This window comes from Pinus tabuliformis, chromosome X (genome assembly GCF_031772625.1).
Source record: "Pinus tabuliformis cultivar Carrire ecotype Pingquan chromosome X, CPIR1, whole genome shotgun sequence".
NCBI classification, from domain to species: Eukaryota; Viridiplantae; Streptophyta; class Pinopsida; order Pinales; family Pinaceae; genus Pinus; species Pinus tabuliformis.
This window is the reverse complement of record NC_142308.1, coordinates 1,030,158,565-1,030,230,653: the sequence shown is the minus strand read 5'-3', so window position 1 is coordinate 1,030,230,653 and position 72,089 is coordinate 1,030,158,565. Positions and strand designations below refer to the sequence as shown.

The 72,089-nt window shown below is 39.3% G+C and overlaps 1 pseudogene; it reads right to left on the bottom strand.

The window, feature by feature from the left end:
* Window positions 1-27,663: 27,663 nt before the first annotated feature.
* Window positions 27,664-57,252, bottom strand: LOC149143274 (protein argonaute 1B-like; annotated as a pseudogene).
* Between the last annotated feature and the right edge of the window lie 14,837 nt (window positions 57,253-72,089).

Sequence of the window (72,089 nt, the reverse complement as noted above, 5' to 3'; positions counted from 1 at the left end):
TGTCTTTGGCTTGGGATGACAATCTCTCAAAATCCAACTGGGTGTTGGTGTTTTTTAGGGACTCCTTCAGCTCATGGGCCAAGGTGGCCTTCTCTACTAGGGTTGCATAGACCATCTCTCCAGTTTGCTTGTGGAGTTCAATCTGGTCCATGGGATGTATATCCCTGGCTAGGACCTCCACCCTTGTCTTTATGAAATCTACAGGTGTCTTGGGCTCCGGCCCCATTGGCTTGTAGTGGCTCAGGAGCAATTTCTCCTACTGAATGTCATATACCGACAATAGTCTCTCTTGCTGGGCTGGTGTTGCATCTACGAATTGCTTGTAGACCTCGGCCCTAAGCAGCTCATTCTGAGCTTTTATCTGTTTGAAAGAAGCCTTGGGGCTTTTGGGCTTCTTGGTCTGCTGGGAAGAGGAGGACACCTCTAAGCCAAGTTGTAAATTTTGCTCCTGCTGAAAGGAGCTTGTACCTGTGTGTTGACTGCCCTCCTTGTCTTTTCTTTCACTCTCCAAGACATCATCAGTAATGTCTTCTATCTCTGGGGAGTCTTCTCTTTGCCTTTTGGCTTCTGGCTAGTGGGAGGATCCACTGAGAGGAGTGGACTCTTCTCTATCTCTTTTAGTTCCCCTTTCCTCATGTGCTGGGGTCTGTAAGATTGGGGAAGTTACTGGATCTTTTTGTGGAGGTGGAATTTGCAGTGTTGGAGCTGCTGGTAGCTGAGTCTGTAGAGGGACATTTTGCCCTTGCTGCTGTTCTTGTTGCTGCCCTGTTTGATGCTCTGCTTCAGGGGCAGGCTTTTCTTTTTTTACCTCCTCTTCTATACCCATTATACCCTTGCCTTTATCTAACACTGGTTCTGATGTAGAAGGTGCCTATGGTGCAGTCTTTGTAGCCGAGGTCCCTTCTCCTATTGAATATTGAATAAGGCGGTCTGAAAGGTACCTGCTGCACATAGTCTAGGTCAATAGTCTTTTCAAGCTCCCTCCTACTCTTTAGCATTCTCTCTTCCTCAGTTAGATTTTCAACTAGAGTGTCCATCTGCCATTCTTGCAGGTTGGCATATTTTTCAATGTGAGAGTATTGGCAATGTTTAATGCCTATAAGCCTATACTTGTTTCTTCTAGCAGTGATGAAACCTTGAGGGTCGTAATGGACCCACCGAAAACTATAAGATAACTTGTATTTATCCTTGAGGATTAGGTCTGCCTCTTCCCACCCTTCTTTTTTGTTCATGATGAAGGGGCCCAACTCGTGTTTGAACTTGAGGTGGGCCTTCTTTTTGGCACTGTGGAAATGGGTGAGGTTTAACTGAATCAACTGCCTGTAATATTCCAAGGAAAATAACCTCATAGGTACATATTTTGGGAGCCTGTATGGACAGAGCTCACAGCCATAGATCCTAATGACAGTATGGTTCTCATATAGGTACCAGTCACCTATTTTATATTTTCTAGAAAGCTGCAGGGCTTTCTTTATCTCATTTGATACTCTGGGAGGAGGGGACTTCATCAACAGGCAAGAGACTGGGTACACAAATTGGTCAACAAATTCACAGTAGGTATAGGGTGAGTTTGTGACCTTATGAAAGACAGAGGTCCAGAAGATAACAGATCTTCTTTCCCCTTTGTGATCCAGCCTTCTGATGTAGCATGGGAAGGCTTCAGAGTGGTAGAACATGAATAGGTGGTAAATATAGGCTGAGTACCTGAAGACCCGCTGCCTGTCCACCTTGCTCAGCTGATCATGAATCTTATTGGCCATGAATTTAGCAAAGTTATATTTCCTGGCAGGGGGTTGGCGTGGGCTATATGCAGATAGCAATACCAGCATTGTTTTGTCCACATGCTCACTGTTTTTGTATCCCAGCACATAGGCAATCATGTCCAGTAAAAGCCTGCCTATATCATTGAAATGGATACCCAGGTAGGGAGGTGGCTTTGTAGGCTGGCACTCAGGTCTCATGAAATCTCTGGTGACCTTTTGAATCTCCTCACTGGTCATATTTTCACCAGTCTCTAGCAAATAGCTTATGGAAAACGGGATTAGCAATTCTGTCTCATCAAAATGTAACATTTTGTTGATAGACTCAGCATTAATGTAGAAAAGGATCCTTCCAGATGGAGTGCTAACAGTTCTGTGCTGCACATTATAGTTTTCCGCACATAGGTGAATGATTTCAGGGAAGACATTTACAGCTGGGAGACAATAGTATGGTAGGTTTGACTCCCATATCCCATGTGTACCATGACCATCCTTATAGTCCTCTCTCAACTGACTGAAAGTCTACAGGAAGTCCCTGTTGCCCTCAAAGTCTTCAATAAGACAGTCCTTGTCAACCAATGGCAAGGCCTCCAGCTCTCTATTTGTTGGATTCAATGGAGCTACACTGAGGGATGAGGATGCAGAAGCAGCCATTGTAAAACTTGATTTGAAATAAGGTGCTGGCAATTTGTTTACAAAGTCTTTTTAAAAGCTTGAGTAATAGGACCAATATAGACCAAGTCTGAAGTGTTTTCTCAGTGAAATGCAAGCTGGTTTCTGCAGTTTGCTGCAACCTCTCTGGGATGTGAACTGCCAAGGGTAATTTGCAGAGGTAATGAGGTTTCTTTTGGTAAAAATGCAGCTGGCCTGTACTCAGCAAAAGGGAACAATGCCGAGCACCTCGAGGACAATTTTATGGTTTCAGCCCGTGGAATGACTGCTCTAATGTCGAATTATAGTTCAGGGGTGGTGCAGGTTGCTCGGGCTTACTTTAGGTAACAAGCAGAGTTGAATTTAGGATTTTTACCAGTCTTTTAATGGTGAATTTACAGAGAATTGGAATGCATGGGAAAAAGTGCGGAAAAACGGGTGAAATACCTGGAAAAACTAGGTTGGAAGCTTGCGGGCCGGGCTGTGGAGGTTTAATTCCGTCGAATTCTGGACTTGTAGCGGTCGAAATGTTGAATTTGATGGCTGGGGACAAATTTCACGGCAGCTGGTTAACAACGGCTACTTCTTTTGCGCGTGAAAATGACCCGAAACAGCTCATTTGGACGTTTATAACGTTAAGTTTGGAAAAAGTATGCATTTGGCGCTTTTCCGTCGATGACGTCAGCATGACGTCATAGCGGGGCCCGGGTACGGAGGTGACGTGGCTACTGAGGTGTGAGCCAGGGTGGCAGGACACGGTGGCGGGTGAATAAGGTTGCAGGAGTACGTGGAGGATCACATGGCGCAGGGGTGGGCGAAAGGTGCTACGTCAGGATGACGCAACGATGACATAAGGGACGGCGGTATCGGAATGGTGGTAAGTGGGTTCCCCGCACCGCCTTTGCTGATGAGTGGTATTGGGGAGGGGGGCTCCGAACAACCCCGGCGTTTGACACGCGTCCAGGGTACGGAGCGGGAAACCACTTTCCCCGGACGCTAAAGGTCGGCAGATCCGGGCCCAAGAATACCCGCCCACCGTTAGATCATGGGTGGCAGAAGATCAACGGCTGGCGGGCCCTCCGACGGATCGTGCAGGTTTGGGGGCCCCGCCGGCCTTAATTAAATATTCATTTAAATATTTACAGCGGAGAACTATAGGAAAGGGGGTTTTTGTTGTTTTTTCGGGATTTTCATGGGTTTTATAAGAGAAAGGGGTTTATAGGAGTGATTTTAGCAAGGGAAACAGGGGTTTTTTGTGTTTTTGAGCAGAGAGATGGTGAGGGCTGAGGGAAGAGGTTGCTGCTCATAACCAGAGGTTAGAGCAGCTCCAAGATAGGGTTGACCACAGTCCCAGATGGACTAAAGTCTCCCTTGACCATTTATTTGGCTATAGTGCCAAGAGGAGGATATGTACATAGTGCTGGGATTTATACACCATAGTGTTATTATAGTAGGGAAAGGGGGACATAGGGGATTTAGATAGTAGAGTTAGAGTTAGTATGGGAAAAATGAGAATGAAGTGGAAAATCACTAAGTTTATTTGAAACTTACTTAGTTAGGGAGTAGATCAAAATGAAAAGAATTTTACACAGGAAATGTGGCTTTTAAATGAACAAGAACCATCATAAAACCTTAGAAATTTCTCATCAATCTCCATGGATGAAAGGATGTTAGTAATAAGAGTGGAAGGGGAATAAGGGAGGTTAGACATGCTCCTTCACTTGCTGCAACTTGATGAAGAAGAACACCTTCTCAATTGATTGACTTTGCTTTGGTAAACAAAGTTAACACACCTGCAATGGTAAAGATAACCTTTCTGCAACCCCAACTACTTACCCAGCTACTTGCCTAGCATTTTTTATTTCTTCTTGGAGGGTGCACTTGGACTTGTAGACCCTTACCTGCCTTTTCTTTTCTTTGGCTTTTTCTTTTGTTTTTTCTATCTACTTCTACCCTTATTTCTTCCAAGGTCCCAGATTAAGCTGTTGGGAGCCTTTTCTTCTCTACCTGAACTACTTGTCTGCCAAGATTAAACAGTCTGGACAGACTTCTTTCTCTAATCTACAACTGCAAATTTAAACCATGGAATGATCCAGATTAGACTTGTTGGACCATCCATCAAAATATAAGTCCATACCAAGCTATAAGCACAGATTGGATTCTCTTGGAAATATGTGATCTTTGAATCATCAAAGCAGAGCATATTTGGACCTTTCATAGCCAATCATGAAATATAAAACCTATTGGTATAGGTAGCTAACAGTGGCTCCACATGGGGATGGTGTTTCATTTGAAAGACCAAGAACAGCAGGTCAGATTGCCTTGCTCCTTGATTGCTCTTGCCAATCTTGAAGTTTGCTGCTTTGAAGTGCCAAAATTGTGTGCTTCTCTTCCTCTGATTCTATTTACCTTTTGCTGGCAGTCAATAAACTTGGAAAACTGCATTTTTACAATCTAAACAGAAAATAATATATACATCTGCATATATAAAAGGGAACCTCAGGCTGTACTCATGGGTAATAGTCAAAATAATGCTTCAGCATCCTGCCATTCACAGGACCTTCATCCAAGTCAGTTTCATTAAGACTTTTTAGGAAGTAAGTGTTGTTACCTTGCACTGCTTGGACAGCAAATGGTCCTCTCCATAAGGAATCAAATTTTCCATGTTTTCCTTTGTCTTCTCTTCTTGCATCCCACTTGAGGACTTTGTCTCCCACACTGAAATCTTCTGCCTTAGTTTTGCGGTCAAAAGCCTTCTTTAGCTTTTCTTGTAACACTTGAGCTCTGCTGAAAACTTGATCTCTGGTTTGCTGCAGACATATGATTTGATTGATTCTTCTTTGCATATCATTTGGTTTAGCTTGGCTTTCTTGAAGAAGCTTCATAACAGGCACTCCTAGTGATGAGGGGAATTTGGCCTCTAATCCATAAACCAACTCATATGGGCTGGTCCCAATTGATCTTTTGGTTGTTAGTCTATCTGCCCATAGGGCATTCACAAGCTTCTTATGCCAATTCTTTTTGTTCTCTTCAATTACTTTCTTTATGATATTTACGAGACTTTTATTTGATGACTCAGCAAGGCCATTTCCTTGGGGATAGTATGCAGTAGAATGGCCCAGAGTGATGTGAAATTTATGGCATAAGTTCACCATTTTCTTGGATCTGAAAGTAGCAGCATTGTCTGTTATTATTTTGTCAGGACAGCCAAATCTAGCCAATATGTTGTTCTCCAAGAACTGAATGATAGTGGAATCATTTGCTTGTCTGCATGGAAGAGCTTCAATCCACTTGGTGAAGTAGTCTGTGGCTGTTAAGATCCATCTGTGTTGGCCTGAAGATGAGGGATGAATTTCCCCAATGAAGTCCAATCCCCATTGTTGAAAAGGTCTCTCTGTTGCAATAGGCCTTAAAGGAAGTGGCAACAACTGTCTCTTTCCCTCGAACTCTTGACATTTATGACATGAGGTGATGAATTTCTTGACATCAGAGAACATGGTGGGCCAGTAGTACCCAACCCTTAGTATTTTATCCACAGTGGACTTCCAGTACAAGTGTCCACCACAGTCACCTGCATGAAATTCTTTTATGATATTGTCAGTTTCATTTTCAATTAAACAGTGCAGCAATATACCTTCATGGTTTTTCCAAAGCAGATTGCCATCCATCACACAAAATCTTGAGGTTTTCATTTTTAAGAATCTACACTTAGTTCTGGATAGTCCTGGGGGAGCACACAAGTTTTGTAACACATAACAGATATCAGAATACCAGGGGGATTGTTCAAAGGCTACATTGAGCTTTGGAGTCGCCAGCTCCGGTTCACTGTCCAGCTGGTTAATTTCTAAGGCTTGGAAATTTGTTTCTGTCATTAATATGGCCAAGCCTTGCCCTTTTATTAGTTTTGTAGGTTTTATCTCAATGTCAAATTCCAAGATGTTGGCAATCCATTTTCCTCTTCTGCCCTCTAAATTTTCTTGGGTAAGAATGTCTTTGACAATAGGACTTGGCACATATGCTATAACATGGGAATAAAGGATATAAATCCTAAAGTCTTTAATGGCTTTGACTAAAGCATAAGCTTGCTTTTCCATGATTTGATACTTTAAAGGTGCATCCCTAAGAGCTTTGCTAAAGAAAGCAATTGGCTTCTCATTTCCTTGGTCATCTTTTTGCAATAAAACAGCAGCAATAGTATGCTGGGAGGCAAAAGAGAAAATGATAAATTCTCTGTCAAACTGAGGATTGGTCAACACTACGGTTTGGGTAAGGGCCAATTTTATACCTTCAAAGGCTTGATTGGCTTCAACAGTCCATTTGACTTTTGAATCTTTCTTTAGCATGTTATTTAATAATCTGATTAGTTCTGCTAAGTTTGGGATAAACCTTCTCAAGAAATTGATTTTTCCCAAGAATCCTTGCAACTCTTTGACATTTCTTGGGTGGGGCATTTGTAGGATAGCCTGTATCCTATCTGGGTCAATTCTAATGCCATCTTTAGAAATGATGTGGCCCAATAGCTTACCTTCCTCTAAACCAAACAGGGATTTCTTGGGATTCAAGGAGATTCCATATTTTCTGCATTTTAGGAAGATCTGTCTCAGATGTCTTATATGTTCTTGGTCTGATTTTGAGAAAGGTGTAAGGTCATCTAGGTAAATGACTAAAAAGTCATGAATCTCCTTTGCAAAAGCAATTTCCATTGCTCTTGGAAAGGTTGCCCCTGCATTTTTCAATCCAAAAGGCATATTTACATATTTGAAAGTTCCCCATGGAGTTGTAAATGCTATTTTGTCCTGATCATCAGGGTGAACTAAGATCTGATTGAAACCTGAGAATCCATCAAGTAGAGAAATTCTGGAAGCCCCCACTACTCTCTGCAAAATGTGATCCATCTTGGGTAAGGGGTAATTGTCTTTGAGGGATACTTGGTTCAGATTCCTTAAATCCACACACAGCCTAATTTCACCAGTCTTCTTTCTTGTAGGGACTAAGTTGGAGATCCATTCAGAGAATCTGATTGGTGCTATGATGCCTGCCTTGAACATTTTTTGTACCTCTTGTTCCATTGCTGGGAGAAGCATAGGATTGATTCTCCTCAATTTTTGTTTAAAGGGCTTTTGATCAGGTTTGAGAGGGATTGTATGCTGGATAACAGAGGTGTCATAGGACTTTAAGTCCTCATAACTCCATGCAAAAACATCCTGGAACTCTTTAAAGAGGTCAATGTATTTTGGCTTTTGATCAGGAGGTAAAGATGCAGACAATTTAATTATTTTGGGTTTGTCAATTGTACCTATGTTGCATTCTTCAATGGCTGCATTTAAGGGCTGCATTTTTGGTTTTCTGGGGGTATCATTTGAATCAAAGATGTCCTCTAGTGGAGTTAGGACTGTTGGTAGAAAATTGTCTTTCAGCTCTATGATTTCAGTTTCAGCATTGGCCACCTCTTCACAGTTAATTTGTTGAATTTGCTGAATGTTTTCCTTGTTGAAAATAGTTGGATTCAGCATTTGTTTTGCAGTTCTAGGTGATATTGGGTGAGTAATCTGTTGAAACTGTATTTGTGATGGACTTGCTCCATCAACTATTTGTGATTGACTTGCTGTATCAAGTATTTGTGATTGACTTGCTGTATCAATGTCAATATTTAATCCTGCAAATTCTTGTTGTAGAGTTAGAAAATGATTTATTTGCTTTTCATCCTCAAATACTTGCCAATCATTAACATTGTTTGGAATGGAGGGTCTGTGTTTTATTTCGGCTGTAAAACAGTGATAGGGCTCAAAAGGCAGCTTGCAGGTACTCGCAAAGGTGGCTAAACTATGAGCATGTAGATTGTGGGTTCTAGGAATTTTAGTGATTTGGAATTCAGAGAAAAAGTTTAGTAGCTCAGCAACAGCAGACCTATAAGTCCTTAGTCTTTTGTCATTGGTGACAAAGTTTCCCTTCACTTGTTGAATAACTAAATCTGAATCACCCATGATTGAAACCCTGACAGCTTGTAAGAATTTTACTAACTTGAGGCCTAGTAAAAGAGCTTCATATTCTGCCATGTTATTAGTACATCTGAAGTTTAATCTATAGGCTCTGCCCTCTGCATGACTATTTTCTTTGTTGTGTACCCAAACTCCAGCTCCTGCCCCTAACTTGTTGACTGAGCCATCAAATTCAAGGAACCATAGAATATCCTGTTGGGAAGGAGATTTAATGATCTGTTCATGGGCTGGCAATGTGAGTAGAAGTTGTGGTTTTTCCTTTAGCTCGTCTTCTAGGACAGTCTCATCGTTTGATTGGGTGTTCTTGACATTTAGAACAACAGCAGTATCTAGTGTTTGATTGACTGTTGTCTCATAGGTGATAATTCTTTCATTTGAGTCTTCCTCTTGTATGAGTATCTTGGTGTCAACCTCACCTTTTAAGGGAGTTGTGGTGTTATTGAAGAGGATGTATGAGTCTATGTCTGAATGGACAGCATATATGGGAAAGTTTTGAGGCTTTTCTTCACTGCTGACCATGTATTTCATAAGTGTTTCTCTGTACAGTCTTTTTGGTTGCCCAAAAACAGAGATGGTGGCATATGACATGTCTAATTGTAGGGAACCTTGGAGTTTAGCTCCCCATGATCTTGATAACAGCATCCCATACTTAGGTGGGATATCAGCAACTACCACATCCATTAGGATTGTCTTGTTTGGGTATTGAACCAGAGACACACATAAGTCTTTTATGAGACCTAAACACTTGACTTGGCTGGAGTCAAAGGAAAACAGGTCCTTGTATGGTCTTGTTATGTCTAGATTCAATCTCTCCATGACCGCTTTTGGCATGAGATTGTGAGAGGCACCTGAGTCAAACATTGCGTTATGTAATATTTTATCATGAATATGTAAACTGACATAAAAAGGTAGTATCCCTGCGACTACTGTTTTTCCATCCACTTCTGGGCCGAACAGTAATTCTGGGGTGTCATCCAGCACATTGACATCATCTTTGTTGCTAGTGAGTTGAAGGGACTTCTTAATTTGTAGTTTATAGATGTCATGCTTGGTTAGTTCTAAGAGAGGGATTGCTATCTTTAGTTTGCCGATTTCAGTTTCTAGGTCAAAAGGTTTTTCAGATTGGGTTTTGGGGTTATAGATAACAGTCCTTTCCTTGTTCATTAAATCTTCTTCTTGATTTTTATCTTGACTTTGGGACTTCCCTCTTTTACTCATCTCTTGGGGAGTAACATTTAAATTAGGATGAGAAGATGAAGTGGCCAGAGGCTGCTGTCTTAAGGACAGTGGTTCAGTGATCTCTTCAACAATCACTTCTTCTGTAGGTGAATTTATTTTGTCATTAGGTTCTGTGACTATGACTCTTTCAGGCTGCTGATTGTCCTTTATCTTTTCAGGCTGGTTTACATTCACAGTTCTACTCCTTAGCTTGTATTGTTTATGGACTTCATAAACAGCAGTGTCATAGCCTTGTTTGAAGTCAAAGGATTCCCCTGATTTTGTTTGGAATAGTTTGATTTCATCATCCTCATGATCTTCTTGTGTTAAGAAAACTTGACTTTCACCATCTAGACCCAATAAATTAATCTCAGGATCTTCATTGGGCTCTATTGATGTGGAAGTTTCTGCATAATTTTCTTGGAAAGGGGGTCTTATGTCTTGGTCAGCACTGGTCTTGCCAACATTTGGGTTTTGAGTTCTCCTAAAATTTGGATTCCTAGGAGGGTTGCTTTGTGGTGGTTCCCATGATGATTTTCTCTCAACCGATTCCACTCTGTCCCCTAATATTTTCATTCCATTGAGTATTGCATCCAGCTTCTGATCAAAGGTAGAGGGTTCCTCTTTGAAAGCAGTCCTCTTTTCCAACCTTGCCCTGTTCCTTTTGGCAATTAGGTTGGCTTCCACTGTGACAGCAACCCTTTGGGCCTCTGCAAGGGATTGAGGATCTCTTTCCTTCAATTGATAGGCCATGTCAGGGTCAAAACCATCAGGGAATTTGTACAAGGCTAAATCAGGAGGAGGTCTTAAATTTTGTGGAATTGCATTATATACATTGTTAAATCTTGCACAATACTCCAAAACAGTCTCTTGGGGACCTCTTTTGATAGTGTCATATTCCCCAAGTATGTGCAGAGGATCTTTCTTCTTCTCCCATCTACTAGTAAAGGCTTGATACAGTTCATCAGGAGTTGTGATGGAGTTTGCATTCAGGGATCTAAACCAAGTTCTAACATCCCCAGTTAGGCTTTGAACAAACATCCTCATTCTGACACTGTCATCATCTATTTCATAGGTCTCAAAATGGTCTTGCATCCTCTTAGCATGCTGAACAGCTGTCAGAGGGCCATTGGAGTCAAAATATGAGATTTTGGTTTGGTAATCTTGGGGTAGAGCTGCAGCATTAGCTGGTATCTGCAAAGGTGCATATCTGTTAGCCATATTTACAGGATTTAGAGGATTAACAGGGGCAACTGGGATAATAGGAACAGTGGGTACCACAGGGGTGACAAGTAGGGGTGAACCTAGAGTATTGGTCAAGGGGATATGTGCAGTGGATGAAGATGTGAGAGGAGGACTCTGGGATGTGGATGGTGAACTAGGGGAATTAGGGGTAGACCGGAAAAGGACCTTGCATGGGGTAGAGATAAGGCTAGGATGATCTGAATCTGAGGTTAAATCAGCAGGCTGCTCCTGCTTTTGCTGCCTCCTAATGTTTCTTGGGATGGTATTTGGATTATCAACAATGATGGGTGGATTAGGGTCAGGATTTGCCCTAGTATGCCGTGGATTTTTCTTGGGAGCCAGCTTCTAACTGTTTTTTAGGATTTTGTAGGAAATTTTTATATCTGTAAGGACTGGATAAAGATTTTGGAATGGCTATATATACTTCAAAGCTGAGATGAAGATTCTCTGAAAGAGCTCTTCCCTAAAACTGTTAATGTTACCTAGAAACAGTTTTGAAGGCCTCCTAACTTGTTTCAGGCTTGATTTCAAGCTTTGAGGGATATATAGAAATTGGAAAATCCTAAGAAGTCCCCAGTGGAGTCGCCAATTATGTTAACACCCAGGTTGTTCCCTATGACTCCCAAGGGAATACGGCCGGGGTAACCACTAACCAATCTTTGGACGACAGTTTCTAGCCAAACTGTAGTCAGAGAGGGCTCTCTCTTTATAATTTATCTCTGTTTGTAATGATTTTAGGCTAGCTATAAGTTCAGGTCTGTTTTGAGGTTTTAGTTGGGTGATAATTTTAGTCTAGGTTCTTATGCAATTTCCAAAGTGTTCTAGTCCATTGGGCTATGGAGTCAGTGGTCCTTTAGATGCTTGATGTGCTGCTATGATACTGTAGTGATGCTACAGAGCCAGATTAGTGTCTGAGAAATAACTTTTGTAATAATGATGGAATGGAGTGTATCCAGTTAATGCAAGGCAATTAAGAATCTTACAGTTAACTGTTGGAGTAAGACAGTGAGAATATTGACCCAGGAGCATTTAAGAATTTCTAGGTGATATTCGTACACATAGAATTAACAGACACATGAGCAATTAAGAATTCATGTGCATATTTAACCCTGAAGACAAACATTTACAGCAGCAAAAATTGAGCACAAGGTGTAATAAAACATATCTTGTACTATTCTTTTTCTTCACTGCTAGCTTAGTACGAGACAAGTATGACTTGATAAACATAAGAAAAACAAGAAACAGAATTTTGAAGAAAACTTGTTATTTCGTCAAACAGCACAGGAATTCTGCATCAACACAGGGATCATCCTCCAGACATCAAATAATTTCAGGAAATCACTGAGCTCATCCAGCCCTTTGTATTAGATAATTCTGAAAGTGTACAATACACATGTTCTCATAGAGAAAATTACCAACCCCTTATGAGTTACTCAGGGGAGTTTATATACAAAATTTACATCAAAAATATCAACGAAATCAGTTAATATCTCATTTATGATATGCTAATCTCCGGAATGCGGTAGATGAAGGAGTGAATGCGGCCGAAATTCCTTTATGCTTCAGCTATCAAATAGTCAGAAGATATTTGGTCTTTATGGCTGTTAAAGTCGGTTGGAGATGCGTTGTTCAAAACTTGGCTAGCTGTCATCGTCTTATGTGATGAGTCACTTCTTAGTTGTTTTTAAATGCTAACCCTTTTCCGCTGTTTGTCTTCTAGTGACCTGGAGCTGGCAGTGACCAAACAGCTGGAATTACCGTGGCAAAATCTAAAGCATAAACTGCCACCAATCCTCCTTAGGCATTTGATGCATGCGTATTTTTATCAATGTTTCCTCTACCTCTGTATGTTTGTAAAGATTGGGAGGGGTCTCAAACAGGTGATTCACCTCATTCTCAATGAAGAACATGCATTCAAGTTTTTCATATAAACTCTGTCCTGTGGGAGGCCCTGCTGGTTCAAATGTACTGCCAGATGCAATAATCTGATTTTCAATAGTGGTTGCCATTCTGTTGGCCATTTGATCTAGGGAGATCAGCTTTCCAGCACCACTTAGCAAGCTGGGCAGGCCTTTTTCTTGCAGCACTCCCATTTTGGCCTTGTATTCCTCCACATCTGCTTGCATTTCAAAAAATTTCCTCTCTACTGTTTGTATGTAGTTTCTTAGAGTTAGTGCCTTCTTGGCAGAGAGGACGGCTTCTGTTCTGTTGGGAATGCCTATGGCTGCCAATTCTTCCCTTTCCTGTCTATTCAGGAAGTCTATCATCCTGTTTGCCTGTTCTGTTTTGTTTCCTAGTACTGTCTTGGCCTTCTGAATTTCCACTTGTGCTTGGCCCATCAAATCCATCTGCTCATGTATTATTTTTATTGACCTCCACTGCTGTTTGATGGATTGGCCAATTTTAGCCCATAGGATTCTCGTTATGTCAGCCATAGCTGTCTCTAGATTCAGCTCCTTTTCTAAGGCCTTTATCTTGTCTCTTTGGGCCTTTATTTCTCTGCCCTGTTCTGCTACAGTCATTTTGGAGTTGGTATACTTGGAGTCCAGTTCTGCCAATTTTTCCTTGGCCTTCTTTATTTCGTCTGCTTGGAGCTCCATTGCCTTGACGACCTTGGTCAATTCTTCTATACTTGGACTGGCATCTGGGGCTGCTGCTGTTCCTGCTGCTCCTGCTGTTCCTGCTGCTCCTGCTGTAGGGGGCACTGCTGCCCCTGAAGTTGTTGTTGTTGTTGATGTAGTTGGAGGAGCTTGGGAAGTGGAATCTGCTTGTTTTTCTTGTAATATTCCTTCCAGCTCTTTCTCCAGTTCCCTAATCCTTTGGTCTTGCTGCATTAGGAGGTCTAGCTGGTCCTCAGCCCGTTTTTGCTTTTGAAGTTCTGCTGTTTGAGGGTGCTCTGTGGGTTGCAGCTTCAACCTCTTCTTTAATGCGTTCAAGTCATCATCCTTTTTCTTCATGAGGGCCTTTACACCCGTTGGATCACTAGGATCATGTCCTAGATCGATGATGATCTCCTCCAGGGACTTTATTCTGTTGTCTTTGGCTTGGGATGACAATCTCTCAAAATCCAACTGGGTGTTGGTGTTTTTTAGGGACTCCTTCAGCTCATGGGCCAAGGTGGCCTTCTCTACTAGGGTTGCATAGACCATCTCTCCAGTTTGCTTGTGGAGTTCAATCTGGTCCATGGGATGTATATCCCTGGCTAGGACCTCCACCCTTGTCTTTATGAAATCTGCAGGTGTCTTGGGCTCCGGCCCCATTGGCTTGTAGTGGCTCAGGAGCAATTTCTCCTGCTGAATGTCATATACCGACAATAGTCTCTCTTGCTGGGCTGGTGTTGCATCACGAATTGCTTGTAGACCTTGGCCCTTAGCAGCTCATTCTGAGCTTTTATCTGTTTGAAAGAAGCCTTGGGGCTTTTGGGCTTCTTGGTCCACTGGGAAGAGGAGGACACCTCTAAGCCGAGTTGTAAAGTTTGCTCCTGCTGAAAGGAGCTTGTACCTGTGTGTTGACTGCCCTCCTTGTCTTTTCTTTCACTCTCCAAGACATCATCAGTAATGTCTTCTACCTCTGGGGAGTCTGCTCTTTGCCTTTTCGCTTCTGGCTGGTGGGAGGATCCACTGAGAGGAGTGGACTCTTCTCTATCTCTTTTAGTTCCCCTTTCCTCATGTGCTGGGGTCTGTAAGATTGGGGCAGTTACTGGCTCTTTTTGTGTAGGTGGAATTTGCAGTGTTGGAGCTGCTGGTAGCTGAGTCTGTGGAGGGACATTTTGCCCTTGCTGCTGTTCTTGTTGCTGCCGTGTTTGCTGCTCTGCTTCAGGGGCAGGCTTTTCTTTTGTTACCTCCTCTTCTGTACCCATTATACCCTTGCCTTTATCTAACACTGGTGCTGATGTAGAAGGTGCCTGTGGTGCAGTCTTTGTAGCCGAGGTCCCTTCTCCTATTGAATAAGGCGGTCTGAAAGGTACCTGCTGCACATAGTCTAGGTCAATAGTCTTTTCAAGCTCCCTCCTACTCTTTAGCATTCTCTCTTCCTCAGTTAGATTCTCAACTAGAGTGTCCATCTGCCATTCTTGCAGGTTGGCATATTTTTCAATGTGAGAGTATTGGCAATGTTTAATGCCTATAAGCCTATACTTGTTTCTTCTAGCAGTGATGAAACCTTGAGGGTCATAATGGACCCACCGAAAACTATAAGATAACTTGTATTTATCCTTGAGGATTAGGTCTGCCTCTTCCCACCCTTCTTTTTTGTTCATGATGAAGGGGCCCAACTCGTGTTTGACCTTGAGGTGGGCCTTCTTTTTGGTGCTGTGGAAATGGGTGAGGTCTGACTGAATCAACTGCCTATAATATTCCAAGGCAAATAACCTCATAGGTACATATTTTGGGAGCCTGTATGGACAGAGTTCACAGCCATAGATCCTAATGACAGTATGGTTCTCATATAGGTACCAGTCACCTATTTTATATTTTCTAGAAAGCTGCAGGGCTTTCTTTATCTCATTTGATACTCTGGGAGGAGGGGACTTCATCAACAGGCAAGAGACTAGGTACACAAATTGGTCAACAAATTCACAGTAGGTATAGGGTGAGTTTGTGACCTTATGAAAGACTGAGGTCAAGAAGATAACAGATCTTCTTTCCCCTTTGTGATCCAGCCTTCTGATGTAGCATGGGAAGGCTTCAGAGTGGTAGAACATGAATAGGTGGTAAATATAGGCTGAGTACCTGAAGACCCCCTGCCTGTCCACCTTGCTCAGCTGATCATGAATCTTATTGGCAATGAATTTAGCAAAGTTATATTTCCTAGCAGGGGGTTGGCGTGGGCTATATGTAGATAGCAATACCAGCATTGTTTTGTCCACATGCTCACTGTTTTTGTATCCCAGCACATAGGAAATCATGTCCAGTAAAAGCCTGCCTATATCATTGAAATGGATACCCAGGTAGGGAGGTGGCTCTGTAGGCTAGCACTCAGGTCTCATGAAATCTCTGGTGACCTTTTGAATCTCCTCACTGGTCATCTTTTCACCAGTCTCTAGCAAATAGCTTATGGAAAACGGGATTAGCAATTCTGTCTGATCAAAATGTAACATTTTGTTGATAGAATCAGCATTAATGTAGAAAAGGATCCTTCCAGATGGAGTGCTAATAGTTCTGTGCTGCACATTATAGTTTTTCGCACATAGGTGAATGATTTTAGGGAAGACATTTACAGCTGGGAGACAATAGTATGGTAGGTTTGACTCCCATATCCCATGTGTACCATGACCATCCTTATAGTCCTCTCTCAACTGACTGAAAGTCTGCAGGAAGTCCCTGTGGCCCTCAAAGTCTTCAATAAGACAGTCCTTGTCAACCAATGGCAAGGCCTCCAGCTCTCTATTTGTTGGATTCAATGGAGCTACACTGAGGGATGAGGATGTAGAAGCAGCCATTGTAAAACTTGATTTGAAATAAGGTGCTGGCAATTTGTTTACAAAGTCTTTTTAAAAGCTTGAGTAATAGGACCAATATAGACCAAGTCTGAAGTGTTTTCTCAGTGAAATGCAAGCTGGTTTCTATAGTTTGTTGCAACCTCTCAGGGACGTGAACTGCCAAGGGTAAGTTGCAGAGGTAATGAGGTTTCTTTTGGTAAAAATGTAGCTGGCCTGTACTCGGCAAAAGGGAACAATGCCGAGCACCTCGAGGACGATTTTATGGTTTCAGCCCGTGGAATGACTGCTCTAATGTCGAATTATAGTTCAGGGGTGGTGCAGGTTGCTTGGGCTTACTTTAGGCAACAAGCAGAGTTGAATTTAGGATTTTTACCAGTCTTTTAATGGTGAATTTACAGAGAATTGGAATGCATGGGCAAAAGTGGGGAAAAACTGATGAAATACCTGGAAAAACTAGCTTGGAAGCTTGCGGGCCGGGCTGTGGAGGTTTAATGCCGTCGAATTTTGGACTTGTAGCGGTCGAAATGTTGAATTTGATGGCTGGGGACAAATTTCGCGGCAGCTGGTTGACAACGGCTACTTCTTTTGCACGTGAAAATGACCCAAAACAGCTCATTTGGACGTTTATAACGTTAAATTTGGAAAAAGTATGCATTTGGCGCTTTTCGGCCGATGACGTCAGCATGACGTCATGGCAGGGCTCGGGTACGGAGGTGACGTGGCTGCTGAGGTGTGAGCCAGGGTGGCAGGACACGGTGGCGGGTGAATAAGGTTGCAGGAGTACGTGGAGGATCACATGGCGCGGGGGTGGGCGAAAGGTGCTACGTCAGGATGACGCAACGATGACATAAGGGACGGTGGTATCGGAATGGTGGTAAGTGGGTTCCCCGCACCGCCTTTGCTGATGAGTGGTATTGGGGAGGGGGGCTCCGAACAACCCCGACGTTTGACATGCGTCCAGGGTACAGAGCGGGAAACCACTTTCCCCGGACGCTAAAGGTCGGCAGATCCGGGCCCAAGAATACACGCCCACCGTTAGATCATGGGTGGCGGAAGATCAACGGCTGGCGGGCCCTCCGACGGATCGTGCAGGTTTGGGGGCCCCGCCAGCCTTAATTAAATATTCATTTAAATATTTACAGCGGAGAACTATAGGAAAGGGGGTTTTTGTTGTTTTTTCGGGATTTTCATGGGTTTTATAAGAGAAAGGGGTTTATAGGAGTGATTTTAGCAAGGGAAACAGGGGTTTTTTGTGTTTTTGAGCAGAGGGATGGTGAGGGCTGAGGGAAGAGGTTGCTGCTCATAACCAGAGGTTAGAGCAGCTCCAAGATAGGGTTGACCATAGTCCCAGATGGACTAAAGTCTCCCTTGACCATTTATTTGGCTATAGTGCCAAGAGGAGGATATGTACATAGTGCTGGGATTTATACACCATAGTGTTATTATAGTAGGGAAAGGGGGACATAGGGGATTTAGATAGTAGAGTTAGAGTTAGTATGGGAAAAATGAGAATGAAGGGGAAAATCACTAAGTTTATTTGAAACTTACTTAGTTAGGGAGTAGATCAAAATGAAAAGAATTTTACACAGGAAATGTGGCTTTTAAATGAACAAGAACCATCATAAAACCTTAGAAATTTCTCATCAATCTCCATGGATGAAGGGATGTTAGTAATAAGAGTGGAAGGGGAATAAGGGAGGTTAGACATGCTCCTTCGCTTGCTGCAACTTGATGAAGAAGAACACCTTCTCAATTGATTGACTTTGCTTTGGTAAACAAAGTTAACACACCTGCAATGGTAAAGATAACCTTTCTGCAACCCCAACTACTTACCCAGCTACTTACCTAGCATTTTTTATTTCTTCTTGGAGGGTGCACTTGGACTTGCAGACCCTTACCTGCCTTTTCTTTTCTTTGGCTTTTTCTTTTGTTTTTTCTATCTACTTCTACCCTTATTTCTTCCAAGGTCCCAGATTAAGCTGTTGGGAGCCTTTTCTTCTCTACCTGAACTACTTGTCTGCCAAGATTAAACAGTTTGGACAGACTTCTTTCTCTAATCTACAACTGCAAATTTAAACCATGGAATGATCCAGATTAGACTTGTTGGACCATCCATCAAAATTTAAGTCCATACCAAGCTATAAGCACAGATTGGATTCTCTTGGAAATATGTGATCTTTGAATCATCAAAGCAGAGCATATTTGGACCTTTCATAGCCAATCATGAAATATGAAACCTATTGGTATAGGTAGCTAACAATCTCCATCTCCACTGGCAGGGGTGGGTCCCTATCACCTTTCAGACCCACTACGGTTGTGGCCATATTAATTTCCCTTCTCACTAAGCTTCCTTCCATGCTTTCTCCTTCTTCTGGATCTCTCAACACCGCTCCATCTTAGTGCAATCCATTTTGTCACCTTTTAATCATCTATATGGCCCTTTCCTTCCATTTCTCTGCTATCCACGCTCTCCTTTCCACTCTTAGATCCCTATCCTTTCCAGAGTCATATGTGTCCATCCTCGTGATAGTCTCATAATTCCCCGCTCGGTAGCATCCCTCCCTTTAGGTCCTTCCCCCAATACCTGGTGTTTACGCTGCCATGCTTGGGTTCTGGAACACCATCAAGCCCTCTTCCACCATTAAAACCTTAATCCACATGGTAACCACTTTTAGTAGCTTCCCTCACAACCCTGATATGAACAAGGCTTCATATTTCAAAAAAGAATAATGAATTTCTACTGCAAACTCAATAATATACCCTTCCAGTGTGATTTGTACAAAAAAATTCTACCACTGTCATCAAATTTGTATCAAGTCGGTGTAGCACAGTGAGATCCGCTTGAGTGTAGGCGCGACGAGATGGGTTTTTTCTACTGGACTTTCCTTTCACCTACAATCTCCGCAACCAGTTGTAAATTTCTTCTAGGAAATTACATCAAATTATCTCATACTGATCACTAGTCAGCTATGAATAGAGGATTTCTTCCTTCAGCTTCCCAATAGTTGATCGGCGGAGTTGAGCTTGCTGAGAAACAAATGGTTTCACTTTCTCATCCCACCATTTTTGTGTTTTTCGCTTAAAGATCCTCGATACCATACTCCAAACCACCTTTTCTAATTTCATGTCCCAAAAATAGAACTTTTTTTCGTGTATAAATAACAATAGGGTCGAGACCCCAGTTTCGGGTTCAAGGGCCGACAAGGCTTCACTGTAGTCTATCACAACGTTGGAATTTTCACCTTACCTAGAATGGTTAATGGGTCTCACTCGAGGCATGTCGTGACATTAGTTATATGAGGGTTGAAATATAGTATTAGGGAGAATCATATTAGGGAATCAAGAGCAGAGAACATTGAATCATTCTAAAAGGAATTCAAATAGCAACAGGCCATACATGTTGTAATAGAGAGACTACTTAAATATGTGCATACATAAAAAATTTAAAGAACCAAAATAATATACAACTAACACACTATGATCCCAATATCATTCTTCATGATTAATCTGAGAGGTGAATACATTACATCAGGCTCAAGGTCTCTTCCTCAACATATAGGATTCTAGCAAGACAAAATACAATCTAAGGGAATGATAGATACATAGTAGTTCTCATAGCTCCGCATCACAAGAATAATAACATTAACAACAATAACGATTTCGGTTCTCCTTTCTACCTTTTGTCTTGTTCTTCCTTCTCTCTAGGCGCCAACAAAAACTCACAGTTCGTTCTCAAGCTCTCTGCCTTCTCCCTTACTCGTCTATCTCCATTTCTCGATTGTCCCTTCTCTTTTCCTACTTGGCTCTATCTCCTCTTTCTTGAAATCCCTCCATAACTACCAGTGTTTCGCAAGTTCCTTCATTTTTCTTGTTTGTTATTCCCACATCTCTCCAGTGGCTATTTACCCCACTTATTGCCAACCTTTTTAATTCTCTCTGAAATGTCATAATTCCTCCAAAAATGAAGGCCCCAACACCTAGCAAGAATATTACTGACGTATGTACCATTTTCCTTAAACAAAAACATGCATGGATTCACTCTTCTATGCCAACAACAACTATTTGGTAACGAGGGATGTTATTAAGAGATGGGTGAAGGAGACATCAAAGTTTCAATAGACACCCAAAAACACATATAAGATAAGGTCTTTCAAGAGGGCCTAACAACTGTTGATCATCTTAGCTTACAAAATCCATGGTCAGCAAAACATAGAGACCTTTCCAGAAGGGTAGGAAGTCCTTCTGAACTAGGTTGTGAACAATAGGAAGTCGCTCAATTGATCAGATTTGTTGGCTCAACAGTTAAGGATCCATGTAGGTAAAACCCTGAATCCTCCCAAGGGTGGGAAAACAATATTCTATATGTCTGCATATTTACTGGATGCAATTTGTGCATGTAACACATTCCCTGGTATGAACTGGGCTTGGCAAGCTTAAGATCCTACCGTGCACATCCATTGCATGCTGCTCTCCAATTACAGCCATCAGTGGGTTATGGAGAAGCTAATTGATCACTTCCTCATTCCACTATACAGGATGATCTTTGTGGAAGAACCACCTTACATATCGCCTGCAGCAATGGAGGCAATATTGGATATTGTAGATTTGTTTACTTCTTCGGATGGCACATTCCTTAGAGTGTTTGATAAAGAGAATTCGCTTCATTTTTTGCCATGGTATGCCACTCACAAGCTCGTCATGCAAGAAGTTTCATATCATCTTCCCATGGGGTTATCAACTTCTTTGCATAGGAAGAAGAAAGCACCTTGGCGAACTCTTCCTATGCAAATTGGATTATATGAGATAAATAACCTAGCATTAGGGGAATTTTGAGGTCTAAAATGGGCCTCCTAAGAAAAATGTACAACCAAAATAAACTTTATAAGAACCAATAAGATTCAAGATGATGATTTCGACCATGGGGGATGATTCACCATTTTTGGAGTAAAAAGGTTAAAAGATTAAAAATAATAAAATTATAAAACTACTTTTTCAACTTATCTCCCTAAGGTTTTACTCAAATTTCGAGTGGGAGTACTCATTGGATGAAAAATTTAATTCTTTTCATCCAACAAGTGTTTCCGCTCGAAATTTGAGTAAACCCATAGGGAGATAAGTTGAAAATATAGTTTTTTTCTTTTTTCCCTCTAAACTTTGATGATGTAATCTAATCTTATTTTATTATTTCCACTATTATTTATAATTTCCTTACGAGGCCCATTTTAGACCTCAAAATTCCCCTAATGAATTTTTGAAGTCTGAAGGAAAGACGACAGAGAAGTTTTCATTCATTACTCAAGAGTTTAATCTGTATGATCCCCGTAGTGTTTGAAAGAACCACTGTGCGATAATTCACTTTTAGTGGCTCAACGGGACATTTCATTGGCAGGAGGAGGATCCATGGAAGACTTGTTATTATTCCTCCAAGAATTGTGACTCAGTCAGTTTTGTGGGAACTTCACAGGTCACTCCATAGAAGGTAGAAACTATAGAAATAGTGCCAGTAGAAGGGAGAAACCCCATGTAAGATAAAGGAAAGAGAAAGGTTGCTTGCAGTCCAGCGGGAGAAAGAAATCGCAAGATGAAATTGGACCTAGTTGTTATGAAAGTGACTTTAGAAATTGAGGCAACGTGGAAACATAGGATTCAGAGAGCAAAACAAAGGAAGAGAGAAGAGAAGCTAAGGGGATTGGAGGAAGAAAATCATTAGCAAGAACAAGAAGAGAAGAAAAAGTAGGTAGAATAAGAGAGGCAACATGCAATCGCTGAAGACAATGTGGAATCAAGTTGGAGAGAAAGAATAGAACCATAAACCAATGGAGGACGAGAGAGGATAGATGCAGGATCAAGAGCATCCTTAGCATATTGAACAATTGATAGAGATTGATGACACGAAGGCTTAACTAAAGCCACAAACTCTAGATATCGACCTGATTCCTAGCACATAATAGGTCACTATTCAGTCTCCACCACCTCCAGTAACAGAGTCAGCTCCAAGTGACGAAGGGGAAGTTGTTCCTCTTGATGATGATCCAGTTATGGACACATATAATCTATTGTATGATGAACTCCAAAATAACATTGTACAATCACATAAGAAGCATTTTCGGAATAACCTTGCATCTTTTGCTTTTATGAGAGAAAGGATCATTGTGGCCAACACTAGGAGAGATACTAAATCCATTGCCTTAGCCTACTTTGCTTTCGCATGTGAAGCCAAGTCAAACACTCAGTGTTTGATGGCTAGGAATAATCAATTCACGATGAACTTGTAGGTTGTCAGGAAAGAGGTTGAAAAAATCCCCACAACAGCTCAGAACGTAGATTCCACACAAGTCCACTAGGAGGAAATGAAAGCATCAAAACTTAATGAAGTATCAACACTTGGAGAAACCATGCAGGATCTCTATGAGGAATGTGTTACTGTACATAAGGCAATTGTCCATGTTCTTGGCTTGTAGTAGTAGTGTAAATACTTTTTCAAATGTATCATAAATGTGCAAGTTGCAATTGTTGTCATGCATGAATGGAAATTGTGATACAAAGGGGCATCACTTGACTTTGGTTAAGAAGATGAAGCCACAGGAAGATCTATAGAAAGAAAGAGTGTGGATGTTGATTTAGAATAGCAAACAGATTGCCTCATTCATTGGCAGCATTCAGGCCTCATATGCACGAATATACAATAGTCTGAATTCCTTGGTGAATACCCATAAGATCCCATCATTTGGCTCACTAACTGAAGCCAAACCCAAGAACCAAGTTAGGAAGGAAATAGAAGAATACTTGGAGTAGATGAGATAGATTTCTACCAAGGAAGAGTTGGAGGTGAACGGAAAGAACATGCAAACTACATTGGTGGCCCTGTCCAAGTGTGCACGATGTTGATCATGCTTTGGAAGGAAGTAGAAACTGGTTCCAAATATTTGTACCCAGATTCCATGGAGGTTAGAGTCTGTTTCTAGTCAGACGCCATCAAACAGACTGGGGATTTCAATGCACAGTACCAGGCTTGGGACCACTACGTGACTGACAAACATCAAGTGGAAGTTGTTGAGATAGAGTTTCCCCAAACTCAAGCATCATAGTGTTTTATCTTTTTAGGTTTTCAAGTTGTCTCTACCTATTTTGTCTCATATGGGTACAAGTGTAAATTGTAATATTATTTGTAATTAATTTGTAAGTGGAATTCCAAGTGTCAATATTGGAATGTGAAGAGTCATGATGTAATGTAATGATTTATTTTGTAAAGAAGTTGAAGAGTCATGAGGGTAGTCCAAAAGGAACAAAGGGGAGTTGAAAATTCAGCCCCTCGTGTTATAAATAGAACCTCATAACTCATGCAAAGTGCTTTTGGAAGCCACGTTTTTGGCCAGGCTTAGGCTTAGAAAGGGATTGGGAGTTTTGTGAGAGCCTTGGCTTCTTCGTAGCATAGAGGGAGTATACTTCTTTGGAGGAGTAGGTTTGGTTGACTTCACATTCCAGTATTAGGGCTAGTGGTTTGTCAATGGTGTATGTATGATTGGAACTTTCAATTTTAATAAATCTCAGAGCCGACACACTTTAATGCATATGTTGTGAATATAGTAGGATTATTCTTGTTGTATTTGCAATTTATGTTATTTAACTTACGCTTATCCTTATGAACTATTTCATTTACATTTGTATGAATCTTGTTGAATGTGTTTTGTTGTATTAATTCGTCACTATTAACTTGTGGACTATTCCACATATTATTTAGTGATGTCATTATGCTTGTGTGTTCCTTTCAAGTTGTGTACTATTACAGGCTTCTAAGGGGCTCACTTCCTTTTTCCTTCATGTGTTGGAACCTTCATTCATCGCACTTGACCTTCCGCAAGGGTCACACACATGTTCTCACCAAAGACATCGTGCACCACTCTATGTGTATTCACAACCAAGGCATATCATTAACACCCCACTGTTGGGTCTCCTTCTCGAAATGGTGTTAGGTCTAGTTAGACTTCATATCCAGGAGATCCCTTGAATGTTGGTGGGTCCATCACTGTGAACACGAGGATTTTACAAATTTGGTGAACCTCTAGTTTTACTATAATTTCCAAATATGTCTCTTAAATGGTAGTTCCGTCAAAATCAAGATTGTATATCTTCCTCTTAACTATATGTCTACCAAAACTGTCACTAAATTAGTTGCTAACCCATCCATGCCACTATAGGGATTCTCTTGCTAAAAATAATTTCCAACTCATCCATGCAATTTGGTGTTGTGCTATTTTTCTTGGCTTATCGGCCAAACAGTGTCGCTAAACTATCACTTTTAAAAGTTGTCGACTCATTCCATGCACAAGCCCAAAGGCTCTGCTAAAAATGATTGTTGACTACTTTAACAAGCCATTACCAAATTGATACTACCTAACTTAGCTTGACTGCCAAATATAACTTCAAAAGCCACTTTTATTTTATTAAACAAAACACTACCAAATCCACCTATTTTAGTCCTTAGCCCCTTTTCCTTAAGTTTTGATGGTTTTCCTCATGTGACCAATTCATATGACCAGTTACTGAGCACTTAGGTGCTAAGCCCTTCATGGTCCTATCGGTGGCCGATTTCCATATGTCTATGATCGGTGCCCTTGGTTCTCCAGATTACACAAGAAACTACCAAACTCCAACACCAACACCAAAAGCTCCCTATCCCAACACTTTTCGAAAATGACATTATAAAAAAACTTAAGGGATATAGGATTTCTGGGGTATGGCCCCACCTTAATACACCAAGCCCTTTGTTACGTGCTCTCCCAGGTCCCACACAATACCATGGTGGTGTTGAAATTCACCTTGAAGACCACACTCATTGGTTTATGAAATCAAGGAGAGTTACCTCAAAATAATTGTGAGTTGTAGATCTCAATTTTTGAAGCCACATTCTAGGACCTCCTTGTTCATTAACATTCAACAACCTTCATGCCACCACTCACCACTAGATCCTTTGGATCCAATCTTCATCACTGATTTTGATTAATTGTCTTTCACCCGTGGGGTTCTAACCCTCCGAGGTATGCTCCTAGGGTGACATCATGATGATGTCATCCATGCCACATGTCGACATGTGATCGGTCCACATTTCACCCATAAATGGGCCTTTTGGATACCTGAAGACACTAAAACTGGTTGCCATGTGTTGACCTTGAAATGTGTGGTTGCTAACATCACCTATGACCAATAATATGCTGCCACCTATCATTTCAGACGAGAGAGAAAGGGTCCATAAATCCTTGGTTTTGCAACCAATTTCCTTTATGAATGGTGCTATGTCCAAAGTGACTTGCTACCAGACTAATGCTCGAAGCCTGTAATCCCAACACTTTTACAAGATTCATTTAAAAAAAGGTTACAGGGGTTTCGGCCTTTAAGGATTCTAGGTTTTTAGGGTTCTGGGATTTTTGGGATTCTAGATTCCTAAGGTTCTAAGCTTCAGGGTCTTCTACTATGTGCCATTCTATTTCCACCATGTTACAATCTCCTGGGACTCTGAACTTTTGGGGATTTTGAATTTTGTAGACCCAACTTTGACTGCCTCTATCTTTTGATTCATGAGGCCGTTTGTAGACTTTTTTATACCTTAGAAAGATCTTTCATAAAACTTTCTAGTTGAGTGGGTTTGATTTAGTCTTTGAGCTCATCTTCTACCTAAAAAATGGCTTCAAAATATCTATTATTATTTGCACCTTGAACCTCCTTCTTGTCCCTAGAATTTGTTCTTCTAAGACACCTATGCCACTTGCTGACACCATCTTCAACCATCTACTTAATGGACACCGTTTTGACATCAAGGAATATCCCGTTGACATTAATGACAACATATTTCCAACATTCTTCCATTGGGAACACCAAGATAAAACAAAACATCCTTTAGGAGATATGATTGTCTCTTTTTAGTATTGCTCCCCTTGAGATGTACTTCTCTTATTCTTTGCTACTTCTTCTTTTTCTGATCACGTTGCTCCTTAAGCCATGGATGGATCACTAATGCCTCTCCCTGTACTCATTTATTTGAACATTATTATCTCTCCTAATTTTTTTTTTTTTTATCACCATTATCACTCCCCCTTTGACAACAATGGCAAAGACGCCAAAATGCTCCCCCTATCACCATACTCTATCTGTCAAAAATAGTTCTCTCTCATGTTGATCCTGTGGTCTTGGCAGATTCATAATGATATGTTGAAAATAAAACAACTGCCTTTCTTTCTCCTAAAAGAAGTGCTAGTGCAGGGAGGTGAGAGGAACAATGCCCAATATTTTCCTCAAATACTCAAATTGTTCTCTAGGGAGTGGCTTGATAAAAAAATGAGTGACTTGTTCTTTTGTAGGAGCATACTCTAGCTTCACAAACTATTGTGAAACTTGCTCTCTCAAGACACTAGTACAAAATGGTTAATTAGTTACTAAAAGTATGACTAAATTTTGCATATAAACAACTAATTTTCAGTTGGTCGCCAATAGTAGCTACTTTACAATATCTTATAACGCGACCAACTTTTAGTCGTTTTTAGCTTAGTCATTAATTGGTTGTCTCAATTTTATCGTCGAGTAGTATATTTAGTCATAAATTTGGTCATTAATTTAGTCATTGATTTAGCCATTAATTGCCATAATTAATGACCAAATACACAACAGAATATACTACTATATGATAATCCAAGAAATCTAATTAATCACCAAAGAAATATGACGAAAATGTTAATCGCGTTATAAGATACCGTAAATTAGCTATTAATAGTCATATATATGAAATTTTTAGTCATCATATGAAACCAATTAATGACCAAAGAAATATGACTAAATTTTGGCCATGTTATAAGATATTGTAATTAGCTACTAATATTCGTATATATGCAAATTTTAGTCATCATTTTTAATCACAAATTTATCATATATAGTATTAATTTATCTTTTCTTGGTAACTTCATATTCTTTATATAAATGACTGATTTAGTTATTTATATTAATTTCATTCACTTTCATTAATAATCATTATAAACAACTAATTTAGTCATTGTATATTAATTATTAATCAATATAAGTTACTAATTCAGTAGTTTTATATTCATTTTATGTGTTCATTATTAATCAACATAAATGAATTAGTATGATTTTGTGACTATATTAAAAAAATATCATACAATATTCATGCCCATATAATATGAAAACACACAACAAAAATGTTCACACTAAAGTTTAATTGTCTCTTTAATTAAAATGGCCACAACCAATTAAAAAATGTCAAATAGTACAAGAGGTGAAAAGCAAGTGACTAAGCGTGATCTTAAGTTTTTGAAATCTAGAACTTTACAATTTGAAAGCATCACAATGATGCACCTAGCCTGTCACTCAATTTCCTACTTAACCCAACAAAGGGATGGGATATATAGAAATTTAAAATTCCAAACATCTGTGTGATATAACAGTAGAACATAACTCTCTTGACATTTTCTTTTAGATCTGGTAAGGGTCGAACACTTGTTCTTGTAGGTACATGAGTTCTCTAAGAACCTGAACTAGTTGCAGTCATGTGACTACTAGGAACACCACTAGATAAGGAACCATTGTTTGATGTTTTTGGCTCCATATAAAAAAGAGCCTGGAATGTAGCCAGATGGGAATGATACACTTGGGGTACCTGTACATAATAAAAAAATAAAATATATGTCAAGGAAAGTCCCCAAATATATAACCTAGGTATATATTTATGATTTAGCATTGAAGACCAACCTATAGAAATTAAGCATGTACATCTAGCATACCTGCCACAAACCAATCGATACAAGTCAATAGGAACCTAATAAAATATTAAAGCCATTAATTTTTTTGTAAATTTGTTTCAATTTAAAAACAATAACCAACTCCCAATTTTCAACTAGATGAGCACAAGCATAATTTTTTTGAAGCTGAAAAAAAATCATTGTTCAAGAACTAACATTATTTCAAACATTAATTAAGATTTACCTCAAAACCAACTACAACTACATATCTATTTATATTTTCCATCTACAACTTCCAACTCTTATCCAACAACTTAAACATGAATTTTTCATCCTAGAACTATAAAATTTTCAATATACAAGTCAGAAACCAAAAAGTAAATTAAAACTCCAAACTGATAAGAAACATACTAAAAAACGAATTATAAGATTTTGAAAATAGGTTGCCTAATCTACATAATGCATTAGGGGTAAAGAGGATGAGGTAGAGATCTACGTGTAACATAGATTGTTGGTTAAGGACTACAATCCATCGGCTGTGAATTTGTTTTCATCCCAAAGAACATGATAATGGGTAGATCTACTAGTTCCCTATAAACATCATAAACAAAGATCGATTAATCTTCCAGTCAACATGTTCATTTCTGCTAAGTTGGACAACATAATAACATCTTACCCTCAGAATATATCAACCTATTATCCAACCAAATGGAAAATGTAATATCAATGGTACCTGAGTACCAACATCGTTGCAGAGGTAAAAGTCAAATTCTGTTGGATGGAAAATTTTGGAGTCAACTATAGTGCCTAGCATATCATCAAAAAGGACCATAATCACTAACTCTTTTGTAAAATAAAAGGAAGCTTACAATAGAATTATGATCAATAGAGGACTATCATACACAATATGTGACAACTGATAGTTGTGTATTCCATAACAATTATCTTCTTATTTGGCAATATGTTTCTACTCTTGTTTGTAGCATTTCGATCTGGATGGTTGTTTGCAAAGAGTCTGGTATGGTGACATTTTTGAACCACCACAAAAGTAACTGGAGGTTGATAATTTGGTGCAAGAGATGCACAAGCCTGAAATTACCACCACAGAGATTCAACTCACTGCATGGATATAGTCATTTCAAGATGGATAAGATGGATACAGGGATAATCCCACAATTAGAAAAAAAATGGATTTTGAACCATGAATTTTGAATGTAACATTGCAAGGGTTCTCTTATAGTTATAGATAAACAATGACTTTGTACAAAATAAGGCATAACAAGGATTTTAAGATGATCTTCCTCAAACGAGAAACAATGAAATTTGATAATTTTCAAAAAGTAACCTTAAAAGCATAATTCTCTTTATGCATATCCCCAACCTTATGAAGACACTTATTTCTCTCTAGGAATTGAAGCCAATGAATACTCTTATTGATCCTACAGTGAAAACGTATGGTGCTTCGATTAATAACATATGGAGTTTAGGTGTTCTTTTCTTGCCATATTTTTAGAAATTATAGGGAATGGTTTTTTTGTTTATTATTTTGGATGGTGCATGAGCATGTAATCATCTAGACCCTGCATAAACAAAGATGTCATTGTGTTGGGAAAGTTGGATGGTTTGGAAAGACACTACTAGTTCTGACAATGAAAACTTAACATTTAACAGTTAACTTTTCTCATGGAAGCTGACAAATTTATAATCTCCCAACTTTTTATATTTTGTCTCATACCTTTATCTCTAAAAAATTTATCCTTTTTTTGTTTCAACTCTACATAATGAAATCAAATTGCAAGTCATTATATCATTCATTGATATGAGTTATAGATTGCTTTGTCATAGGTTCCACAGTTATGCCCTCACCTGCAGGGAGTATTATATAAGTCTTAGATTTCCCAAACATAAATTATTAAATTCTCTTGCAAGAATTCAAGAAAATAATAAGTGATACATATCTGAAATGCCATGAAGAATTACATGTATTTTAGAAGGGTGGACTCATAAAAGTATCCATAATTGATGAAAAAATGCATGACTAGAAAAACTTTGTGGAAGGGAAACTGATACCTCAACCTAGTTAGTTTTGTCTATAAAAATCATCTTCTGAATATCCACATAAATGAAATTTCAACTTCCAAATAAATTCAAATATTCAGAAAAGATGCCATACCTTGGTTATTTATACAAAAATTGCAAATAATATTATGAATGAGTGCAAGTGTGTAAGCCTAAAAATTACAAAAGTTATTTTCTAGAAAAAAAAATGAGATTATTGACAGTTATTAGACATATCGCTTGATTGTGATCGACAACTCCAATATAATCCAGGCATAGGGATATTACATTTCCAAAATAGAAATTAGTTTCATCAGTTGCTCAATCCATAATATCCAGCTAGAAAAATACATTAAAATCGCATCACTTTCACAACTCCATACAAAATCATTACAATACTATAATATATTCAACTAATTTTTGTAACAATTTTACCTTTTTAAACACACCTATAGTTCGGTGCTCTGCCATGAATATTTATGTTAAAAAATTAGAATATCCCAATTTACTAAAAATATAATAATGGATATTTTTGCCAAGAAACATCTAAAACATCCATCAAAGAATAGATGTCAAAATGGAAATAGCTAAACTCAGATCCCATTTTCCATCTCAAACACCCTACAAATGTACTTACCATTAGGATAAAAAATTATTGCCATATGAAGGGCACCATAATTTGACAAATCTGCATTTGCAAGTGAAACTGCTATAATTATGCATGTTTCATGCTTGATGTATGACAAAATCATTGCTCTAATCTAGGCTTCAATATCAGAAGGTTGATCACTCACTGGAACCTTTGTCATACCATTAAAGTCCACAAGAGTTATATTAAGAACATTTGGAGAAGGATGTGTCATGCAACTCCACAAATCTAAAGGACGTGTCATGCAACTCCACGAATCTGATGGAAATATGGTTATAAAAAGGAAGCTTCTATTTTTCCCAAGATTTAATTTGTTGTCGTATTACTTCAACCATGGGATGATCATCCTTGGCCTCTTGTAACTTAATCATAAGTGAATTGAGATTCGGGTCAAGCCTATTCATCCATTCGAGCAGATCGTTTGTACATAATTTGATTTCAATCATTCCCTCTGGTTCTAGTACACCACCTTTTGTTGTTGTCTCTGTAAACATTTCAACTTCATCTTAATTAAACTTGTTATCAAATACCACCCATGCTCCTCACCATAGTTCCCCTGTTTTTGGTATGTAAACAAACATAGGTTTCTTGTATGTGCAGAAAATCTCCATAATGGTACATCCAACTTGAATAATTACTTCAAAAATATCCCTTTAACCAATAAAGAACCCTCTCTGGTTCGCCAAGATAATTGTTAAAATCTAGTATGGTTTGTGTTGTTTTACATGCTAAACCTAGAAATCAGACCTGACCTACTTGAGGTACTACTCTCTTAGAATAATCAAGTTGAACAGGGTCTGCAAGAATCACCTACATCACTATTTGGGTCTCAACAACACTAACACCCACAGGGATGCCCCCAAGCTTCGCTCGCCCAGTAACCACTTCTTCTTCCCATGCTTCTAATGTATTTGTGAAGCATTATTTTTCAAATATGTCACCTGCCATTATCTTCTACACCATGAATAGTTACGCAAGGATCACATGAATTCTCTGGAGCATATTCAACTAGTCTATCTGGAGGATGTAGGGGCTTCACAATAAGAATAGGTCCTCCTATATATGGAGTAATATAGCTAAGCCACTTCAATATGGTCGATACACCTTCTAAATCATTAGATAGAGTTAAATGAACAACACCATTTTTTTCCATGATTGTTTGGGCCTCCTAATTGCATATAGGAGCTATACACTTCACGATTGGATTAGTTGAAGGGCGAGAACTGATACTTACTAATGTCTAGGGAAAATTTGGGCAGGCCAACACACCCTCCAATTAATAATTCAATCAAAATGGGATGTTCTAACCCCTCGTCTAAATGATGAAAAAATATGAAATGAAGGGCCTGAACAAAATCTCACCCATGTCAAATATTGAAGATCTCAATTAATAATCTTTACATTACCTAAAACCAAAATTGTTTCACAATTTTTCAATCATATTGAAGCTCCAGCTAACCATGTTTGGAAACACACATTTTCAAGATCATATGCCTTAAAAAATTTACAACATATAACTTCACAAAACTACATTTCTAATTGAGTCAAGGCGTTGAGCAGCTTCGTGCCTTTATAGAAAACATAAGCACTAAATTGATGTCCAGGGAATATTTGGGTAGGCCAAGACATCTTCAAATTATTAATTCAATCAAAATGGGAAGGTCTAAGCCCTCATCCCAATGTTGACACAATATGAAATGAAGAGCTTGAACAAGAGCTCAGTTAATAATATTACCATTACCTAAAACCAAACATGTTTCAAAAATTTTCAACCAGATTAAACTCCAGCCAACCATGTTTGGAAACACCCATTTCCAAGATCATATGCTTTGAAAAATTTACAACATTTGACTTCACAAAACTACATTTCTAATTAAGTTAAGGTGTTGAGCTATTTTCTACCTCAACAGAAAACACAGGCAATGAAATTATTATTCTAAAAGGAAAAACTCAAAATTTGAAATCAAAATTTGGCACGGACCTTCGCTTAAATTTGTACCAAATAGTGCATATCCATGACAGATCCTTCAAGGCTTCAAAACCAGAGATAACTCCAACTTCGCATGGCTGTGAAGGCATTTGGCATCCACATCGTGAGGAAGAGTAACAAAACTTTTAGGCCTCCACTCATGCTGAAGTAGTGCAGTTGCCCTTCCATAATAATTGAGGCACCCCTTAACTGTTGTTAGTGGGTCCAAAGCATGTTGAGTGCCTATGGTGAACATATTCTCATTCCTTGAAAAGTTATGTGATATCTCTACTCTAACAACAATCTTTGTTAGAGGACTCACAATGTGCAAGTAATATTCCTTCAAGATATCACCCTTATCAGCTCTGGAAAGCATGGGTCACTTTCAGTATGACACCATAAAACTTTATATGCAATGATTCATAAAAAAAAATTGCAATTACCCCTATATTGTACCAAAAAACCCACTAAAATTCACTATTTCATTTTACAAGAATGGCAAGGACCAAGTCTTACAAGGTCAAAGAAGAAACAAAATAAAGCTTTGAAATACTCAAGCTTGCATCATATTTCAAAGTTTCCTGATGCAATGTAAAAATAAACTTCACCCCCTATAGAAAGATTCTCATTTCCAATTACTCCTGAGAAATGTGTTATTGGAGATGGTGTCAGTCTAATGCTTGTACTGCCCCCTGCATCATCATGCAGATATTGAAGCTCAACCTATCAAATTTACAATATATAATGTAAGCAAAGTTTAAGTGTAATTTATGTCACAAAAAATTACAAAGATACTTTTATCACTATAAAGCATGAAGAATGTGCATATAAGCAACCATTTTTCAGTCGGTGACTATTTTTCAGTAAATTGCGATGAGATAGTGTGCAAAAATTGTAATAAATTGTGTTACAAGGAAACAAGTGAATTCTAAAAATTGAAATGAAAGACACCTTATATGTTTATAGTATTAATTTCTTAGGCATCAATGTTTAATTTCATAACAAGATAAAATAATAATGAAATGGGTAAAGCATATATATCCAATATTCAACAAATATATTTTTATGTTTTACAAAGGTGTCCCGGCATAATTTATGTCGTAGTTTGACACTGGATTAGTTCCAAATATTTATTTTTAGGCAAGGATCAAAGCCCCCAAAAAAAGTTCATGTTGGTTGGATTTATGAATATAGGATTAATCCTCTAATGCTACACTCCTTTCAGAATTTCAAACTAATCTTGGGCAAGTTTTCCTTCAGATGTCAAATAGAATAAATTGATGTTGATGATAAACAACAGAGAGAAAGAGAGAGGATGGAAGACCTTAACTGAGAATCATAACACATATCAAGGGTCAAGTTGTCAACAATAAATATGTACTTAATTTTTTTTGCAATGCATCAACAAACTTACCAAATATTATGCACCATGTTCTTTTAGAAGTTCAATCATAGCATGTTGATTAGCACCCTCTGCATCTGCAAATGGCTGCAAAAGAAATTGTATCACTTAAGTCCTCAAACTAAACAATGCACATAGTGGATTCAGTACCATTGAGGTTCAAAAATTGGAAAAAAATAAAATAATAATAAATACTCCAAACAACATAAATATTTATAGCAACAAAATATTTTGAAGGCAAAATTTGCACTCCTTGCTCTTTATTTATAAAACAAGTTTTCAATTGGCAATAAATAGTGATACTAAATATGATAACTGTAGGAAGGTGTTGTGGTATTCAACAAACCCCCATTTATTAATGATAGTAGTTAATGTTACATTAACTAAATGGGGACCCTTTAAAAAGTTTCATCCAAAAAACAAAACTTAGCATTTAGTCATTTCTTTTATTTTTTTAATAAAGCAAAGATAACAATCAAAACCTTTTTGGGAACTACTAAAAACTTACCTTTTCATATATAGCATGTCTAAAACCCACCAAAGGACCTTTCTAAAAAACCTCCAAAATCAAGCAAAGTGATTAAATAAGGGCTCCATGGTCTAAATTATCATAAAATCTGATGAAAACAGAAGTCCTTAAGCTTTTTAGGCTTAAGTATCGCATCACATATCATGACTTACAAATAACTATCTCTTAAAAAGGATATAGAAAGATTTGTGAGTTGCAAAACTGCGATGGCGCTTTGACTTTTATCACATCACATTTCAGGCATTCAAGCAAATGCTTTGTACTCACCATCACCCGATATTGCAAAATGCGATTTGTGCCCAGACCCACACCTTAGAATATTAAAAGTAAATATTTAGAGTCCGTCAAGTCTTTTGCTTAGGCTAAACCTAACAATTAACTATACATAAAACAGCTAATGGACGGCTTGCATCTCGCATCTCACAGATAAACAACAGGAGGTAAGAATGCTAAAAGGCACATCTTGCGATATTGTGATCTGTGATATTTCTTCGCAAATCGCACAATCGCTATTATCATAGTACAATGGCTCGCCACCCTAGAATCTTTCATCCCATTTTACGATGCAAACATTTATGAGCAATAAAGCTAAGGGATAACGAATCATTAGTGGGCATTAGGGGGAAATAACTGCATTTATGTGTTAAAAGCCATTCAACTTGATACGATATCTTGTTACGTTCATTCAAATAATGCTTATTTTACCACCTTTACAAGCTATCTATATTATTTCATTTTTACGTTCATCTTTGAGTGTCTGATAGCTGTTGTTCTTCATTTCAGGAAAAACCCGCAAAGCAGAAAGTTGAGAACAATGGGGAAAAAATGCAAGGTTGTAGCCTCTGAGAAGACGGAGATGACTCCCCTGTTCACAGATACCACATGCAGCAGAGAGGGAGGAACCTCTACATGGGAGACTATGTACAACATACTGGAGGAGGAACAACCGAGGATTATGGAAACAAATGTTACAGTTGACAGACGAGATTCCTCAGATGCTTCCATGCTAGAGACGGTTTGCTCATTTTTGCACCACATAGCCACTCGGCCAAAGATAATCCCTTATACCAACATGGTAAAATGGGTTATCGATGAAGCTGACATCTCAGACAAATAATTCAAGATGAGAAGCCAAGGGGTCATCGGATCTTTTACCCCAGACAACCTACGGCTTATGTACCACCTACCAGAGCCATAGGTCATCTACAACAGGAAATTCATAGAGAATTTTGCTAAAGAGAACATCGACCCAACGGATTGCACCCGCGCCTGGTCAAATAATGAAGAGAAAATCAAGAAAGACAAAAATGGTATGTACACTACTGCGTCTATTTGTCCCCCTTATAGTTTTGTTGCGGCTATGTTATGTAGATTGTTTGGCAAACCAGATAGTACTAAGTTCTCCCCAGAGTGGTTGTCGTTAATAGACGTAGTCGTTAATGCAACTATAATGAATTGGGCCTAAATCTTGTCACACAATTTAGCAAAAATAATTATCGAGTATAGAAGGAGAAGTATTGCTTCGAGGGTTTACCCTTCATTTTTTATGAGTGCCTATCTTATGGATCTATTTGTTTTAGTTCAAATTTCCCTATCATGGGATGGAAATGGATTGTTCAAAATCCACTTCCCATTCACATGTAACACAAGGTCATTTGGGAATCAAATTTTCAACCACATTTTTTCAAGATTTTCCATGGAGTTATGCTCCCTATTCACAAGCGGCTTTATAATCAAGACGCCCCCAGGTTTTCCCAAGAAGCTGAAGTTGACATCCTCCCAGTGGCCAGATGGTTCAAGGAGGAAACATTTACATATATCAGAGTTTTTGGCAACATCACCTCCCCCCACATCCTCCCATACTATGTTCCAGATAAATTGATGGCTAGGGAGATAGCCTATCAGACAGCTAGTGAGGGAGGAATGAGCCATACACTGAAAGAGTCAAAGAAGGCCATTTGTCCTGCATTCCCTATGCAATGTGGAGCATTTGCACTACACGAATTGGGACATGCATTCAAAGAAGAAGAGAACATGCTATCTCTGCAATTACCCAAATTCCTTGGACAACAATATGACCTGTTCGACACTGTCAAGAATTTCACCACTTTGGTGAAAATAAAAGTATTCACTAATGAGGAGGATGTTTTTGATGACATATTTTTGCAGAAAAACACCTTTACAAAGGTGAATAATATGGCACAACTACTTTTTGACCATGAATATCTGGAAAAGTTTTACAGTTACAGAGAAAGAAGGTTGGCAATGGTCCCATTGGACCAATTATTAATTGAACCAATAAGGGAGCCTACTCCCAGTGTGACTATAGAAGGTGACTCCAAAGAAAATTCCAAATCCGATTCTGGGGTAGAGTCTCAAGAAAAATCTATCAGGGAATCACGACAGTCATCACAAAATGGAAAAAGCAGAAGCATCGAGGATACGACCCAATCTACACAAAAGATAGTTGAAGAAGCTTCAGCTAGCAAGCAGGTTGAAATCCCTACTACCTCTGCACAACCAATAAAACCCACGGTAATTGACTTAGAGGAAGAGTGGGATAATTTTAATAAAAGTCTCAATATAGAGGAAAAGGTGCCAATGTTGTAAACTCCACAACAAAAAACAACTCTGGAAATTACAGTGGAAGAAACTGCAAATGAACAAGAAGTAGAGCATATCCTTGTTACCCCCACCTCCGAAACAATTCTGAGGATTGAAGAAATATCCCCTCTGAATGTATTCTATAGCCCTCAGCATAAGGCCGTGGTGAAAAGGCAAAGAAAGAAAAGAAAATTTGACTCTATAGCTGTTACTACCCCTGAAAATGACCTTAATGGATGTTCTAAGGAAGGACTCACCTGTCGATCCATTCGCCAACCTAACTAGACTCTCACAGTTTGCAAGTGCTTATGCTACAACGACCATAGACAAAGAAACAAAAGTCCAAATGTTGCTTAGAGAAAAGGAAAATAAAATAACGTCACTTGAGCAACAATTACAGCAAGTCAAATCCAACCAATAGGCAAAGATACAGTTGTCCAAGCTTCAACAATAATTTTAACAGATGCAAATAGAACATCGAATTAACTTAGCTGAGAAGGAAGCAAAGGTGCAGGAAATAACTGATCTACATAAATACGATCCAAAAATTGATCAGTTTATTACCGAAGCACTCGGACTTAATTCCCAGTTGACACATCATAAAGAATTACTGTTCCAGAAGATTTCACACTCAAAATCTTATTGCGAAACAAGTGATAAAATGACAAGTCAAGTCATATAAATGCGACTTGAATATGATGAGATGTTTAAAAAGGTCTCTGATTTCATCGCCTGACAAAATATAGAGGAGGGGAGAAAAGCTGACTTACCCAAGATAGAAGAATCACACAAGGAAATTTTGTTTGCAAGCTGGGATTCTCGGCTTAAAGAAGCAGAAAAGGCAATAGTAGACGCAGCGGCAACAACAAACATTATCATAGAAAATATCAATGAGAATTTTCATAGTGCCAATTTAGTGGCAGAGTCCATTCCAGGGTTCCTTCTATATGCGAAACAGCTTGAACAACAATGGAAACAGGCAACAGAAGAAAAAGTGGAAGTGATAAGGCAAATGACTAGGCTAGACTAGGAGGAATATTGGCAACATTTGGTCAATCCTCACAACCAATGGATGACCTTGCGATGCCTAACCACTTCTGCCGAGAAAATGGCGCCAGCATTGACCGATGTTGTATTCAATGGACAGTTGAAAGTTGAAGTCGGACAACCTACATAGTTGAAGCCCATGGTGGATATTTGTGATCTAAAGAATCGAATGCAACATAGTCAGTCACCCTGTTTACTTTACTTTTGATTTTATTTTTGCTTAAATTGAGGCAAGTCGTTTAAACCTCCTCAACTATTTTTGTAATAATCTATTTTTAGTTTTATATTTTTAGTACTTAAACCCCTCTCATGCATTTAGAGAGGGGTCCATAATTTTATTAGAAACTCTCTTCAAAACATGCACTTCTGTCCCTTTGAGGAAGTTCTGGTGAAATATATGGAATAGGATTTATTTTTATCTGATTTAGCATCTTCTACTGAAATTGCACTTTTGTACTCTTAGATGATGTTGAATGGATTGAAGATAGATCAATATTGCTAAAACACATGAGTAGGACATATTATAAATGGTAATTGTATCTCGTAATCCTTTTTAGTTGTGTATTAAGAAATCACTTCTTTTTCGAATTATTTATGTATGAAAGTCTGAATTTTGATTATCGTTATTGCACTTCTGTATGATGATGATCTTTATTTTATGTTGAATATATGAATAACTCTTTATGCGATATATTTCTCACAATCGTTTCGGCTAACCTTTTATAAGAAATGATTATTTTCAAAACAGATTCACTTCTAATTGTAATTGAATGATCTTTATTACCAATTTCTTTTAGAAATTATTGTAGATCACATACATCAAGTTTATCCTGGGTATATTATGATTAGATAGTTTTTCAAAAATTAGAAGTTAAATGCATTTGTGATTGATTAGTTTAGACTAGATTACCGTTAGCTTAAAAGTTACTCTAAAAACATCACACATCACCCCATTTAGCAGAAGCATTAAATAGATTGGGAAACTAGTCCCATTATCCTCAGTCAGAGCCACTACTCCAAAGGAAAAATGAGCTACCAGCCAAGGTCTGGACCAGGTGGTTTTCCCCCATGTTGAGGCAATGATTTTTGAGGCTTCAACATTTTGGCACTAGAAGGAGGGCCTGAACTGTGAATGGCAAGTAAATCCAAATTAACAGGCCATTCTAAGAGTAAAACTCCCTCACCCTCACCTCCAACTTCTCAAAAGTCTTCTAAATCCCCTGACCCTAAGAGAGAAGTTGCACAGAATATTATACAACCTGTTGTTGAAAACACAATCAATCCAGAGCTTTGTTCTCTTACCGAAACCCCTGAAGTTCAATCTTTCATTCAAAAATTACAAAGGATTTTTCTATCACAAAAATAATCTGAGATATCTCAGGATAGTGTTATCTCTCAGTTCACTCCATCTTGGTTGTTAACTAGAGCACATAGCGAAAAGTTTAGAATACATTTGTTTGAATTTCCTCTTCCAAGCTAGAAGAAATCTAAGAAGACACCATCTGAATCTCACAACGAGGTTTTATCATCATCTTCATCCATCCCATCTATACTCTCTCAAGATCACTCATCCAACCCACCACTCCATATCGTGATTTACACAGGTTCTCTACCTAATCACCTTCAAACCCTACTGCAACACCTCCCCCTACCCACATACCAGCAATGTCACAAAATCCTCCAAGGACATTAACAAACCCAGGAGCAGTTAGGATGGCTGGTCCTTTACATCAATTACCAGCACATCCAGAAAAATGGTTGCCCAAATTCAATCTTGATAATGGCCTATTGGCTAAGGAACATATAAATAATTTTATGTTGCCCATTAACTTAAATCAAGTAGAGGAGGAAGACGCAGTTGTAAGACTATTCCCATATACTTTGCAGGGAGCAACATGATCATGGTACTTTTCATTATCATCAAGTTCTATTAATAGTTGGATGCTTTTCAAGAGAAATTTTTAACAAAGTTTGGAGATGATAGATCTACAACTACCTTAATTAATGATCTCTCCAATTTGAAAGTTGAGCCAAGAGAACCCATCAAGGACTTCAACTCTCGCTTCAATAAACTATTGAATAAAATACTAGCAGCATCTAAGCCTAGCGATGAGGTCCAAAATGAGTGGTACATCTCTTCCTTGCCGTCAAACACAGCTATCTTTGTTGATAGAGCTGCCAAACCAACCTTGGCAGAAAATATGAAAGAGGCAATAGCTGTAGAAAAACGCATCCTAGTTGTCAAAAAGAGAAATGCATTAGAAGAATAGAAATCTAAGAAAGTAACCTTCATAGATGACTCTAAGAAGAAACCACCATAAGATCCTTTTGATCTTGAAGGGTTACAGAAAGTCCTCAAAACCATGTCTAATGAAATGGTTGATATTAAGAAATAAGTAGCAGAGACTTCCTCTAAAAAACCTTTCAAGCCATTCAAAACGAATCCCCCTGCTGATCCTAAGCCTCCAAATGCCATATCAAATGCCAAGTTAGATGAGGATAAAGTTTCACCTAGCGAAGAACAAATGGATGAGGAGGAAGTACAAAAGTCACAAGGGATGTGGGATTTTACACTTCCCAATGAAGAAACTCAAGAAACCTTGTCTATCGCTACTCAAAGTAAAATCCTATCGAATTGTCACAAACAAATCCGAAACAAAAGGCTTCAATGTCACCCCCTAGGGTTAAAGCAATAGGTAAGAAATCTATACCAAAATTCACTAAGACAACACCTACTCAATTGGATCTTTCTCCTTCATCTAAAACTTTGATAGTTTCTGATGAAATGGAATATAATATTATCGATGATATGAAGAAAACTAGGGTAAAGATTACATTTCATGAGCTTCGCAAATTGAAACATCAACAGAAGTTACTTTTGAAAGAACTTAAAGCAGTACCTACTGCACCACTTCCTGCTGTGGTAATCTCGAAATCTGCCTATGAAATGGGAAGGCCCCCTAGTGCTTCTTTGAATAAAATAGATCCAACTGATATAGCTTTAATTAGTGGAAGATCAAAATCCCACACTCTGTCGTTTCTTCTTACTTTTTAATTCTTTAACAAAAACTTACACAACTGTCTGGTTGATTCCATAGCTTCATCTAACATCTTTCCCAGAACAGTTTGTGAGAAGTTGAATGTTCAGCCTCAGAAATTTGTTGTACGAATAGTTTAGTTAGATCGCTCTCAAGTCGAAGTCATCTGGGAACTTAATCAAGTAACCATCAAACTTTCATCAAACCCCAAATCTTTCCAAGTCATCGACATACTTGTAGCTGACATTCCTGAGTTCTATGGTTTAATCCTTAGTAGAGACTAGTCATAAAAACTTCATGGTTATTTTGCAACTGATTGGTCTCACTTGTGGTTTCCCTATAACAATAAACCAAATCAAATAAGGGTTGATCGTGAGAAACATCAAAAGTTCATAGTGACAGAATTAGAAGGATAAAAAGAACCAGTTGCGTATAGCAAAAATATCATCGGAAATTATTATATAGAATCATTTATAGGAAATTTCAATGCTTATACTTCACCTTTCTTATAAAACTCTGTTGTCTCTCAAATTGAAATTTTTTCCAAACAGACACTTCTAAATGTGTAAATTTTGTAGATAAATCTATAAATCTTTATTTTGGAAATTATTTTTTTATGGATCTAAATCCAATGATGGAGCAGGAGCAGGTTGCATCTTAGTTATCCCAAAGGGGGAGAAAACTATACTAGCATACAGACCTGAATTTGATTGCACCATCAATACTCTTGAATATGAGGCACTAATTCAAGGTCTGTATATGGAAATTGGCCTTAACGTAAAATACCTCCAAGTGTTCGGGGATTCGGAAATTGTCATAAAATAGGTAAGAAGCACTATACATTGTTTATGAGGACACTTGAAACATTATCAGTCGTTAGTTCAAGATCTAACTCTCCACTTTACAGCGTTTAATATTTCCCCTATCCCAAGACTCCAGAATACTAGTGTTGGTCTTCTAGCTAATGTTGCTTCCAAGCTTATCCCTCCAGAAGATTATAGCCCAAATTGATTCTCCATCAAATTTATTTTTAGGCCTTCCATCCTTGATAATATCACCAACTGAGGAGTCTTTAATAACGATCTGGATATCATAAGCTTCCTGACCTCAGAAGGTTTATACGACGACCATATAGTTGATGAAGAACAACATGATAACCAACTTAAACAAGAAACTTCATTAATGCTATACCAAAGTCCGTAGTTAAGTTGGAAGATTTATATCACCTTAAAGAGAGATTTATACGATCTACTAATTCAAAACTTCAGAGTTCAACTCTGAGATTTGAATTGATCAATCTTGGGACTAATTTAAAACCTCAAAACATTAACTTAGGTCTAGGTCTTACGTTAGACAAAAAAGAATCTTTTATAATTTTGTTGAAAAGATATAAGAATATCTTTGCATGGAACTATGAAGATCTCAAAACATATGACACCTCTATTATCCAACACACTATTCCTATGATATTTGATGAAAGACGTATTCAACAGAAATTGAGGAAAATCCATCCTAATTTAGAAATTCAAATTAAATTTGAGTTGAATAAACTGCTGAAAGCCAAAATTATTTTTACTGTCAGACACTCCCGATGGGTTTCCAATCTTTTCCCAGTCAAGAAAGAGAACAACGATATTCGGATATGTATATATTTCCGCAACCTCAATAAATCTTGCCAGAAGGAAAATTTCCCATTACCTCCTATGGAATAGATTTTGCAATTAGTAGCGGGCTTTGAACTAATGTCTTGCCTAGACGGACTCTCAGGTTATAACCAAATCTTAGTACATCCAGATGACCAGCTGAAAACTACATTCAAGACAAAGTGGGGAACTTATGCTTATCAGAAGATGTCATTTGGACTGATCAACGCTGGTGCTACTTTCCAGAGAGTCATGGATATATCTTTCAAAGGTTTGGTAAATAAGTCAGTAGTGATCTACTTAGATGATATAACATTATACTCCAAAAAAGGCAGTAATCATCTAAGAGACTTGAAACAAATCTTTGAACTTTGCCGAAGGTATGGAATTTCTCTGAACCCTAAAAATCCTTTTTTCACGTTAAGTGAAGGAAATCTCCTTGGATTCATTGTTTCCAAAGTAGGAATTCATATCGACCTTGACAGAATTAGAGAAATTTCCGAAATACCTTTACCACATAATAAGAAATTAATGCAATCTTTCCTAGGTCAAATAAATTTTGTTAAATATTTGTCCCTGACTTCTCAAGAATTGTTTTACCTCTTCAATCCATGATAAAGAAAAATTCTTTGCTTAAATGGGGACATTCAAAACATGAAGCTTTTGGCTTCATAAAACAAGCAATTATTAACGCCCCATCTCTAGCAACCCCGAATTTTTTCAATCATTTCATTTTATATACTTTCGCTTCTTAGAAATAATATGTGGCCATATTGACACAAGCAAATCAAGATAACGTTGAAGCTCCAATCTCTTTCTTTAGCTCCAATTTGCAAGGAGTTGAATTAAATTACTCAGATGTTGAAAAATAGGTTTTTACTGTTTTCAAATCTATAAAAAACTTTAGACCTTTTCTCCTCAAAACCCACACTAAAGTCATAGTACCCTTCTTAGCGGTAATAAATATTTTAATAAAAAGGGACGTAGCAGAAAAGAGAGCAAACTGGGTCACTGCCTTGCAAGAATATGACATAGAAATTAAACCAGTTAAAATTGTAAAAGGTCAAGGTTTTTGCAGGATGTTGGCGGGCACTTCAAATCTATCAGAGTTGCAGCATTCAGGTGACAATGTACAAATATATGAGGTAAGCCTCAACGACATGGAATCAAGGTATGATGATATCATATTTTACTTAAAAAATGGATATGCACCAGTCCAATTGAACTACACAAAGAAAAGAGCCTTGAGATTAAAAGCAAGGCAATATCAGATTGTCAACAATGTACTTTTCAGAAGAAATTATGATTCTGTTTTACTTAGATGTCTTGAAAAATCTGAGGCAGAGAAGGTGTTGCAGGAACTTCATGATGGACCAGTTGGTGGTCACTTTGGAGGTGACACTACGGCACATAAAATCCTGCATGCTACCTATTACTGGACAACTCTATTCAAAGATGCACACAGTTATGTAAGAAGATGTAAGGTTTGTCAAATAGCTGTTGGAAGACAGAGAAAACCCGCGCTACCATTACAACCCATCAACATCAACCAACCATTTGAACAATGGGGATTGGATGTAATAGGTGATATCATTCCTCATTCTTCTAAACAACATAGATACATTCTTACAGTCACTGATTATTTCACCAAATGAGTAGAGGCAATCCCACTAAAGGTAGCCAATTCAGAAAATATTGTTGAATTTATAGATCAATTTATCATCACCAGATTTGGCTTACTGTCTGCTTTAATGTTTGATAATGCATCTTATTTTTCAGGCAATGTTATGACATAATTTTCTCTTAAAAGAGGTTTTAAGCTTAAGTATTCGGCAAATTATTATTCGCAAGGAAATGGACTAGCTGAATCCACAAACAAAAATCTCATCAGGATCATTAAACGTACTGTTGAAAAAGGCCAAAACAAATGGCATAAGTCTTTAGTGTTTGCTCTATGGGCAGATCGAATAACTCACAAAGCCTCCATCATCACTTCTCCTTTTAATTTTGTCTATGGGAAAGAATCAGTCTTACCAACAAGCATAGTCATTCCCTCCTTAGCCTTAGTTCAATTCATTGGAGAAAACCCTTCCTCATCTATGCAAGTTAGACAATTACAAATTCTTAAGCTTGAAGAGGAAAGGGAAAAATCTAGGACCACGCATGCACATCATCAGCTGTTAGTCAAAGCCTCCTTTGATTCAAATTTTGTAGCTTCAAAATCTTTCCAACTCGGAGACCTAGTATTAAAATTGGATAAAGCCCATGAAGAGAAAGTAAGCATACCAAGTTCCAACAAATATGGTTGGGCCCATTTCAGATTGTGGAATAGTTAGGCCCATCAACTTTTCTGCTACAGGATTTATTAGGTAAGAGAGAATCTCTACCTATTAATGGATAGGTCCTAAAGAAATACTTTCCATAGAAGATGATCTCTTTTGTTCAGTGTATATTACTGCCCATAGTTAAAATTTTCTTTTATAAATAATAATACCAATTCAAAAGCATTCACTTTTGGTTTTACAAAGAATAGTCTCTTTTCAATTTTGACTTTTCGCTTGTATAAGTAAAGATTTTTAATGGAAGTAATCTTCACATATGAAATGTATAGTTAAGTTTGATTGCTATTAAATTAATTGTCTTCCTCCTTAATAATCTGATTTTGATGAAGCTTAACTTTAAAAGAGAAACTACTCCTTTATGTCAATCTAGAAAAGAATCTATACAAAGAAAAGTCTCTCGCCAGAAAGGCATCTCTATAAACTCTACAACTATCGTCCAGAAGCTCTTAGGGGGCCAAATATCCTCCCCACTTAGTCGGTTTTCATTTTTAGAGTGTAATTCTAAAATATACCTAAACTTAAAGGATAAGAGGTCTCATCAAGAGCCAACTTACCATGATCATAAGATTATAACTAAACTTACATTACCAAAACTACATATCAAAATAGGGTAATGGCTTATGATTATATAATCAAAAGACAAGGGGTTTCATCATGAGCTAGCTTGTTCAGTTAAGTTACGAATCAAGTGAATGGCATTGTCAATGTTGGTCACCAAACCAATACATTATCCTTTAGGAAATACAGATGAAAAGCTGAAGAAACAAATGAATTACTTCAAAAAATGAAGAAAGCAATAAGTATACTTACGAGCTTATCTTTAAAATTTCATTTTGATTTAAGTTGAATATTGGGTCATTGCTAGTTAAAAGGTAACCATGTCTAGGTTATGAACGCCTTCTGGCAGCAGAGGCTCTACCTATGACAACAAAGTAAACCAAAAGCCAATCTGGGGAGAGACTCATCACTTTTATTTTTAAAAAAACAAGACTGATGTAGACAATGTTATTTTTTATAAGAAAAGAATAGTCAAAAGAATGGTAGTTAGGCAGATAATTGTTTTATTACTAAAGCAGTATTTCTTACCTTATATTCCATATAATTTGCTTTATTTTCAATACTATCTTTATTTTGGAAGTTTTAGAAATTTCAAAAAACTCTCAGAGATAACTAGTTTTCCCATGTGAATTGCCAATTGTTGTGGTATTCAACAACCTCCCATTTGTTAATGATAGTAGTTAATGTTACATTAACTAAATGGGTAACCTTTAAAATGTTTCATCCAAAAAACAAAACTTAGAATTTGGTCATTTCTTTTATTTTTTGAATAAAGCAAAGATAACAATCAAAACCTTTTTGGGAACTATGAAAAACTTACCTGTTCATATATAGCATGTCTAAAACCCACTAAGGAACCTAAAACCTCCAAAATCAATCAAAGTGATTAAATAAGGGCTCCATGGTCTAAATTATCATAGAATCTGATGAAAACAAAAGTCCTTAAGCTTTTTAGGCTTAAGTATCGCATCACATATCATAACTTACAAAGAACTCTCTCTTAAAAACGATATAGCAAGATTTGTGAGTTGCGAAACTGCGATGGTGCTTTGGCTTTTATCGCATCGCATTTCGGGCATTCAAGCAAATGCTTTGCACTTACCATCACCCGATATTGTGAAATGCGATTTGCACCTGTACCCATACCTTAGCATATTAAAAGTAAATATTTTGAGTTTGTCAAGTCTATTGCATAGGATAAACTTAGCAATTAACTATACGTAAAACAGCTAATGGATGACTCGCATCTCACATCTCGCAGATACACAGCATGAGGTAAGAATGCTAAAAGGCACATCTTACGATATTGCGATCTACGATATTGCTTCACAAATTGCACAATCGCTATCATTGCAGTACAATGGCTCGCCACCCTAGAAGCTTTCATCCCATTTTACGACGCAAACATTTATGAGCAATAAAGCTAAGGGATAACGAATCATTAGTGGGCATTAGTGGGAAATAACTACATTTATGTGTGAAAATCCATTCAGCTTGATACGATATCTTGTTACGTGCATTCAAATAATGCTTCTTTTACCACCTTTACAAGCTATCTGCATTATTTCATTTTTATGTTCATCTTTGAGTGTCCAATAGCTGTTGTTCTTCATTTCAGGAAAAACCCGCAGAGAAGAGCGTTGAGAACAATGGGGAAGAAAGGCAAGGTTGTAGCCTCTAAGAAGACAGATATGACTCCCCTATTCACAGATACCACATGCAGCAGAGAGGGAGGAACCTCTACATGGGAGACTATGTACAACATACTGGAGGAGGAACAACCAAGGATTATGGAAACAAATGTTACAGTTGACGAACGAGATTCCTCAGACGCTTACATGCTAGAGAATGATTGCTTGTTTTCCACCGCATAGCCACTCAGCCGAAGATAGTCCCTTATACTGACATGGTAAAATGGGTTATCGATGAATCTGACATCTCAGACACAAAATTCAAGATGAGAAGCTAAGGGGTCATCGGATCTTTTACCCCGGAAAACCTACGGCTTATGTACCACCTACCAGAGCCACAGGTCATCTACAAAAGGTAATTCGTAGAGAAGTTTTCTAAAGAGAACAACGACCCAGTGGATTGCACCTGCGCCTGGTCGAATAATGAAGATAAAATCAAGAAAGACAAAAATGGTATGTACACTACTATGGTTATTTTTCCCCCTTATAGTTTTGCTACGACTATGTTATGTAGATTGTTTGGAAGATCAAATAGTACTAAGTTCTCCCCATAGTGGTTGTCGTTAATAGATGTAGTTCGCGACTATAATGAATTGGGCCCAAATCTTGTCATACAATTTAGAAAAAATAATTATCAAGTATAGAAGGAGAAGAAGTATTGCTTCGATTGTTTACCCTCCATTTTTTATGAGTGCCTATGTTATGGATGCTATTTGTTTTAGTTCAAAGTTCCCCATCATGGGATGGAAATGGATTGTTCGAAATCCACTTCCCATTCACATGTACCATAAGGTCATGTGGGAATCCAATTTTCAACCACATTTTTTCAAGATTTGCCATGGAGTTATGCTTCCTATTCACAAGCAGCTTTATAATCGAGATGCCCCCAGGTTTTCCCAAGAAGTTGAAGTTGACATCCTCCCAGTGTCCAGATGGTTTAGGGAGGAGACATTTAAATATATCATAGTTTTTGGTAGCATCACCTCCCCCCACATCCTCCCATACTATGTTCCAGATAAATTGATGGCTAGGGAGATAGCCTATTAGACAACTAGTGAGGGAGGAATGAGCCATACACTAAAAGAGTCAAAGAAGGCTGGTTGGTCTACATTCCCTATATAGTGCGAAGCATTTGCACTACATGACCTGGGAAACACGTTCAAAGAAGTAGAGAACATGCTATCTCTGCAATTACCCAAATTCCATGGACGAAAGTATGACCCGTTCAGCACTGTCAAGAATTTCACCGCTTTGGTGAAAATAAAAGTATTCACTAATGAGGAGGATGTTTTTGATGATATATTTTTGCAGAAAAACACCTTTACAGAGGTGAAGCATATGGCACAACTACTTTTTTACCATGAATATCTGGAAAAATTTTACAGTTACAGAGAAAGAAGGCTGGCAATGGTCCCATTGGACCAATTATTAATTGAACCAATAAGGGAGCCTACTCCTAGTGTGACTATAGAAGGTGACTCCAAAGAAAATTCCAAATCCGATTCTGGGGCAGAGTCTCAAGAAAAATCTATCAGGGAATTGCGACAGTCATCACAAAATGCCAAAAGCAGAAGCATCGATGATACGTCCCAATCTACATAAAATATAGTTGAAGAAGCTTCAGCTAGAAAGCAAGTTGAAATCCCTACTACCTCTGCACAACCAATAAAACCCATGGTAATTGACTTAGAGGAAGAGTGGGATAATTTTAATAAAAGTCTCAATATAGAGGAACAGGTGCCAGAGTTGCAAACTCCACAATAGAAAACAACTCTGGAAATTACAGTGGAAGAAACTGCAAATGAACAAGAAGTAGAGAATATCCCTGTTACTCCCACGTCCAAAATAATTCTGAGGATTGAAGAAATACCCCATCAAGATGTATTCTATAGCCCATAGCATAAATTCATGGTGAAAAGGAAAAGAAAGAAAAGAAAATTGGACTCTATAGCTATTACTACCCCTAAAAATGAATTAATGGATGTTCTATGGAAGGACTTGCATGTCGATCCATTTGCCAACCTAACTAGACTCTCACAGTTTGCAGGTTCTTATGCTACAGCGACCATAGACAAAGAAACAAAACTCCAAATGTTTCTTAGAGAAAATGAAAATAAAATAACGTCGCTTGAGCAACAATTACAGCGAGTCAAATACGACCAGCAGGCAAAGATACAGTTGGCCAAGCTTCAACAAGAATTTGAACAGATGAAAATAGAACATTGAATCAGCTTAGCCGAGAAGGAAGCACAAGTGCAGGCAATAACTGATCTACATAAAGACGATCCAAAAATTGATCAGTTTATTACCGAAGCACTTGGACTTAATTCCCAGTTGACACATCAGAAAGAATTACTTTGTCAGAAGATTTCCCACTGGAAATTGTATTGTGAAACAAGTGATAAACTAACAAGTCAAGTCGTAGAAATGTGACTTGAATATGCTGAGATCTTTAAAAATGTCTCTGATTTCATCGCTTGGCAAAATAGAGAGGAGGGGAGAAAGGCCAACCTGCCCAAGCTAGAAGAATGACATAAGGAAATTATTTTTGCAAGTTGGGATTCTCGGCTTAAAGAAGCAGAAAAGGAAATAGCAGATGCGGTGGTAGCAACAAACATTATCATAGAAAATATCAATGAGAATTTGCATGGTGCCAATCTAGTGGCAGAGTCCATTCCAAGGTTCCTTCCAGATGCAAAATAGCTTGAACAACAATGGAAACAGGCAGCGAAAGAAAAAGCGAAAGTGATAAGGCAAATGACCAGGCTAGACTGGGAGGCATATTGGCAACATTTGGTCAAGCCTCACAGCCAATGGATGACCCTGCGATGCCTAACCACTTCTTCCAAGAAAATGGTGCCAGCACTGATCAATGTCATATTCGATGGAAAATTGAAAGATGAAGTTGACCAACCTACAAAACTGAAGCCCGTGGTGGATATTTGAGATCTCAAGGATCGAATGCAACATAGTTACTCACCCTATTTGCTTTAATTTTGGTTTTATTTTTGCATAAATTGAGGTAGGTCGTTTAAACCTCCTCAACTATTTTTGTAATAATCTATTTTTAGTTTTATAGTTTTAGTATTTAAACCCCTCTTATGCATTTAGAGAGGGGTCCAGAATTTTATCAGAAACTCTCTTCAAAACATGCACTTCTGTCCCTTTGAGGAAGTTCTGGTGAAATATATGGAACATGATTTATTTTTATCTGATTTAGCTTCTTCTACTGAAATTGCACTTTTGTACACTTAGATGATGTTGAATGGATTGAAGATAGATCAATATTGTTGAAACACATGAGTAGGACGTATTATAAATGGTACTTTTATCTTGTAATACTTTTTACTTGTGTATTAAGCAATCACTTCTTTTTCGAATTATTTATGTATTAAAATCTGAATTTTGATTATCTTTATTGCACTTTTGTATGATGATGATCTTTATCTTATTCTGAATATATGAATAACTATTTATGCGATATATTTCTCACAGTCGTTTTGGCTAACTTTTTATATGAAACAATTATTGTCAAAATGGATTCACTTCTAATCGTAATTGAATGATCTTTATTACCAATTGCTTTTAGAATTTATATTAGATGGCACACATCAAGCTTATCCCGAGTATATTATGATTAGATAGTTTTTCAAAAATTAGAAGTTAAACTCATTTGTGATTGATTAGTTTATACTATATTACCGTTAGCTTAAACGTTACTCTAAAAACATCACACATCACCCCATTTAGCACAAGCATTAAACAAATTGGGAAACTGGTCCCATTATCCCCAGTTGGAGCCACTACTCCAAGTGGAAAAGGAGCTGCCAACCAAGGTCTGGACCGGGTGATTTTCCCCCATGTTGAGGCAACGATTTTTGAGGCTTCAACAAAAGGGTTAAGTGGAACTGGTTAATGAGAAAGAAGAGGCATGCAATGCCAAGATGATAATTTGAAATACTTTTATCTAGGAGTGGATGGAGGTACCCATCAAAACTCTTATCTCACGTCTCTCAAAGGATCTGTAATTGTGAATCAAGACCAAGAGAAAAGTTTCCTATGGAAGAAAGGAGAATATTAATTAATGTGAAATGATGTTGGCTTAAGGGGGCCTGACCGAGGTTCAAATTTTTTCGTGCCAACCAACAAAACCCTAACTTCTGGCCTTTTGACAAAAAACTGCATAGCGCAGGCTACAGTCTCACCCGAAGCAGTATTGGGGGATGCTAGAACCAAGTTTCTGCATCGAAAGGTGATGCGATAACCGATATTAAGCCCTCGTAACTCATATTTTCCTTCGGGAAGATCTATATCCTTCTATGGTCTGCTATTGTAACTCTAAGAAAATGGATTTGAGACCTTCGTGAAGGTCTGTGATCAGAATTTATAGACTTGAAGGAAGCAGTATATCCACTTTCATGCACTAATTAGTAACCCTAGATTTGCCTTCGCGTAGGTCTACCCACCTCAACAGAAATCATAACCAAATCAACATTTATCTTCGTGAAAACAGATAGTTACTTAGTTCATGCACAAATATTAAAGATTCAATAGGTTCACGTAGCAATTACACATTATTCCTCAGAAAACATATCATTGAACGATAAAGCATAACATGAACAGAAGTAAGAACAATACTGAAAGGCAAGATATTTCTCCCAAAATTAGTCTTTATTAAGTTCAACACCCAGAATATAGACTCTTCTACCCTACGCACTCAGCTGCAGGGGTCCGCGCACTCTACTACAGACATACCAAGGCCTCCTACACACTCAGCTGCAGGAGCCTTCCCCTTTCGCCTAAATATAGGAAACAGAGCTTTAATTCCTTGGCACTTGCCCAAAACAATCTCTATCTTTTCTTCATTCTTAGTTACCTCTCTTAGACCTGCTATGACTCAAATATATATAGCATTTCCAATATAATACCATGTCCCGTGACCTATGGGTGAGTCTCAAAACTAACCTATAACTTACCCAAACAAGGGGCTAAAGCCCCTTTGACTCCTACTTAACTACACGCTCCACATCCACATTTCATGAAGACTTTACATTCTTTACAAAACTTTTACAAAAATTGGCTAAAATAACTCCAAAACTGACCCTAGAGACCTATCCCAACAGGCCCCAAACACAAATATGGTTGCTCACCCTCGAGTTACTCAGCTGGAGCCTTGATCTTGTTGTGGAAGCCACCTAACTTGACCTGTAATGTTGTGATATCAGTAGCACTCCACACTCCAGCCTGATGTACTTCCTCTACCAACTTCTTTGTCATCAGGCCTTCCACTTCTAAGAGCATTTTTATTTCTGTCTATTGCAGTATCCTTAACGTTTCCTGAAGCGATAAAGTAAGCTGACAGGCTTCCTCTATCCATGGTTGTAATATGGCCTAGAGAAGGGCCTTTTTCCTTTGCAGTTCTTCCATTTGTGATTGCAACTACTTTCCTTCCTGCAATCGCGCGAGGTGTTGGGCTAGTACCAAAGTGCGCGTAGTCACTCAGACTTTATCATACTTGTGTTGTGTCTCCCTGATATCTGTGTTAAGCCTCTACAAGTTTGGGTCCTCCTTCAATTTCATCCATAACTCCATGTCCTTATCAAACATCATCGCGCACTCTATGACTGCGGTATACAATGTGCCCTTGTTTTCCAGGATCATTGCTTTGTATTGCTCCCAAACCTCTAGCAGAGATGTTTTCTATAACTTTAACTGAAGCTCTAAGGTTTTCATCTAAAAATCGAATGTAACTCTACCTATCTCATCCTTCGACGGGCGGACCACAACAGCCATTTTTCTGACTTTTCCTGTAGTTGCGACATCCTCCAGGATGTTCAACTTTGGAACTATCTTGCATGCCTGCTCTATTACTGTCTCTAGGCTCTGAATTCCACTTGCATCTCCTTTTATTTTAGTGCCTGATATTTTTCCGCGAACATCTGCTCATTATTTACCTTAAATTCACTTATGACTACAAGGGCACACTGCTATCTAATCCTTAGCTCGTCTGAAACCCCTTGATGCAACGCATGGAGGGTATGAAGCGGCAGGGAAGCCAAGTTCACTCCCACGTCCTTCATTATAGTTAAGACAACATGGTCTTCCTCTGACTCCATGAGAATAGATCCTTCTGGTAAAGGGATGACTCTAAGGTCTAGAGTTCGTTCCAACTCTGCTACCGTCCCACTATCTTGCACCAAGCTTGCTTGCACCCCACTCGCTTGGCCAACTCTAGCTTGAATCCTACTAGTCTAGATCTACAACTCACGTAGATCCTTCTGGATGCTCCCCAACATCTGCATATATTGTTGTTTAATCTACCTTGTGGTGTCTCTGACCTTGTCGCCGATCTCGTCAAGATCCACTTCGGTGAGGACCATCGAGTCGATGAGCATCTTCTTCTCTAATTTATGTTTCTTTCATGGCCCAACAATTGTCTCCTTTCCATGCTTCCTCAATGCGAATGGATTTCTATGCTCCTCTCCATCGCCTCCTTCCTACTCTGAGTGTTCCTGCTCATTTGTATGTTTCGAAGCCGATTCTTCGACTTCTTCGATTTTAGTGCGCTCTTCCTCAGCATGCTCCTTTGCAGTGCACTCTTTTTTCATAGCTTCCCTAGCAACAACTTCTTTCTTCTTTTGCTTAGCTAGAGCTCGCATTGCCTTCTGTGCCTCCTCTTTATGCTTCTGCGCAGTGGTCAATTGCGTAGCAGAGCTCTTAGAACCCTTACTGGTACCTGCACCAAGGTCTATGGGTTCGTGCCACTCCGTTGGCCAACTCCCCACAATCTCCTACACATCCATCTTTGAGACTAAGTATGGAAGCTTGTGCCATATATTCTTAGGGTCCTTCCACACCCTGATTGATACGTTGTGGAAATCGATCTTGAACTTTGCGAAGGCCCCTAATTGCTTGTACAAGGTTGGGGACAACCTTGGCCGCTAACTGATTAGTTTCCTAAGATCCATCTCCATCTATAAAATATTTGACTCCTTGATCCTCTCTAGGTCCTTTTTCGACCACAGTGAAGCAAACTTCGCTGCCTCTGGTAAATCTTTTGGCTGCAGGGGAAACTGACTGTCCTCCGGCAATCTCCATGCTACTAAAACAATTAACAACAGGAGCCATGCATAATGGAATGGTTTGTTGTCCTCCTGTGCTTCATGATAGTTTGTGAGGAACTCCTTGCACAAGTACCTCGCCTAGTTATATTGTACTCCCTTTGTGCACTAGGCAACCAATGATACTACAGGCACCAAAACTTTATCCATGTGGCATTTTCTAATAATCTTGTTTGCAAGAATTTGGGTGGTTAACTACACCACCTAGTCCTGAATGGAGAGGATAGAATATCCACGTGACTTCTTAACTATACCAAATTATGACTTCATTTTATCTGATAACTCCTTTTCCCCACTTTTCCCTCCAAACTCCTTGGCAGGGTCCGCCCCTTTGTAGGGCAGCTTTATGATCCGATGAATGAGCATATCTATGATAAGGATGGGTTCCCCAAGACATAGGAACCCATCATGCATCAACGCGAGAAGCTAGCGCACACACACCGTGTTGATGATTGATCTGTGAAAATGTGGTACACAGAGCTTTTGCAGCAACCCAACCTGCTTTACACCTCTAACCCACTTCATGGGTTCCAGCCGTGTAACTTGAGTTTCTTCATAGTATATTTTCTTCATATATTTACTAGTGGCTAAATGAGGAAACTTATCACGATCCATGAGAACCAATATTCCATCTATAGCACTAGAATGTGCGCTAATACCGCGCCTTCGAATTCGACCTGTTCTGGCAATAGGGGTGTCAAAACCATAAATTTCTTGGAATTTGGATCTTTGGTTACTTTGGGTTTTCCTTTCTACGAAGGGATACACTCTTAGATCCATGTGATAGGCTCACCCTCCTCAGCATACAATTCCTCCACACCTTGGAATTCTTCTTCATCCAGGTCCACCACTTTCTCTGGATGTTTATCATTTTTCTCCTTCTACTGCACCTCTGGGTTCTTCATCGGTGAATGTCTCACCAAAATCGATTTCTTCTGCTTCTATTTTGCAGCTGATTGATTCGGCCTAGGAGATCTCGGCGTCGTAAGAACATTGGGCATAGATTCCATACTTTTTATCTCATGGGCTGCCACGTCAGAGATGACAGCTTCAAAACTCACAGTTCCTACAGGATTTGTGGTAGTCATTTACATGAGAATAGTCCTCTGGTTAATTTTAGGAAATGTTGTGAATATTGGACTAGAAATCAAGTCCTCCCAAACCTTATGATTCATACAACAAAACCAAGAGGGCTCAGACACAATTCTCAGAATGCAAAGTGTTCTTCGGCAGACCAATATGCTCAATTTATAGGAGTTTTTGAATTCAAATGCCACCATTCCCCCCAATTTCTGATCATAAATGCATCTTTGGCAGTAGATCTAAAAATATTTTCACCATAAATGGTGCCTACCCGCTCCTTTTAACGAAGTTTTTTCCATCAAATAATGAATAGTAAATCCAACAGCTACTTTTGGACCCATCTGTGAGGTACCATCCTCCATGGTGCAGCTTATCCAGCGCATCTTCGCCTGTCGCACTCCTATCTTCTGTCGCGCAGCCTCCATACTTTGTTTTTCACCTCGTCAGGTAGCATAGTTTATAGTCCCATAATCCCTTACAGCTGCCTGGATTACTAAGATTGTCCTTCTACCATTGGTCATTGCACAGGGGTAGGATCCCCTATGTACAGCTTCAGCCTACTTCCATTCACTTTCCCCAAGAATGGTTCCCCATTCAGCTTCGCGAGCTAAACTGCGGCACCACCCATGATATCCTTAACAACATATGGCCCCAACCAGTGCATTTGAAATTTCCTTGGAAATTTTGTGAACTTGTTGTCATATAGAAGCACTAAATCATCTATCTTAAAAGTTTGCAGCTTAATATGCTTATCATGCCATGCTTTTTCACGTTCCTTTTGCACTTGTTGGTGAAATCCTACGATAATGTGATCCTCTTCTAATTCCATGATCTGCACGAGTCGTTACTCCAAGGTCTCGCGATCTGCCATCTCTGTCAAAGATGAAATACGTAAAATTGGGACAATATACTCCATGGGAATTACTGCTGCAATCCCATAAACTAGGCTAAATGGTGTTTGGCCTGTCAACTTCTTGCAAGTCATCCTATAAGCCCATAACACTGCTGGCACGCGCATATCCTAGTCATTCCTCTACGCTTTGTAGAACTTTGTCAATCAATTCTCCAAAATTTTGTTAAATACTTCCACTATTCCATTCACCTGTGGGTGATAGGGCATGCTCTTTTGATGATACACCTAGAATTCCTCAAGCATCGTACTAATCGTTTCATTCAAGAAATGTGAACCCCTATCACTCATCAATATCTTAGGGCATCCAAATTATTTTAAGTCATATTCAAACAAAACATTTGTGGTAGTGGCAGATGTATAATCCTTCATTGGCTATGCTTTTTCCCATCTGGTTAAATACTCAGCTGCAGTAATGATATATCGCTCGTCTTCTTACTTGGTAGTTGTATTGGACCTATGAATTCAATCGTCCATTTATCAAATACCTGCAATGAAACCTGAGGATTTAAAGGCAATTCATCTCTTTGCAAAGGCTTCCCCGTCATTTGGCAAGCATCGCACGCCTTGCAGTATGCCTTAGAATCCTTGTGTAATGTCGGCCACCATAACCCAGCATGAAAAATATTTTGTGCGGTCGCTTTTCCTGCATAGTGACCTCCTGCCACTCCTCCATGTGCTTCAACTAGGATACTAGCACATTCAAATTCTGGAACATACCTTTGTAGTATCTCATTCATTCCCATATTATACAAATGATCCACAATCACTAAAAAATCTGCAGCGTGGACTACTAACTCCTTCTTTTGCTGCGTAGAATATCCTTCTGGAGTTGTTCCCATTGTTAAAAACTAAATGATATTGGCAAAATGATCGTCTGTAATGTGCATCGGAAAGAGCTATGCATCCGGCAATCCTTCCTCCAAACTCTTTGGTTCTTCGCCCGTTTCAAACCTTGACAGATGTTCTGGTCCTGCATTCAACCTTCCAAACTTCACAATCACTTCAAAGTCGTATTCCTAAAACAACAGTAACCATTGGCATATCTTTCCCCCCAACGCAAGTTTATTGACCAGGTACTTCAGCGCAGAGTGATTTGTATACATTTTAAAGTGTCCACCCAAAAAATAATGCATAAATTTTTGCAACACATAGACCATCACCATCCCTTTGCGCTCTATAGTGGAGTAATTCTTCTCATCTCAGCTTTGGATAACTTTTTGCTCACAAAGTCTATCGGATGATCAAGCTCTCCTTCTCCTTCCTGTGTTAATAGTGAACCTAACACAATGCAAGAGGAATCTACATGCACATGGAATTCCTTCTTCTAGTCTGGAAACAACAAAATAGGCATAGTTACCATCTTTTCCTTCAAGACATCCAAGCTGCACTGACAGTCTTCATCTCAAAAAAACATCGCATCTTTTTTTAATAACTTATCCATTGGCGCATTTATCTGATCATATGACTTGATAAACTTCCTGTAATATCCATTGTGCCCCAATGTCGGCCGTAGCTATTTTACATTCCTAGGAGCTTCCAAATTCACAATTATGGTGATCTTCACAGGGTCCACCATAAATCCATGCTTACATACAACATGCCCGAGAAAAATCCCAAAGGGCACACAGAATATCCACTTCTTCAAGTTTAGTGCGATATGATACCTTCGACATGTATCTAGCATAAGGCATAGACTCACAAAATGACACCTAACCAAGCCAAACACAATCCAATCATCAAAATATACCTCCAGGAATTTATGAATAAACTCTTTGAACGCTGCAATCACAACCCGAGAGAAAATTGTAGGCATGTTCTTCAATCCGATTGGAATTACTATATATTGAAAGTAACCCCACTTCGTCGCAAAGGTTGTCTTGCTTCGGTCTTCTAGCGTGATCTTTATTTGATGATATCGCGAAAAACCATCAATAAACGAATACGCCTCCTATTGGGAGCGAGATCCCCAAAGGGTAGTTTTGGGGCTAAAAGCCCATGGTTGAGTTAAATTTTGTTATAAAATGGTAAAGTCTCCACATTTTTTGGTCACGGAGCATGAAGGTTTTAAGTATCATAAAGGGTATTCCGCCCTTAGTTTTGTAAAGAAAATTCTACTGTAAGAGTTCTACCCATGGTCTGCACACCATGGGATTGTATAAAAAAAGCTAAGCTCTAAGTAGTTTTAAAGACATAGAATGATGAATAATGTAAGACAGTGATAGCTCTGAAGTAAGAAGTCTAAGTCTTGGGTTGTAGTGTAGGTAGATGCTCCGCAACTGAGTGCAAAAGAGGCCTAGGGTAGAAGTCGGTAGCTGAGTGTGCGGACCCCTGCAGCTATGTGCACAGGGTGGACAGAGGTTGTAAACACTTGGAAGATATTAATAAATAAAGATATTCTGCAATTTCTGTGTCCTTTTTCTGTTGATGCATCTTCATATGTTATATATGAATTTCCTTTATTATGTTTATATGATGCGCGACTGAATACAAATACATTGGATAATTGAACGCGATCAAGGATATATGTTTACGTGGTGTTAACTTTAATTATTTGATAATATAAGAAAATCACTTAGACTGATTGGGGAATCTGCACAACACACCGCCATAGCAACATGAAAGTATCTGAGCAGCAGGCTAGGGCTGTGCGAAGGTCGATCACACCCTTTCGTGGAGGTATTGAAGGACGAAATAAAGGGCTCATCTTGTAGGCCCTAGAGCGAAGCAACCTATGCGAAGGTAAGGATAGAGGGAATCAAATGACATCACAACCATGTCAAGGTGCGGAAACTTGGTTCCAGCATCCCCCCATACTGCTTCGGGTGAGACTTCAATCCACGCTCCATGGGCTGATGCCAAAAGGGCAAGTAGTGTATGGATTTGTTTGGCTAATTAACGTTGAACCTAGGTCAGGCCCCCTCAATCCAACAAATGGTTCTGTTTCTGGGACCGGAATCTGCATAAGAGATGTGTGATGTCGTATCACTGGAATCCATCTAAGAAGGAGATCGGAGACTAGTTAGACAGGAATATCCACAAATTCATGGTACAAGAGAACAGAAATCCACGACTGACAAAGGAACAATGGTTGGATAGATACCTGTATACAGAAGTCCACGAGATATTTTTCTGCTCCTTCCCTATTGAGCTATACGAGTCGATCATGAAGCTAGCAGACAGCCAAGGAAGGTGGAAACTTGACGGTCCTATTGTTTGGACCCTGGAGCTAGTGCGAAGGTTGGAAGCATCTGAGGACAAAATCGCCCATATTATCCATCATTGGCTCAATCGCATCATAGGAGGATTTGTGGCTGAATTCGCGATCGACAGCTTAGTCAGCTATAGCAAGGTGGAGTGGTGCTTTTTCAAAGGACCGTGAGGTAAGTGTGTGAAATATTTGAATACCTGGATTAAAATTCTATTGTGTGAAAAACAAGTTATGCAACTACCTTGATGTTCAGAACTAGGCGAAGCGAAAAAACTTACAGGAATGAAGGAAAAAAAGGGACCGGAGTATAGTCCATTGATTTCACCTCCGCGAGGTGACGAGGAAGAGATAGCGAAGGTTTCTTTGTGAAGTGCTATTCAGTTAATAAGAAAAGGATTCCCATGAATACTACCTCCAACCTCACCACCATCGCCTCCAACTTCACCCGTATCACCTCCACCCCCACCACAGTTCAGTATGGCAAATACAGTGGAGTTTCCTTTATTCAAAGGTTTGGGAAATGAGGACCCGAACCAATTATGTTTCATTGTGAGGGTTGTATGGGAAGCTCAAGGTGTCACAAATGATCATATAAAGAAGGCGACATTGGTTAGTGCTCTGTGAGATCACGTGCTAACATGGTATATTAAGTACTCTAATGATAACTCAAATGCTAAAGTGGCAGAAATCTAGACAACACTGAATAGAGAATTCAGTAGGCCTAAATATGAGGTGCAGCTGATTGTGGGATTCAAAGAAGTCATGATGCAACCAAGCACGATGCCTTGGGAGCTATATCAGAGGTTGAAATGTACAATCCGAGAAGCCAACATGAACCAAACGAATGGACAGCATTGCGAGTGTTTTTTTTCTTCACTCCTACCACACTTAAGGGTTGTGATGTCACAGCAGAAGATAACCACTCAGGTAGAGGCCTTGGAGATTTCCATGAGACTACATGAAACTCTGATGCAAGATCCAAATCTAGGAGTTCAGTAGATCCGTGCGCAATTGAAGAATCTGTCCCCTGAGATGCAAAGTCTGAAGCAGGATGGTTCGACCAAAGGTGTGCGAGGCGGTATGGTGCTTGAAATGCAAGAGCCAGGGGCATGACAAGGACCATTGCCCAGTATTTCCAAACTATATTGTAGGAGGGGGATCAATGCCTTTAAGGCTAGAAGCTCAAGTAGGACCTAGAGCGAGGCCTGCATTATGGTGCGCTATCTGCCAAGTAGTAGGAAAACATGCCACAGATAACTGTCATTTGCTACAGAAGTTTGTACAGGCACCACAGCAGCTGTTCTGCAACTTTTGTAGGTCGGTAGGGCATGAAGAGTGTAATTTCAGGAGCTATGAATTAATGATGGATAGAACTCCCACCTACAGGGTTTAGACCGAAACGCGGGCCCCTGACCAGAGCGCAGGGATGGTACGGATAGGATTTCAGGGGCGCAAACGAGGCCAATGCGGAGGAGGACTTGGTAGAGGTCGAGGTCAGTTGATTTTCTACAATTACGGAGGACCAGGACACTATGCCCATGATTGCACTAACCCAACACGTCCGTCGTGCAAGTATTTCACATTGTTTGATCATGAAAGGGAAGGTTGTCCTATGTTGATAACTAGGATATGTGACAAAGGGGCACTACCACCTCTATCGACTTAGAACCTATAGATGATGAGGTTTGAGTCACGCAAAGAGGATCCAAATGTAAATATAGTGCTCAGAAGTGGAATCGCGACAGGAGATGACAAAGGGAAACAGCCAGAAGATAGTACATGGGTTCGAGAAGCTCCGGTGAAGGAGGTTGAGTTCGATTTAGAGCACGAACGTGAACCCTTCATGGAAGCTAAGAAGAGATTCGTTGAGGCCTCCACCTCAGGAAGAAAGGATAAGCCTGAGGAGGAGATGGACCCCTTTATGCTCACAACTTTCTTGGAGACTTGTATGAAGTTACTGTGTGATAGGAAGGTTGTGAAAGGGTTACAAGAGCTCATCAATAAATGCGTTGGAACCACTTTGGGTGAGCCGTGTGTTACACAAAAATATCGTCACCATGATTATTTACAGTCAGTATGGGTCTATCATCACTTGTACTATCCTCCTAGGCAAGTCTCAGACCTCAGCTCTTCAAGTCAAGCTTTGAAAATGGGAGAAAGACATTAAAAATCAATGAAACTCTGGTTCCGCACTTTCTCTCACTGTCACCTGCGGTCCCGCACCTTCTATTTACAAAAACTGCGGACCTGCCCACTCTGTCCCTAACGGTGTAGGTGCGGACCCCTGTGAAAGTCAAAAGGCTCAAGTTTTATCTTAAAACACTCACTTTGGGTTAATTCTAGAGGTTTCTAGAAGGAATTTTGACGTGGATTGTTCGCTCTGAGGTGGTTCATGCATCCCAAAAGATAAGGAGCTAATCCCTTGATGAGAGGAGCTATCCCTTTGAAGGAGGACTTAGTAACCTCCCTACATTGCACTATAAATACAGGCATTGGGCTGGTTGCTGAGGAGGTTAGAAGCTAAACATTTTTGAGGGTAAATGCTGGTGAAATCAAGACTTCCTAGTTAAGCCTAAGAGGAGAGATCACATACCTTTTTGGTTTCTTTGGGGAGTGAGTGAAACTTGTCAAAGTAGAGGAGACTTCTTGCTGGACCCTGGGAGGAGCTTGTACAGTGTCAAGGAAAAGGTTGTAAAGTTCTTCTTTTGAATTAATACAATCAAACTCATTTTTCTCAACAAGTATCTCATTTGATTTGTTTCATAGACTCCTTGACTTTCATGTTAAATATGTTTTATGCAATTGGCTTTTCAGGTGCTATTTAATTTGTTTGCCTTGTTTGTGTTTGCATATTCGTGACAAAGGAGCTCATTTGGATCGAAAGAGCGAGGGCATCCACAAGCTTGCGTTGGACCTAAGGTAGGCCCTAAAAACACTTGTTTGTCATTGTTTATTAAAGCATATTTAGAGAAATATAGTGTCTAGTTGGTTTGCTTGTCATTAGGTCTTCTTTAGATTCTAGGAAAGTCTATCTTGTCCGCAAGATCGACTTATTTCGTGTGACAAAATGGCGACCATACTAGGGACTTGATTGTTTTCCTTGTTTTTACTTTGACCTGAGAAACTCCTTTTTGTTTCTGTTTTTGGCTTGTTGTGTGTAAAATTGGGTAGAGTTTGTAGATCCAGGGTTATTTTTCGTTTTTCATAGCTTTGGGAGAGGACCACACCTTATCCTTTTGACATAGTTCGTACCTACCCACACCTTTGCTTTTAGCACAGAGCGGGACCGCACCTGTGTCAACTGTGGGCCTGCAGACCCTTTCAAAATTTTGAAAAGCCTAAGATTTCCTCTGTTAGTCAGCTTAGTTTTTGTTTAGAAATTGTTATCCACTGCCCATACCTGCATATAACTTGTCAGAAGCTTTCCTTATATTGATTTCGTTAGTGTTAGGGTTTTAGGTGAAATTCCTAGGAGTTTTTCTTGTTGGGTTTGTTTTTCATTTTGGTTGTGTAGTGGCTCTGAGCTTAGAAGCTGTAGGGACTTCAGATCACCTAGTGTCTACCAGCCTTCTTATGAGTCTGACCATTTATGAAATCTCCCCTTGTTGAGGAATCCGCTTTGAGTTTTCTCTTTACAAAACTTCAAAAAACTTGTGTTTGAAAGTTTGGATTTTCATTTTCAAAAAGAAAACAAAATTGGTTGTTCTTGACTTATTTGTGATTCTGCATAAATTGGTCCTTAGCTCACATCTAGCTAAGTAAAACATCCTTAAAAAAGACTTTTAGTAGGCTTTGACTTCCAATAGGTTTTTATAATTTATAGATCTCAAAGTTAGTCATTTTCATTAGTTTTGAGTGTTTTATTAAAAAATATAAAAATCTCTTTTGGAAAAAGTTTGTTTTGTAGTGATTGAGTGCTTTGAAACGAAAAGCGAATTTTTTGTGTAATAACTAGTTGTCTCGTTTTGAGTGCATTGGAAAAGGACAAAAGCTCTTCTTTTAATTTGTTTGATTGAGAAAGGTTTGTGTTTACAAAGTATTTGCATTCTCAAACTCTTTCTTAGTTTAGAAGTTCATCGAAGAGAAAAAGATTGTTTAAATCATCTTAGGTGCATTTTTAGTGATTTTGAGTCGAGTCTTCATACCACGAGTTTCATCTCCACACCTTTTGACTTAAACAAAAACAAATAAAAAATAAAGCTTAAAGTAAAATTCATCTAGTAACATTTTTATTTCTAGGGCTCTGATACACCAACTTAGCTTAGGCTAGTGTCTTGGAGTAGGAGAGTAATTAACTCTCCAAGACAGTAAAAGCAAACAAGTAGTTGTATCTTGTGGTAGGGAAGAAATCCAATTGTTGCATTTATGCTCTAGGAAAGCTCCTCTTAAAGGAGAAGCACGAGATCATGTCTGGACCAGTGTGGGAATCAATCCTTCCTCATTGGGAACGACGCCAGATATTCACGTATTAAAAACGGTAAACCTCGGATTAACCATTGTCGAGGAGCCTGGGGTCACTTGTTGGTAAACCTTGGATTATGTCAAGGAGCCTTCAAGGGGATTGAGCTTGCTTCTCTGCCCTTGCGTGCATATCAGATCGTAGACTGTTCCCCGAGGTATATTTGTCTCAGTTGGTAACCTTAGTGGCCATATTCTTTAGGACTCTTCCTGAGGTGACAGTGGTGGGAAGATCCCACGGTACCTGGAGTAGACGTCTGCTAGACTCACTTGGATTTTCTCGGGGGTTCTCTTCACTCGAGACGGTTAAGTGGAGGAACTTGTGCCAATCTATTCATTAAGCAGGTTACCGGGGTAACTGTTCCAACCGCCATTTCTGTATTGAACTCTGCGACGTTGGATTTCATCACCAACTAGTGTTTTCAGTACGGAAAGTTATTGTTTGTGTGTGTTTGATCTCCTAGATTCTTTAGTTGTGTGATTCAAATTTGTTTGGTTCGTTAGAGGCTTTAGGTGGTTCTCATTGAGATTTTACTTTGTTTGTGTGTGAAGTAGTTAAAAGTTTTTCACTGTGGCTGAATTACCAAGGCAATCCCGTAGACTTCGGGGCCAGCCTCCTGAGTTTGTAAACGTGGCTGAGTTACTGAGGAAGTCCCGTAGACTTCGGGGCCAACCTCCTGAGGAAGTACCAAGCCAACTTGAAGGCTTGAAAGTCCTCGTAACTCCTAGAGATAGTAGAGTTGGGTCACCTGAAGAAGGAGAATCTTCTTTGATAGTACATCCTGATTTTCAACCGTTAGTGGCAGATTATAATCCACAATCAGTGTATGTTTCCGAAGTTACTGGTAGTTTTTCATCTACTAGTGATATAGGTGAGGAACCTGAAATATCCGAGCCTGAAAGTGAATTTGCTGCTACTTCCACATCGGGGTTTGTTTCTCCAACTTCTAGTGGTCCTGGTTCACCTAGGGTAGAAAGAGTAATCACCCAAGATCTTCCTTCTGGACTTATTTCTATTGAAGAACTTGCTCCGGAAGAAGAAGTAGGCATCCCTATCTGTTACACTAAAAAATGTCACCATGGCTATTTACAGTCGGTATGGCTCTATCAACAGTCATACTACCCTCTTGAGCAAGTCTTATGCCTCAGCTATTTATGTCAAACTCCAAGAAAGAGAGAAAGTATTTATAAAGCATGTTTATCTCTGGGTACGCAGGTTCTCTCAAGCCTTGCCTGCGGGTACGCACCTTTTGTTCATAAGGTCTGCGTCCAAGGACGCTCTGTATCTAAAGGGGCAGGTGCGTCCCTCTGAAAAGGTTAAAATGCGCAAGTTTTATCTTCAAAAACTTACTTGTGGTCATTTCTAAAGCATTCTAGAAGGTTGTTTGATGTGTATTGAGCGCCTCCAGATGGTTCATGCACTCCTATCAAAGAGGAACTTATCCCATCAATAAGGGAGTGATCCCATCCAAAGAGGGGACTATCCCATTGATGGTGGACCTGATTAACTTCCTCTTGAGCACTATAAAAAGAGGCATTGAGCCAGAAGGAAGAAGGTTGAAAGCTATAGATTTCTAAGGGTAAATGCTGCAGGAATTAGGACTCCCATTTAGAAGCTTGTGAGGAGAGATTGTCATCTTTACTTGTTCTATTTGGAAGTGGGTGAGCTTTGTCAAAGTAGAGGAAGACTCTTGTGGACCCTGGAAGGAGCTTGCACAACACCAAGGCTCAGGTTGTAATGGTTCCTTTTGATTACCTTTAATGCAAATTGGTCCATTCTTCTCAATAACTTGTTGTTAATGGGTTATTTCATGTACTCCTTGGTCTATGTGTTGAATATGCTTTGTTTTATGTTATAATCAGGTGCTATTTAATTGTTTGACTGTTGGTGATTACAGGTTTTGGAGAAAAGGAGGAGCTCATCCAGATCAACAAAGCTTGGACTTCTACAACAGCGTTTGGACAAAGGTAAGAACGAAACACTTGATTTCTCATATCATAATGTATGTTTAGAGAAGGATAGCTCCAGTTTGTTTTGTTTGTCATTAGAATGTCTTAGACTTCTAGGAAGGTTAGCTGTGTCCGCACCCTTGACTGATTCCGTGTGACAAATTGGCGACTCTACTGGGGATAGATTCCATTGATGAGAAGAGTCTTTTCTTTTGTTTGAACTTTGCTTTGAGAAAATTGGTTTATTTTTCTGGTTTTGGCTCTGTGATCTTGTCTCTGGGTGGGTTAGCTTAGGATTAGTTTTATTTTAAGTTTTCTTGAGTTTTTCAGTAGGACGCACCCTCTGAGTGCTGCACAGTGCGTCCCTGGACGCACTTTTGCTGTGTGCACAGAGCGGGCCCGCACCTGTGCTAACGGGTTGCCTGCGTCCCCTGCCAAAATTTAAGAAAATTCCACTTTTTGCCTTTTTTGCTCTTAGATTTTGTTTTTTCTTAGTTTTTTCTGCCCAGATTCATCAGTCCCTTGTCCAGAATCTTCACCTGAACTGGTTTCATTAGCATTGAGTGTTTTAGTGGATTTCGTCGAAGTGTAAGCCCTAGGGTTTGATTTTGAGTAGGTCTTGTAGTGACTTTAGCGGTAGGAATTGTCAAGCCTTAGATCTCTCTGGTTTTGTCAACTTTCTAAGAAGTCAGACCTGTTCTAAAAGTCTACCTGTAGAAGTAACTTACCATCAAGTTGTCTTTTGGGCCATTTTCGAAGTGCTTGTTGTTTAAGTCTTGAATTCCATTTTACGAAAAGAACAAAAAGATTTGAGTTTTGTTTTGACTAGTCTTTTGATTCTGCATTAGCTAGTCCTTGATTTGATTTTGATCAAGTAAAACATCCTAGAATCGTCTTTGAGAGCTTTTGCCTTGTTAGGTTTACTTAGAGTAATCTCTCTTTTGGTTTGCTTGTGAGTCAAATTTTCATAGTTTTGTAGCTTTTGAGATTGTTTTTTGTTAAAGGTAGGTTTACATGCTTTATTAAAAAAAAAAAATACAAAAACATCTCCTTTGAAAAGTGTTGTTTCAAGTAGCTTTGAAAGTTTTGAAAGAAAAAGAGTTTTTCGTGCAAGTAAAGAGTGGTTATGTTTGTGTGCTCGAAAAGAAAAAGAGAATTGTTTCTTTGATTGTCTTTTCTAAGGAAGTTGTTTTCTTTAAAAATTGCATTCTCTCAACTCTCTTAGTTAAAGAATTTCATTGAAAAAGCAAAGTAGCATAGATCATCTTAGGTGCATCTTTGTAGTGGTTGGAGTCGAGTCTACACACCATTGGTTTCACTTCCATCACCTTGTGACTTTAAAGAACAACCTTAAAAGTAACGCTTAAAGTAAAATTGAACTAGTAACTTTTATTTTCTAGGGCTCTGAAGCACCAACATAGCTTAGGCTAGTGTCTTGGAGTAGGTGAGTACTTAACTCTCCAAGACAGTAAAACCAAACAAGTAGTCGATCTTGTGATAGAATCAAATCCAATTGTTACATTTACACTCTGGGAAAGCTCCTCTTAAAGGAGAAGCACGAGCTCGTGTCCGAACCAGTGAGGGGATCATTCCCCCCTCGTTGGGAACGACGCCAGACAGTACGTATTACAAACGGTAAACCTCGGATTAACCATTGTCGAGGAGCCAGGGGTCACTTATCGGTAAACCTTGGATTACTGTCAAGGAGCCGGTAAGGGGATTGAGCTTGCTACTCTGCCCTTGCGTGCTGTCGGAGTTTAGACTGTTCCCCCAGGTGTACTTGTGGCCGTTGGTAACCTTAGTGACCATAATCTCTAGGATTCTACCCAAGGTGACGGTGGAGGGAAGGTCCCACTGTACCTGGAGCAGACGTCGGCTATACTCACTTGGATTTTCTGGGGGGTTCACTTCACTCGAGACGGTTAAAGTGGAGGAACTTGGTCCAGTCTATTCATTAAGCAGGTTGTCGGCGTAACTGTTCCACCCGCCATTTCTGTACTGAATCCTGCGAGGTTGGACCTAATCACCAACTAGCGCTTTTGGTCCGGAAGATACTGTTTGTGTTTGGTTTGACGCCCTAGATTCTTTAGGCGTGTGATTCAAATTTGTTTGGTTCTTTAGAGACTTTAGGTGGTTTGATTTGAAATTTTATTTTGTTTTCGTGTGTAGTAGTTAAAAGTTTTTAGCTGTGGCGGAATTACCGAGACAGTCCCGTAGAATTCGGGGCCAGTCTCCTGAAGTTGTTTCTGTGGCCGAATTGTTGAGAAGATCCCGTAGACTTAGGGGTGAACCTCCTCGAGACGACCCCAGTAATTTAGAAGGTTTAAAGGTCCTTGTAACTCCTCCTAGTGGCAGTAGAGTAGGTTCACCTGAAGAAGGAGAATCTTCCTTGGTAGTCCATCCAGATTACCAAAGTTTAGAGACAGGTTATAATCCCGAAGCTGTTACAGTTTCTGAGCTTGTTGGTAGTTTTTCGTCTGCTAGTGATACAGGCGAAGAACCAGAAATATCCGAACCTGTTACTCCGACTCCTAGTGTTCCTGATTCACCGAGAATAGAAAGAATTATCACCGAAAATCTTCCTGTTGGTTTGATTGCTATAGAAGAACTTGTTCCAGAGGAAGAAATAGGCGTCTCTGATCCTGAAGATCAAATTACCCTTGATCTAAGGGAGCGTGAATCCATCTTTTACAGTCCTCCTAGAAGTACTACTTGGTACCTTTCGTTAACCAATTATTTAGACAACTTTGGGCTAGGTTTTTCTACACCTCGTACTCCTTTTCCACCTGGAGGTATTCATACTCCTGTAAATATGTCTGGTCAGTCATCTGTGTTTACACAAAGTCCTGAATCTTTTTTACATGGCGGTCCTTCTGTTCCTACTGGGTATCAATCTCTTTCTGGTACCTTTGCGGGAGCATCTCCTCAACCCATTGATCATGGGTTATTAGTTGGAAACAGTGGTAATGTACCATTGGGTGTAGGAGACATTTACATGATGTCAGGTTCAGTTCCCGTTACCCAACCTCAAGGTGGCCAATTACCGCCTGGGGGGCAGCCTTCGTTAATGCCTGGGGGGCAACCTCAAGGTACTTCATTCGTGTCTGGGGGGCAACCTCAAGGTCAGTACGCTCCTATGGGGCAATACATACCTCAAGGTCAACCCCAGCCTCAATATGTACCCCAAGGTCAACCTCAGTATCAATATCAACCTCAAGGATGGCAACCTCAAGGATGGCAACCTCAAGGATGGCAACCCCAAGGGTATCAACCCCAAGGGTATCAACCTCAAGGATACCAACCTCAAGGTCAAGGTCAACCCCAGTACCCGTATTTACCTCAAGGTTATCAACCTCAAGGTCAATACTCAGGTCAAGGTTATCAACCACCTCAAGGGCAATCATATGGGACTGCACCTTACAATTATCAATCCTATCCTCAATCCGGCTATGGATCTCAGTACCCTCAACCTGTTATGGGTCAATACCCTGGAATGTTAGTGTGGGATCCGTCACAGGGTCAACAGATGTTGCAGCCAAGTATACAGTCGGTACCTCAAGCAGGACAACCTGTAGTTTCTGGTCCACCCCAGCAACCGCAACCTGTCCAGTCAAGTGTTCAGACCCCTGTAACTTCGGTAGTTACTCAGCCGCCAATTGCACCTAGTACTCCATCTCAAACGGCTGCTGCAACTACCGCCACATCTACCATACTTACTTCTGGAGTATCGACGGCTCCGGTTTCTACTGTCTCTGTAACCACTCCTCAGACATCTGTACCGTTGTCTGGATCTACGATTCAAACCACAGTCCAGATGCCTGTAGGCCAACCTGGTATAAGTACGGTTGTTACTACTCAACCTCAATTTGTTCAACCTCCGTACCAGGGACAGTATCAACCTGGGCAAGCTGTCCAACAACCGGTTTACCAGTATCAACCGTATCCTGGGTACACTTATCAACAACCTCAGCAACCCCAGTACGGTCCGGTTAATCCTGGTTTTCCAGGAGGATATAATATCCCAAATGCGACTCCTGTTCCTAGTTATCCTGGATATCCTCCTCCTGGGGCCGGTATTGTGACCCAGAGTTTTAGAGATCCTAACCGGCAGTTACCGTTTATCGCAACTTTGGATTTACCAGACTTGACGCGCCTAACGAACGATCCAATTCAATATCTTCCGTTCTGGCCGCCAATGCCAAATAAGTTGCCCAGCGATATACCCAAGTTCGAAGGTAAGTCTGGAGAGGATCCGTCCAATCACGTGATGACTTACCACCTCTGGTGTGCTTCAAATTCCATCTCGGATGATTCGATCCGCTTACGTCTTTTCCAGCGTACACTCATTGGTCTCGCGGCCAAGTGGTACATTGAGTTACCACGGGCCTCTTTTTACAATTTTAGCCAGTTAGCTACCTCGTTCTTAACTCACTTTCAGTTACCGGTCAGATACGATAACGGTACGGAGTTATTAACTTCACTAAAACAATCAACCTCCACGTATATTTCAGATCACATTCATGAGTGGAGACGTCGAAGAAGGCTAGTGAAAGTTTTTATCCCGGACCAAATCTTAGCTGAATGGTTTGTTAAATCATTATTACCAAGGATTACTGAAGATGTAGCTAAGGCCGGAGTAGTTACTGAGGAGCAAGTCATTGCTCAGGCACAATACCTTGACTTAGTTTACACGCAGTCGGGTACATTACACGAGAAGATTCCGGATCTTCCAAAGTCGAACCAAATCGCTGCTGCTCCTTCGGGATCTCATGCCGCTGATGGTATGATTGGTATCGTGAATACAAAGAGCAAGAAGAAGTCTTCCAAGGCTTCAACTACTCCTATTATCACTTTGCCCGATTCCCCGACAGGAGAGTCTTCTCCTGAACTTACCGCCGATATTCACGCTGTAGAGTCATCTACGGCCAAATCAAAAAACGGTGGAAAGAAGAAAGGAAAGAAGAAGGCTAAAGCAGACAAGGCTCCGAAGGAGAAAACTGAAAAGTCGGAAACCAATGACGAAAAGCGCAAACCTCGATATCCTTGTCTTATTTGTGAAGAGGATCATTTTACGAGAGATTGCCCTCATCGGGCCGAGGTAGTGAAAATAGTCAAAGGTTCTCCCACTCCTGCTGTGTTAAAAAATCCATTTCCGGAGCAGGAGAATAAGATGATAGGTTCTTCCTCGAATGCCAGTGAAGAACCCATTTTGATGATGTCTCATGTGAGGATTGCGACTCGATCGCAAGATTATGGTAGTAAGAATCCTGTTGATGGTAAGGAAGCAGAATCTTCTCACTCTAACCCATCAACCTCAGCTCCTGGTTCCGATCCACTACAGATCGAGAAACCTAACCCAGACTTAGTAATTAAACCGCCCGCCAAGGGTGTACTTCGAAGGTCTGCTTTCAATCCACATGCGAGAGCGGCCCAGAATTACAACATTGTTGAGGACTTAGCTGTTTCACCCTCAGCAATGTCGGCGTTAGAAGTGCTGCAATCATGTCCAGCACAACGAAAATTGCTTTTGTCGGCTATAGGAGCTGTTGATGTTCAGGATCCGAATCTAATGATCTTCGATCTAGAAAATAGTACACCACGACTCCCCCATCAAATGGCTTTCCAAATTCCAGTGATAGTCAAAAACAGGCCTATTCATCGAACTGTGATTGATGAGGGAGCTTCTACGTGTATTATGTCAATTCAATGTTGGAGATCCCTTGGTTCTCCTTCGTTGAACCAATCCCCCACCATCCTTAAGGCCTT